Raw genomic sequence first — 69,567 nt, 5'->3', positions numbered from 1 at the left:
AAATAAAACCACTGAGAAAATTGTCCAAGATGTGTTGGAAGAGAACTTCCCTGATATGATGAAAGATGAGAATATATCCATTCAGGAAGTCCAACAAATCCCAAACAGGATAGACCCCAAAAGAAAATCATCAAGACATATCATAATCAAACTCACCAAAACCAAAGACAAAGAACCCTAAAAGCAGTACAGGAAAAATGGAAAGTTACCTACAAAGGGCAACCAATAAGACTAAGCTCTGATTTCTCAGCAGAAACCAAGCAGAAATTATAAACCAAAGAAAAATTATAAACCTTCATATCAAAATAAAAAAGAGGACAAGCATAAATATTTAGCAAATACTAAAACAATAGCAATGAAGGAAATGATTCATAAACAAAATGAGCTCAACATAGAAAATTATATGGAACAAAGAAATTAGCAACACCACAAAAAAACACATAACAAAATGACAGAAACAAATTCATACTTGTTGATAATTATACTGAATGTCAAAGGATTAAATGCACCACTGACAAGACAAAGAGTTGCAGAATGGATAAGAAAACAACCCATCAAATATACTGTCTACAAGAGACACACCTTAGTGACAAAGACAAAAATAGACTAAAAATAAAAGGTTGGAAAAAGATTTATCAAGCAAATGGCAACCAAAACAGAGCAGGAGTGGCAATATTAATTTCTGATAACATTGACTTTAAGACCAAAACCACCATAAGAGACAAGGAAGGACATCACATAATGATTAAAGGATCAATCAAATGAGAAGATATAACCATAATAAATACCTACAGACCCAATGAAAGAGCCCCAAAATACATAAATCAGACTTTAACAGAATTGAAAAGACAAATAGGTGACTCCACAGTCATAGTAGGAGACTTTAACACACCACTTTCAATGAAAGATAGAAAAACTGGAAAGAAATTCAACAAAGATGCTGAAGAACTAAACAATACAATCCACCAACTTGACCTTGTGTACATCTACAGAGCACTTCACCCAACAACAACACAACATACATTCTTTTCCAGTGCATATGGAACATTCTCCATGATAGAACATATGTTAGGCCACAAAACAAGCCTTAATAAATTTAAAAATATTGAAATACTGCAAAGCATCTTCTCAGATCACGATAGTATCAAATTAGAAATCAATAACAGGAAGATCAACAGAAAAGGAGGAAACACATGGAAATTGAGCAACACCCTCCTTAATAATGACTAGGTATTAGAAGAATAAAAAATGCACTTAAAAAATCCCTTGAATCAAACAATAATGACAACACAACATACCAAAATCTTTGTGATACAGTAAAAGCAGTGATCAGAGGCCAATTTGTATCAATAAATGCACATATCAAAAAAGAAGAAGGCACCAAAATCTACACCTTAACCCAACATCTCCAACAACTAGAAAAACAACAGCAAGAAAAGGCTACAGTCACCAGAAGAAAGGAAATGATAAAGATTCAAGAAGAAATCAATGAAACAGAAAATAGACAAAAAATCAACAAGACTAAAAGTTGGCTTTTTGAAAAGATTAATAAAATTGACAAACCTCTGGCAAATTTAACAAAGGAAAGAGGAAGAGAATGCAAATAACACAAACAAGAAATGAGTTGGGTGACATCACAGCACAACCAACTGAAATAAAAAAGATAAGGATACTATGAAGGATAAGGATACAATAAGGATACTGTACACCAACAAATTTGAAAATCTAGAAGAAATGGACAGATTTCTAGAAACATACTACTTACCTGAACTAAGACGGGGTGGAAAAGTTGACCAGACCCATAACAAAAGAAGAAATTGAATAGGTCATAAAAAAAAAAAAAAAATTATCAACAAAAAAAAAAAGTCCTGACCCAGATGGTTTCACCAGAGAATTCTACCAAATGTTCAGAGAAGAACTGACACCAAACTACTCAAACAATTCCAGAACAAATAAAAGGATGGAATCCTCTCAAATTCATTTTATGAAGCAAGCATAACCTTGAAACAAAAAGCAGGCAAAGATATCACTAAAAAGAAAACTACAGACCAATATCCGTCATGAATATAGATGGAAAAATCTTCGACAAAATCCTAGCCATTAGACTCCAAAAACATATTAATAAAATAATACATTATGACCAAGTGGGGTTCATATCAGGTATGCAAGGATAGTTCAACATTAGAAAAACTACCAACGTCATCCACCATATAAATAAAACAAAGGGTAAGAACCACATGATCATATCAATCAATGCAAAAAAGGCATTTGATAAAATCCAACACCCATTCCTGATAACAACTATCAGCAAAATCTGAATAAAAGGGACATTCCTCAACATAACAAAGGGCATATGTGCAAAACTAACAGCCAACATTCTACTCAATGGAGAGAGGCTGAAACCATTCCCCTTGCAAACAGGAACCAGACAAAGATTACCTCTGTCACCACTTCTATTCAACAATGTGTTGGAAGTCCTAGCCTGGGCAATAAGGCAAGAAAGGGAAATCAAAAGCATCCAGATTGGTAAGGAAGAAGCAAAAATATCCACATTTGCTGATGATATGATCCTATATATAGAAAACACAAATAAGTCAGCAAAAAAACTACTGGAACTAATTGAGAAATTTAGCATAGTGGTGGGATACAAGATCAACATCCAAAAATCACTTGGATTCCTCTACATCAACAAAGAGACTGCTGAAAAAGAAATAAGGAAATCAATACCATTTACAATAGCTACTCCCAAAACTAAAATACTTGGGAATAAATCTTACCAGGGACACAAAAGACCTGTACAAAGAAAACTATTAAAAAAAAACTACTTCAAGAAGCCATAAGAGATCCACATAAATGGAAGAACATTCCATGCTCGTGAATAAGAAGATTGAACATTGTGAAAATGTCAATACTACCCAAAGCAATCTATACATTCAATGCAATCTCAATCCAGATCCCATCAACGTTATTTAAGGATATAGAAAAACTAATCACTAACATTGTATGGAAAGGAAAGAGACCTCAGATAAGCAAAGCACTATTGAAGAAGAAGAACAAAGTAGGAGTTCTCACACTCCCAGACCTCAAAACCTACTATACATCCATAGTAGTCAAAACTGCCTGGTATTGGTACAACAACAGACACATAGACCAATGGACTAGAATTGAGAACCCAGAAATAGATCCATTGACCTACGGTCAGCTGATCTTTGACAAAGGATGAAATCCATTAAATGGGGAAGAGATTATCTGTTTAACAAATGGTGCTGGCAAAACTTGATATCCATTTGCAGAAAAAATGAAACAAGATCTGTACCTCACACCATACACAAAAACTAACTCAAGATGGATCAAAGACTTAAATGTGAGACCTAATACTATGAAGTTCCTCATCGGAAAAATAGGGTCAAATTAAGGAGCCTTAATATATGGCATAAACAGACTATCAAGCATAACCTAAAATACACAAACAGCAGAAGACAAAACTAGATGAATGAGACCTAAAATTAAATTTTTATGTGCTTCCAAAGACCTCTCCAAATGAGTCAAAAGAGAACTTACAGACTGGGAAAAAATATTTGGCAACAACATACCTGACAAGAGACTTATCTCTGAAATTTATAGAAAACTCCAACATCTCAACAACAAACAGACAAACAATCCAATTTAAAAATGGGTAGAAGACATGAATAGGCACTTACCTAAAGAGGATATTCAGGCGACCAAAAAACACATGAAAAAATATTCATGATCATTAGTCATTAGAGAGATGTAAATCAAAACGACAATGAGATACCATCTCATCCCAGTGCTAATGGCAAAGTTCAACAAGACAGAAAATAAATTCTGGTGAGGTTGTGGAGAGATTGGAACTCTCATCCACTGCTGGTGGGACTGTCAAATGATACAACCACTGTGGAAAGCAGTATGGCAATTCCTTAAAAATTGGAATTAGAAATGCCATTTGAGCCAGCAATTCTATTACTAGGTGTATATGCTAAAGAAGTGAGAGCCAGGACAAGAATAGATATATGCACACCCATGTTCATCACAGCGCTATTTACAAGAGTAAAGAGATGGAAACAACCTAAGTGCCCATCAACAGAAGAACTGATAACCAAACTATGATACATGTACACAATGGAATATGACACAACAGTAAAGAATAATGTAGAATCTGTGAAACATCTCATAATATGGATGAACTTGGAGGACATTATACTGAGTGAAAGAAATCAACCACAGAAAGGCAATTATTATTAGTTCACTGTGGTAAAAATCAAGGAAAGGTTTATATATGGAAGGAAACTTTCTTTGTTGCTTACCAGGGGTGGGAGGGAAGGAGAGGGAACACTGCTAAATAGGTAGAGACACATATTGATTTGGGTGAAGGGAAGGGCAGTGTACCAAATGGGAGTGATCTACATGATGGCATTGAGAAAGAGAAAGACACAGAGGTGCATGGGAGGTCAGAACAGACAACAAAGATGAACCTTTTTCACATCCAGTACTTCATTGTCAGAGGTGGCCAACATTGATCTACGGGTAGATTGATAGGTGGACAGGCTGAACGATTAGGTATGTCTGTGCAGGGGGGAGTGTGTCCAAGGCCATGTATAGGGTTGGCAGACAGTGTTTCTACAAGTGTATTTGTATGTTCTGTAAGAATTTCTAAATATATAGTAGAGCTGACAAGGGACAAGATTGTTACCACTTCTTGGCCACAGCCCACTACCCAGACAAAGCAAGTAGTTGAACTTGTGGGCTCAGGACAATGGTCTCAGGGGACATCAAGCTCAACTGGCATAACATACTACACAAAAACATTGCTCCACATCCTGCTTTGGTGAGTAGTGACTGGGATCTTAAAAGCTTGGAAGCAGCCATCTAGATGCAACGATGGGACTCTCCTTGTCCATATCAAAGAAGAATGAAGAAAACCAAAGACACATGGAATCAATTAGTTCAAGGGACTGGTACAATGTGCAAACCTCAGCCTATATGACTATAAGACCAGTAGAAGTAGATGGTGCCTGGCTACCACTGTCAACCACTCAAAGGGGGATCTATGTAGGAGATCCTGGATAGAGTGGGAGAACAATGTGGAACAAAACTGAAAATCATAAAAGGAAAAAAAAAAAAAAAAAGGACCAGGTTTGCTGGTCTGATAAAGCCTGTTGGAATCCCTGAGACTATGGCCCCTAGTTGCCTGTCAGGACTGGAATTGAACCCATTCCTGTGGCTTCCAGCCAAACAAAAGACAGGCATATGAGGTGAACATTTACATTAGGTAGATATGCTCCTTGGAGAGATCAATCATGGGAGAATAGAAGGGCTGTGTAAGTACAGGGAGACAGCTCAGGGTGCAGAAGTGCATGAGAGGGAAGGACACAGGGAAGAGGTAACTATGGGGAGGGAGTGGGAGGAGAGCTGTTGCATTGTGGGAGATTACAGTCAATGTCATGAGACAAAGTGTATGTGAACTGGTGTATGGAAGATGAATTTGCCCTGTAAACTTTCACCCAAATCACAATAAAATTAAAAAGTAAAAACAAAAAAGTGAAATGGAATGCATAAAGATTGATATCCTAGGTGTTAGTGAGCTGAAATGGACTGTTTTCAGCCATTTTGAATCAGAAGACCATATGATCTACTATACCGGGAATGACAAATTGAAGAAGGATAGTGTGGCATTCATCATCACAAAGAATGTATCAAGATCTATGCTGAAGTACAATGCTGTCAGTGGTGTAGTGTCCAAGGCATTTGACTGCTAACCAGAAGGCTGGTGGTTCAAATCCACTAGCCACTCCTTGGAAGGAAGATTGGGCAATCTATTTCTGTAGTGATACTGCCTTGGAAACCAAAGGAGATGTTGCTATGAGTAGGATCTGACTTGACGGCAGTGAGTTTTTTTTTTTTTGATGAGGAAGACCATTTAATACTACTATTATTCAAAGTTATGTACCAACCACCAAAGCCAAAGATGAAGAAATTGAAGAATTTTAGCAAATTCTGCTGTCTGAAATTGACCAAACATGCAATCAAGATGTGTTGATTATCACTGGTGATTGGAATGCAAAAGTAGGAACAAAAGAAGAATCACCAATAGTTGGAAAATATGGCCTTGGTGATAGAAATAACACTGGAGATTGTATGATAGAATTTTGCAAGACCAATGACTTATTCATCACAAATACTTTTTTCAACAACACAAATGGCAGTTATATATGTGGACTTCACCAGAGTACCCAGAAATCAGATTGACTGCATCTGTGGCAAGAGACAATTGAGTTGGATGTGACTCATAGCAACCCCTCTTTGGGTTTCCCAGGCAGTATCTCAATGGAAGTAGACTCCCCAATCTTCCTTCCAAGGAGTGGCTGGTAGGTTTGATCCACCAGTCTCTTGGTTAGCAGTCAAATGCCTTAAGTCCTATGCCACTAGAGCTCCTAAGAGTTGATGGAGAAGCTCAATATTTTCAGCCAAAACAAGGCTAGGAGCTGATTGTGGAACAGACCACAACTGCTCATTTGCAAGTTCAAGTTGAAGCTTAAGACAATTAAAAGAAGTCCACAAGAGCCAGAATAGGACCTTGATTATATCTCTCCTCTATTTAGAGACAATCTGAAGAATAGATTTGATGTATTGAACACCAATGACCGAAAACCAGAGGAATTGTGGGATGACATCAAGAACATCATCCATGAAGAAAGCAAAAGGTCATTAGACAGGAAAGGAAGAAAAGACCAAAATAGGTATCAGAAATGACTCTGAAACTTGCCCTTGAATGGAGAGTAGCTAAAGCAAATGGAAGAATCGACAAGATAAAAGAGCTGAACAGAAGACTTCAAAAAGCAGTTTGAGAAGTCAAAGCCAATTATTGTAATGAAATGTGCAAAGACCTGGAGTTAGAAAACCAAAAGGGAAGAATATGCTAAGCATTTTTCAAGCTAAAGGAACTGAGGAAAAAATTGAAGCCTCGAATTGCAACATTGGAAGATTCCATTGGCAATATATTAAATGATGCAGGAAACATCAAAAAAATATGGGTGGAATACACAGTCACTATACCAAAAAAGAATTGTTAGATGACCATCCATTTTGGGAAGTGGCATATGATCAAAAACCAACAGTACAGAAGGAAGTTGGAGCTTCACTGAAGGAATTGGTGAAAAACAAGACTCCGGGAATTGATGGAATACCCATTGAGTTGTTTCAACAAATGGATGCCATGCTGGAGACACTCACCTCACTCAGCTATGCCAAGAAATTTGGAAGACAGCTACCTGGCCAACTGTCTGAAAGATATCTATATTTGTACCCATTCCAAAGAAAGGTGATCCCACAGAATGTGGAAATTATTGAACAATATCATTAATATCACATACAATTAAAATCTTACTGAAGATAATTCGAAAATGGTTGCAGAAGTATATTGACAGAGAACTTCCAGAAATGCAAGCTGGATTCTTAAGGGGACATGGAGCAAGGGATATCATAGCTGATGTCAGATGGGTCTTGGCTCAAAACAAAGAATACCAGAAAGATGTTTACTTGTGTTTTATTGATTATGCAAAGGCATTCGATTGTGTGGATCATAATAAATTGTGGATAACATTGAGAAGAATGGGAATTCCAGAACACTTAATTATACTCATGAGGAACCTGTACATAGACTAGGAGGCCGTCATTTGAACAGAACAAGGGGATACTACATAGTTTAAAATCACGAAGGGAGTGTGTCAGGGTTGTATCCTTTCACCATACATATTTAATCTGTATGCTGAGCAAATAATCTGAGAAGCTGGACTATATGAAGAAGAATGTGGCATCAGGATAGGAGGAAGGCTCATTAACAACTTGTGATACACTGATGACACAACTTTCCTCGGTGAAAGTGAGAATGAATTAGAACAGTTACTAATGAAGATTGAAGACTACAGTCTGCAGTATGAATTACACCTCAATATAAAGAAAAGTCCTTAAACTGGATCAATAAGCAGCATCACAATAAATGGAGGAAAGATTGAAGTTGTCAAAAACTTCATATTACTTGGTTCTACAAATCAATGCCAATGGAAGCAGCAGTCAAGACATCAAAAGACATACTGCATTGGGAAATCTGTTGCAAAAGACCTCTTTCAAGTTCTGAAGAGCAAAGATAACTCCCTGAAAACTAAGATGTGCCTAACCCAAGCCATGTGCATGTGAGAGTTGGACAGTGACTAAGGAAGACCAAAGAAGAGTTGATGCTTTTGAGTTGTGGTGTTGGTGAAGAATGCTGAAAGTACTGTGGAGTGCTAAATCTATTCTGGAGGAAGTGCAGCTGGAAGCTCCGTGGAAGTGAGAATGTCCAGACTTTGTCTCACCTACTTTGGCTATGTTGTCAGAAGGGACCATTCTCTGAAAAAGGGGAAGGCCCTCAAGAAGATGATTGACACAGTAGTTGCAGTGATGGGCTCAGGTGTAGTAGGGATCATGAGGCTGGCACAGGACTGGGCAGTGTTTCACTCTGTTGTACATAAGGTTGCCATGAGTCGGAGACAACTTGATGGCACATAACAACAACAATAACATAATTCTTTAAATGATCATTTAGAATTATTATCCAAATAAGAAGGCATTTTCTTGGACTCACTTTTTTCATGGCAAAAGGAAGATACATATAGACATGTCAATACAACAATCAGAAGATACTCAGAGTTCCTACGTGGATTGGGGAATGCATTAATTTTCACCCACCACAGGTAAGATGATGACCTTCCATTTCTGAGAAGACAGAGTTGTTCTTAGGTGTCTTCAGGTCAGTTCTGACTCATAGTGATCCCATGTTCAACAGGAACGGAATGTTGTCCAGTCCTGTACCATTTTCACAGTCATTGCTGTTTGAGCCCATTCTTGCAGCCACTATGTTAATCCATCTCATTGAGGGTCTCCCTCATTTTTTTGATGACCTTACCAAGCATGATGTTTTTCTCCAGGGAAGAAGGCAATTGTGGCTGTGAATTCACTGGTTAACATTATTCCTAGTGTTACTACTCCTGCCCAAGGCTTCCAGGGCAATGACGTTATTTGACCTTTGAGCCAACAGCCCCATGGAAACAGCACAGTCATCACTGAATTATGGATGTCATTTTCTGTTTTAAAAAGCAATACTCAGTGTGATGTGGAACAGTACAAATAGGAAAGCAGGGCTGTGTTGACAATCATTCTAACTTCTCCCTCCCATACCTTTTCCCTCAGTTACAAACATTTTGTTTGTATTTTAAATGCTATTTAAGGCTTTCATAGTCCAGAGTACAGACATGGCTAGATAGTGGCTCTTTGTCCATTCTTGATGACATGCAGGCAGAGGCTGTTTCTGGTTGTGAGTGGAGGAGCCTTTTGGAGAGTTCTCCTTAGAAGCACATCTGGATGGAGAAACTTTGATTTCATCTGCATTGTAAAAGGTAGCTTTTGGCAGTAAAGAGATGTCACTTGGAGTAAAACCATGAAAAAACTGAAAGGAAAGTGAGTTCAGGTACCAAATGTCTCGGGAGTCCCCACTGTGTCCCTGTTCATGCTCCCATTTGGGTTTTAGGCTGTGCAAGTCTGAGATGCCATGTTTTTCATCTGCTTATTCAAGACATGTTTATTGAAGGCCTGTTATGAGCAGGGGATACGTACAAAGCAAACAAATGCTTAAATACCAGTGTTGGAACATATACTAAATGAGGAAGAGTGCCCCTAATGAGGGCATACCTTGGGCAGAAAATAACCCAAGCATCCTGTGGTTCCTGGTCAAATTGTCTCAAATACTTCTTGTTGACTCCTTGCTGTCATTGGGCCATATTCTCTCTTCCTTTATTATCTCCCCTCTTCCTCTCCTTGTTCCTGGCTGGGGATGTAAGATTCATGTAATTTTCTCTCCTGATACCACTACCAATATACACCTTCCCAGCCCTGAGGCATTTGAAGTCTGGTCACAGAAACTATCCCATCCCAGATCTGCACCTGTGTTCTAGTACTGCAGGGACATCTGGTTCAGTGTCATCTGTGGCTTTCTTATTGCACCTCCTCTCCTGGGCTGCTCATCCTGTAAAAAAACAAAATGGCAAACAAAGTGTGAATTTCCTGGTCTTCCCCCATACACACTGCAGGGATTCTTGACAGTTTTAATGGATCACAGAACCTGTGCCTTTAACACTGTTGCACCTTTTACTAAATGACCCTGAACCCCAATAGCTCAGTAGTAGGGGCCAAGACTTGTGCCAGCTTCATATTTAGATGGGATTTGTGGGAGCACTTCCAACTCCTTTCACTAGAACCGTTTAGCTTCTTACCTTACTGAAAGGACACTTTCAGAAACCACTTCAGTGAACTTGATGAGAGGAGTGAAGAGAAAGAAGGAAGAGTAAAGGGGGGTGAGGAGAGGAAGAAGGAGGAACAGAGGGAGGGAACTAGGGCAGAGCAAGGAAGCCAACCTGAGCAAACACAGCAGCCTGAGTGTTCCCAAGGCCAAAATGCTGAGAAAGACTGTTCCTAGGAGTGGTCCGAGTTGGCAAGCCCCCTGGCTCCCTGTTTCTTCTGGCATTTTCTGCCTCTGTCTCACTTTCTTCTTGGGCCACATGGGCTTGCTACAAGGACACCCCCAGTGCCTGGATTATGGGCCCCCCTTCCAGCCCCACATGCACCTAGAGTTTTGCTCTGACTACGAGGCCTTCGGCTGCTGCGATCAGAGTAAGGATCACCGCATTGCTGCCCGATACTGGGACATCATGGACTGCTTTGACCTGAAGGGCCATGAGGTGTGTGGAGGGTACATCAAAGATATCCTCTGCCAGGTAGGTCTGAGCATAACCCTGAGGTGGGGCAGAGTAAAATGACTTAGAAAAGTGCCTTCCAGACATCAGTGATTTCTGGATGGTAAGAGCCACAGAGAGAGAGAGAGCATTGGACACTCTGCCTTATAGAAGCTCACCTGCCAGTTACCTCACCTTACCTGTGGGCTCTGCATGGGCATATTGAGGGGACGGTGTGCTGAGCTCAATTTCCATTGGTTCCGCAAAGCTGTTCCTCAGGGGTTCTGCTGCCTTGGTGGTTTTTCAGGCCCAAGGAGGCTGATAGAGGTGTTCAAAGAACTCTTTGGGCAGCTGTTGTCAGCCTTCCTTGCCATGCTCCGAGTACTGGGCACAGCACATGTTTTTACAGAGTGTGTGGAGAGAGTAGTGGCAACTGCTCAGGTCCAGTTCTTGGGGCCATTTGTGTGATAATGGTGGCCACAGTGTTGAAGGGAGCTCTCCTAGAGCTTTGTCTGCCCAGGATTTTGGAGAGAGACTGAGAAAGCCCTCACCCACTGAATGGTGGTGACTCACACAGGTTCTGCTTTTCCTGGCTCTCCAGTGGCTAAAATCCACATTCTGGAGGGGCATCACCTTAGTTCAATTTAACCTGGAAATACGACTGCTTATGTTGACTTTGTGGGAAGAATGTGCTTATGGGTGCAAGAGGAGAGCTGAAGAAAGGGGTTGTCATAGAGAAGAGTATGCTAATGGTTTTGGGAGGGGGCAATAGACTGGTGGTCAATGCTGTCCTTTTATCTGCAACCCTCCTGGGCAGTCAACACGATTATATGGCTATCACCAGGGCATTTCCTCACGTCAGGCACAGACCTCTGCTACTCCTATTCTGGAGTGCACTGGCCATGGCCACTTCCTTTGCGGAGTGGGAGAGGTTAACTAAGATTTCCAGGTCCAGGCATGACACAGCAGAGCCTGCAACAGAAGCAGACACCTGGCTATCACTGTTCCAGTCTATACTCTCTCACCTCAGGCACCTTCCCTTGGCTGTTTCCTGGAGAATTAACTCTGAGATAACCATTTGGGCTGAAGTTGGGCTTTTATTAGCATTAAACAAAAAAACCAAAAAACCAAACTCACTACCTGTGAGTCAACCCTGACTCCTAGCAACCCCTCCTTGCGTTTCTGAGGCAGTCTCTCTACAGAAGGAGATTGCCCAATCTTCCTTCCAAGGAGTGGTTGGTGGGTTTGAACCAACAGCCTTCTGGTTAGCAGTCAAATGCCTTAGGTACTACACCACCAGAGCTCCTGTATTAACTTAAGAAACTGTTAATTTCTGAGATCTCCCCTGATAAAAATATTTCCTTCCTCCTTCCCTATTGGAGGCAAGTTTTCAGAAAGCCAAAATTAGGAGCTCTCCTATTTTAAGGATTTGAAGAAAGGATATTATCAGGAAAACAACCCCACACTTGTCTAATTTGTAAATTTATAAGGCCCTCTTTCTCCCACCCTACATGTGGTGTTGCCAACAGTGATTCTCTGAGGTAGTTATTGTTGTTGTTCTTAGCTGCCATAGAGTTGGCTTGACTCATGGTGACCCCCTGCACAGCACACACAACAGGATCAGACAGCTGTGATCCTTGGGGTTTTCACTGGCTGATTTTCAGAAGTAGAGCACCCGGTCTTTCTTCCTACTCTGTATTAGTCTGGAAGCTCTCCTGTAACCAGTTCAGCACTAGCAAAACACAAGCCTCTACTGACAGAAGGGTGATGGCTGGGCTTGAGGTGCACTGGCCATGTTTCTCCTACACAGAAAGTGAGAATTTTACCACTGAATCACCACTGCCCCCTGAGGTAGTTATTATTGTTGTTAATTGCTATTGAGTCAGTTCCAACTCATGGCAAACCCATGTGTGCAGAGCAGAACTGCTCTACGGAGTTTTCAAGGCTGTGCCCTTTTGGAAGCAGATTGCCAAGCCTGTCTTCTGAGGCTCCACTGAGTAGGTTCAAACTGCCAACCTTTTAGTTAGTAGTCAAGTGTGTAACTGTTTGCCCCACTCAGAGACTTCTGAGGTAGTTATTATGATCTCCATTTTGCTGATGAGGAATCAAGCTCATGGAGTTTTAAATGACTCGCCTGAAGTCAGATGTATTGGGGGACAAGTCTACAGGCTCACACTCCACAACTTGTGATCTTTGATTGCACCGTGCTAACTTACAGTAACAACAGCTCTGACCCAGGACTGGCTTTCTTACTTAAGGGTTTTCTGACCTTGAACCATAAACTCCACAAGAACAAAGATTTGTGCATCTGACTCACAGCTGTTTCCCCAATGCAGGGAATAGAGCCTGGCAAATAATAAAATTACCCTTTGCTGTAATGTGAGACTTCATAATGTGAATGACTCTTACTGGGCCTTCATTTTCTTAACTTTACAATAGAGAATGATAATCCCTCAGCTAACTGGGCAGAAGCAACTTTGCAAACTCCAAATTGCTGCATAAGAATGTGCTGTAGTGTGCTCATTCCACAGCCCCTTCAGCTCCCTGCCATTTCAGCCTTATTTCAGTCTCTCCTCTCTCTTCTTCTCACTCCTCAAGAACGGATGGAGTCAATGAGGTGAGACTCTCAACAATGCATTCCACTTCTCCTCAGCAGCTCTGACAAACATCCTGACGGTAATAGGCAGCTCACCGAGAGCCAGTGAATTTCCACCCTCTGGGTTCTTCCTCCCCCTGTCTTGGTTTCCTAATGCTGCCGTAACAGAAATATCACAAGTGGTGGCTTTAAAGAACAGAAATTTAATTTTTCACAGTTCAGGAGGCTAAAAGTCTGAATTCAGGGTGCCACTCTAGGAAGATGTCCTTCTTGGCTGGTAGCTCCAGGAATTCCTTGGCATTTCTTGGCATCTGTCCCATAGCCACCTCCCCCCACCCCACTCCTCATGACCATCTGTGTCTCTGTGTCTGTTCTACTCTGGTGTGACTTCATTAATACAACAACAACAACAACAACAAAAAGACCCTATTTCCAAACAGGTATTGCCATAGAGTCAATTCTGATTCATAGTGACTGTATAGGACAGAACAGAACTGCCCCAAAAGATTTCCAAGGATGTAAATCTTTAAGCAAGCAGGCTGTCACATCTTTCTCAGTTAGCAGCCCAGCACACAAACACGGTGCCACCAGGTCTCCTTCCAAACAGATATACCAAAAAAACCAAACTTACTGCCATCAAGTCAATTTTGACTCATAGTGACCCCCATGGGGTTTCCAAGGCTATAAATCTTTATGGAACCAGACCAGTCCCATCTTTCTTCTGCAGAGTGACTGGTGCGTTCAAACCACCAACCTTTTGGTTAGTGACCAAATGTCTTAACCACTATACCACCAGAATTAGGATTTCAACACATGTACTTTGGAGGGACACAATTCAATCCATAACATCCCCTCTTCCTGACATCCAAGAGCTTGCTTTGCAATCTACAATTGAGAAAATAGAGGTCTGTAGGCTCTCTGCTTTCAAATATGTCTGAAAAATGCTGTTGGTCCCTTTGTTAAGTGATGAGAGAATGAAGGTGAATAAGACAGTCCCACATTGGCCAGCTGGCCTGGCAGAAGTTTCATGCTCAGTTGCAGGGGGCTCTTGGGCCAGTGCACTTAAATTCTCTATGGGCCCAAACTATATCCTTTTAGCTTGCCTTTCTTACTTGCCTAATCTCAGTTGCCTTTGTCTGTCATTATTATTAGGAATTAGTTGTCTGCCCATAATATTGTATTTTCCTTTTAAAAATAGCTAAGGGAGGCCCACATAGCAGATACCCTTTTGGGCACACAGTCCTTATATGCTTGTAAAGAGTAGGCGTACTTCCCTGTGGTCACAATTCAAATTTGTACAGCTCCCAGCATGATGCTTTACATATATTAAACACTTAACAAATATATTTAATAATTGAAAAATTGCTAGTAGCAATCTCTGGAAGTAATACATTTTATGCCCATTTTAATTATTTTACTTTTAATTGTAAAATAATGCAAATATACACAAAGGTATAGAAAATTAAGTAATTACTCTGTATCCAACCCCCAGATTTAATAAATGTGAAACTTTTACCAAATTGCTTCAGATTTGTATAAAGAAATAAAATCCTAAAGGTAAAACTTAAAATAAAGGGAAAGATTGAGATATTTGGTACTGTTTCTTTAAAATATATGTATTCAAGGTCTCACACTCCCAGATCTCAAAACCTACTATACAGCCACAGTAGTCAAAACAGTGTAGTACTGGTACAATGATAGATAGGCCAATGAAACTGAATTGAAAATCCAGAAATAGACCCATCCATCTATGGACAGCTGATCTTTGACAAAGGTCCAAAACCCATTAAATGGGGAAGAGATAGCCTCTTTAACAAATGGTGCTGGCAAAATTGGATATCCACTTGCAGAAAAATGAAACAAGACCCATACCTCATCCTATACACAAAAACAAACTCAAGTTGGACCAAAGACTTGAATGTAAAACCAAAAACTATAAAATTCATCAAAGATAAAATAGGGGCAAACCTAGGAGCCCTAGTTTGGGCATAAATAGACTATCAAACATAACCCAGAATGCACAGAAGGTAGAAGAGAAGCTAGATGACTGGGACCTTTTAGAAATTAAATTCTTAAGCTCATCAGAAGACTTCATCAAAAGGGTAAAAAGAGAACCTACAGATTGGGAGAAAATATTTGCCTATGACATATCTGCCAAAGGACTTACCTCCAAAATCTATAGAAAACTCCAACACCTCAACACCAAAAAGACAAACAATCCCATTCAAAAGTGAGCAAGAAACATGAACAGACATTTCACTAAAGACAATATGCTGGTGACCAACAAACATGGGAGGAATTGCTCGTGATCTTTAGTCATTAGAGATGCAAATCAAAACAATGATATCACCTCACCCCAGCAATAATAGCAAAGTTCAACAGGTCAGAAAATAACAAATGCTGGCGAGGTTGAGGAAATATTGGAACTCTCATGCACTGCTGGTGGGATTGTAAAATGGTATAACCATTGTGGCAAATGGCATGGCGTTTCCTTAAAAAACTGAAAACAGAAATACCATTTGACCCAGCAATTCCATTACTGGGAATATATCCTAAAGAGGTGAGAGGCAGGACACAAATAGATATAAGCACACATATGTTCATTGCCGCACAATTCACTATAGCAAAGAGATGGCAACAACCTAAATGGCCATCAACAAATGAATGGATAACCAAATTATGGTACATTCAAACAATGGAATACTACGCCACATTAAAGAACAATGAAGGATATGCAATTCATCTCACAATGTGGATAAGTCAGGAGAACATTATGCTGAGTGAAATAAGTCAATCACAGAAGGACAACTATTGTATGAGCCCATTACTGTTCAAAGACAAGGAAGGGTTTGCTTAAGGAAGGGAACTCACTTTGTAGGTTACTGGGGTGGGGAGGGAAGGAGAGGGAATAATTTTGGACTAGTTGGGGGCCACACGCTGAAGTGGGTAAGGGAAGGGATGATATGGAAAGAGTCTGTGACCGGCATGGTAACATTGGGGAAAGGGAGGACACCAAATTGTACACATAAGATATAGACGACAGAGGCTAATACCAGTATATCCACAATACTGCATTACCATTAACACCAAACACCAGGCTACAGATAAACACATACACATCTGAGAAGACTAGATGGGGGTCAGTGAACAGGATTATACTCTAGACCAAGGATAGATTCAGCTAATGCTAATCTGGCACAGATACCAGTGATACAAAATACCCACTACCCTTACAGAAACAACAGAAGACAGACAGCCAGACACTGGGGGAGAGAGATCCAACAGAACCACTGATTCAGGACCATAGTATTGGGTGACACCAGACTCAGTTGGCACAACAAAATACATAAAAATCTTGTTTCACAACCTACATTGGTGGGTAGCAACTAGGGTCTTAAAAGCTTCCAAGCAACCATCTAAGGTGCAGCTAATTGTCTCTTATCAACAGAAGCAAAAATTAGTGCAAAAAACCAAGGGCATTTGGAAGCAATCAGCCCTAGGAAAGAATGAACCTTGAGACCAGAACTAGATAGTGCGCAGCTACCAATGCCAACTACTTGGGAAGGGATGAAAACTGGAGATCCTGGATAGAGTTGGAGGAAAAACATGAAATAAAAACACAATAATGACCAGAATTACTGGTTGGATGGAGTCTGGTGGAACCCCCAATACTATGGCCCTGGGATACATTTTGGCCCTGGGATAAAACTCATTTCCAAAGGCTGGCTCTCAGCCCAACAGTAAATAAGATGTACATGCAGACCACTCAACCCAGGGTGATGCACCCATATACTCTATGGAGACAAATCCCTTGGAGCAATCGACCATAGAGCACCAGAGGGGCAACATTCACATGGAGGAAATGCAAAACACACAAGAGTGCATAACTATGAGGGGTGGGGGGGGGGCAGTTACTGGGAAAGGAGGGGGAAAGAGTGGGTTAGGGTTGGGGATGGTAATTGGGGAGTGAAACCAAATGTACATGAAATGTTGAATGTAAAACAAACTCTACTATTTGCACCTAAAGCACAATAAAAAGAAAAATATACATATATTCATTCATCATTTAAGAAAACTTTATGTATCAAGTATTGAGCTACAATGATGCAAAAGGATAGTGAATATGAGAGAAGTTGTTTAACCTGCTGTCTAGGAACATTAACTGGGTAGAAAATTTGGGTGCTTGAGAAGAGAATTGACTTAACAAAAGTTGCTAATAGAAACTCTACACTTTTTAGAATCCTGATACTTTTCTAGACCATTTTTCTCTTCTTGCTCAAAAATCAGTTAAGTCCCACTGTGGCCAGTTTTACCACTGAGATGAAGCCTCTTTTTCTTTTCTAGGAGTGCTCACCTTATGCAGCCCACCTCTACGACGCCGAGAACCCTCAGACACCCCTCCGGAACCTTCCTGGGCTCTGCTCTGACTACTGCTCTGCCTTCCATTCTAACTGCCACTCTGCCATCTCCTTGCTGACCAATGACCGTCGACTTCAGGGGTCCCAGGGAAAGGATGGAGCCCATTTCTGCCACCTCCTCAACCTTCCTGACAAGGATTATTGCTTCCCCAATGTCCTGAGGAATGACCATCTCAACCACAACCTGGGTGTCATGGCCAAGGACCAGCAGGGCTGCCTACAGCTCTGCCTCACTGAGGTGGCTAATGGGCTGAGGAATCCCGTTTCCATGGTGCATGCTGGGGATGGCACTCATCGTTTCTTTGTAGCTGAGCAAGTAGGAGTGGTATGGGTCTACCTGCCTGATGGGAGTCGCCTGGAACAACCCTTCTTGGACCTCAAGAGCATTGTGTTGACCACTCCATGGATTGGGGATGAGAGAGGATTCTTGGGGTTGGCTTTTCATCCTAAATTTCGCTGCAACCAGAAGTTCTACATTTATTATTCATGTTTGGGCAAGAAGAAGGTAGAAAAGATCAGGATTAGTGAGATGAAGGTTTCTCAGGCTGATCCCAACAAAGCTGACCCAAAATCAGAGAGGTGAGACTTACCCATGAGAATCTGCATGTCTGTATCTTCACTCCAAATTAATGCCAATAAGCCTTTTGAGGTGATACAGGGAAAACTTACTGGTTTTAGAGCCACTGGCATGTAACACTGACAAAGGAGTCATTGTTGATTAATAGGACAACCCAAGTTAAACTCTTAAGTGAAGGATGTTCATGGTGTGTAGCTATCACCTTATAGTTATCCTAATTAGAACTCTGCTTGCATATTCTCACAGTGTGATAAGCAAAGACCAGCAGTTATTGTTGTTGTTGTAATGTGCCGTCGAGTCGGACCCGACTCATAGTGACCCCTCCTTGAGTTTCCAAGACAGTATCACTGCAGAAGTAGATTGCCCCATCTTCATTCTGAGGAGTGGCAGTTGTTAGTGATTGATAAATTATTATAGATAACATCAACATATTATTTATAATATTAAATGTGAATATAATATTGTTGTTGTTGTTAATTGCCATTGAGTTGACTCCTGAGTCATGGTGACCCCATGCACAGTAGAATGATAGGCTGTTTGATCCTGCACCATCCCTATGATTGGCTGTGGATTGGACCAATGTGATCTATAAGATTTTCACTGGTTGATTTTTGGAAGTAGATCACTAGGCCTTTCTTCCTAGTTTGTCTTAGTCTGGAAGTTCTATTGAAATCTGTTGGGCATCATAGCAACTCACAAGGCCCTACTGACAGATGGGTTGTAGCTGTGTGTATGAGGTGCATTGGTTAGAAATTAAATCCAGGTCTTCCACATGGAAGGTGAGAATTTTACTACTGAACCGCCACTGCCCCTATAGAAATATAATGTTGAGTCAGTTCCAACTCAGCAGCTCCACATGACTGGGGAATTGCCCCCATAGAATTTTCTTGGCTGTAATCTTTTTAAAAATTTGCTATTGTGGTTTGGGTGAAAATTTATACAACACATTGGTTGTCCATTCAACAATCCATACACATTCTCTTTTGTGACATTTACTGCAGTCCCCACACTGTACAGCATTCTTCCCACTTCCTCCCTGCACCCAGCACTTCTCCTTCATCCTTCCTTCCTATCCCCTCCCACATTCCTAGCTCAATCTAGGGGAAATAGTGTCCTCTTGATCTCATATACTTGATTGTTCTAATGAGTGCATACCCACCTGAATTTACTGTTCATCTTATAGGCAGCTCTATCATTTGGCTGACAGTTGAGTCATGGGGGTAAGTTCAGTTTCTAGCTAAGGGTGTCTAAAGGCCACAGTCTTGGGGGTTCCACCAGTTCTCATCATTCCAGTAAGCCTACTCTTTTTATGGTTTTGAGTTTTGTTGCATATTTTCCCACACTCTATCTGGGACTTCTTACTGTGATCCATTTCAGAGTGGTCAGCAGTAGTAGCACCAAGTTCTTCTGGTCTCAGGGTCATGGAGGCTGGGGTTCATGTGCTCCATTAGTCCTTTGGACTAATTGTTTCCTTGTGTCTTTGATTTTCTTCACACAACTTTTGTTCCAGAAGGGGAGAGACCATTAGCTGCACCTTAGATGGCTGCTCATGAGCTTGGAGTATTGTAGTTACTATTTACCAAGGTAGGATTTAGAACATTGTCTTTGTGGACTATGTTATGCCAATTGACCTTAGCATCCCCTGACACTTCAGTGCTGAGCCTCCATACCCAGTGATTCATTCCCTCAAGGTGTTTGGTTATGACTAAAACTAAGAAGTCAGGCCCTGCATGGTTTGGGGAAAGCTTAAAGTGTGGGCAGCCTGAAAGGTGGGCCCCACATTATTTTGGGTAGTTTCAGGGTGGAATAACTAAGGGAGATGAACTTGTCAGTCAGTTTGTTATCCTGAGGTGGCATGCATGTTGCTATAAGGCTTGAGGCTATGCCACCAGTATTGCAAATGCCAGCGGGGCTGCCCATGGTGGACAGGTTTCAGCAGAGCTTCCAGACTACGACAGACCTGGAAGAAGGAAGAGGCCATCCACTTCTCAAAGAATTGGCCAGTGAAAACCTTATGAATAGCAGTGAAACACTGATATATTATTGGAAAACTTTATGAATAGCCCTGAAACGTTGTCCAATATTGTGCTGGAAGATGAGCCCCTCAGGTTGGAAGGCACTCAAACTAGGAAAAGATGACTCCTTATAGTAGGGCCGACCTTAATGTGATGGATGGGGATCTCCATTTGCTGATGTGGCATGACTCAAAACAAGAAGCATCAGCTGCAAACATCCATTAACAATCAGAACATGGAATGTACTAAGCATGAATCTAGAAAAATTGGAACTTGTCAAAAATGAAATGGAATGTATAAATATTGATATTCTAGGCATTAGTGAGCTGAAATAGACTGGTTTTGGCTGTTTTGAATCAGACAACCATATGATCTACTATGCTGGGAATGACAAAGAGGTATGGTATGGCATTCATCATCACAAAGACTGTTTCAAGCTCTATCCTGAAGTACAGTACTGTCAATGATAGGATAATATCCATACACCTACAAAGAAGACTAGTTAATACTACTATCATTCAAATTTATGTACCAACCACCAAAGCCAAAGAGGAGGAAATTGAAGATTTCTACCAACTTCTGCAGTCTGAAATTGACTGAACATACAATCAGGATGTGTTGATTGTCACTGGTGACTGAAACCCAAAAACTGGAAACAAAGAAGAAATACCAGTAATTGAAAAATATGGCCTGGTGATAGAAATAACACTGGAGATTGCATGATAGAATTTTGTAAGACAAATGACTTATTCATTGCAAATACCTTTTTTCAACAACATAAATGGCAGCTATACACATGGACTTCACCAGATGGAATACACAGGAATCAGATTGACTACATCTGTAGCAAGAGGTGATGCAGAAATTCAGTATCATCAGCCAAACCAGGCCAGGAGCTGATTGTGGAACAGATCATCAACTGCTTATATACAAGTTCGAGTGGAAATTAAAGACAATTAAAACAAGTCCATGAGAGCAAAAATATGACCTTGATAATATTCCTCCTAAATTTAGAGACTATCTAATGAATAGATTTGATGCATTGAACACCAATGACAAAAATCAGAGGGATTGTGGGATGACATCAAGAATGTCATCCATGAAGAAAGCAAGAGGTCACTGAAAAGAGAGGAAAGGAAAGAAAAGACCAAAATGGATATCAGAAGAAATTCTGAAACTTGCTCTTGAGCAGAGAGTAGCCAAAGCAAATGGAAGAAATGACAAGATAAAAGACCTGAACAGAAGATTTCAAAGAGCAGCTTGAGAAGACAAAGCCAGTTATTATAATTAAATGTGCAAAGACTTGGAATTAGAAAACCAAAAGGGAATAATAACATACTCAGCATTTCTCAAGCTGAAAGAATTGAAGAAAAAATTTAAGCCTTGCATTGCAATATTGAAAGATTCTATGGGCAATATTGAATGGAGCAGGAAATATCAGAAGATGGAAGGAATACACAGAATCACTGTACCAAAAAGAATTGGTTGATGTTCATCCATTTTAGAAGGTGATCAAGAACCAATGGTATTGAAGGAAGAAGTCGAGGTCACTGTGAAGGAATTGGAAAAGAACAAGGCTCCAAGAATTGATGGAATACCATTGAGACGGTTCAACAAATGGATGCCATGCTGGTGGCACTCAATTGACTATGTCAAGAGATTTGGAAGACAGCTACCTGGCCAACTGAATGGAAGAGATCCGTATTTGTACCCATTCCAAAGAAAGGTGATGCTGCAGAATGTGGAAATTATTGAACAATATCATTAACATCACATGTGAGTAAAATCTTACTGAAGATGATTCAAAAATGCATGTAGCAGTATATTGACAGAGAACTTACAGAAATTCAAGCTGGATTCAGAAAAGGATGTAGAATGAGAGATATCATTGCTGATGTCAGATAGATCTTGGCTAAGAGCAAAGAATACCAGAAACATGTTTACTTATGTTTTATTGACTATGCAAAAACATTTGATTGTGTGGATTGTAACAAATTATGGATGGTATTGAGAAGAATGGAAATTCCAGAACACTTAATTGTACTTATGAGGAACCTGTACATAGATCAGGAGGCTGTCATTCGAACAGAACAAGGGGATACTGCATGGTTTAAAATCAGGAAGGGAGTGCATCAGGGTTGTATCATTTCACCATATTTAAAATCAATTTGTATGCTGAGAAAATACTCTTAGAAGCTGGACTATATGAGGAAGAACGTGGCATCAGGATTGGAGGAAGACTCATTAACAACCTGTGATATGCAGATGGCACAACTTTGCTTGCTGAAAGTAAAGATGACTTGAAGCACTTAATGATGAAGATTAAAAACAGCAGTCTGCAGTGTGGATTACACCTCAATATAAAGAAAACAAAAATTTTCACAGCTGGACCAATAAACAGCATCACAATAAATGGAGAAAAGATTGAAGTTGTCAAAGACTTCATGGACTCATAGTGAACCCTCCTTGGGTTTCTGAGGTGGTATCACTATGGAAGTAGATTGCCCAATCTTCCTTCCAAGGAGTAGCTGGTGGGTTTGAACAACCAGCCTTCTGGTTGGCAGTCAAATGCCTTAGCAGTTAAATGCCTTAGCAGTCAAATGCCTTAGGCACTATGCCACCAGAGCACCTACAATCAACACCAATGGAAGCAGCAGTCAAGACATCAGACAATGTATTGCATTGGGCAAATCTGCTGCTAAAGACCTCTTTCAGGTACTGAAGAGCAAAGGTGTCTCCCTGAAGATTAAGGTGCTCCTAACCTAAGCCATGGTGTTTTCAATTGCCTCTTATGCATGTGGGAGTTGAACAATGAATAAGGAAGACCAAAGAGTTGATGCTTTTGAGTTGTGCTATTGGAGAAGAATGCTAAGAGGACTATGGACTACTAAAAGAACTAACAAGTCTATCCTGGAGGAAGTGCAGCCAGAATGTTCCTTGGAAGTGAAAATGGCCAGACTTCGTCTCACAGACTTTGGTCATGTTATCAGAAGGAACCATTCTCTGGAGAAGATTATTGTTCTGGTTACCTAGTGCTGCTCTGACAGGAAATATATCACAAATGGGACAGGCTTAACAAACAGGAGTTTATTCTTACAATTGAGAGGCTTTAAGTCTGAGTTCCAAGTGAGAGCCCCTTGACCCTGGGCTTCAGCTCTGCCTCTTGATCCCAGCCCACTGAAGCTAGAGGCATCTCTTCACTCAGGCAGCTACTGGCTGCTGAGGCTAACAAGCCCAAAGTTGACTAATAAAATGGCACAGTCTTGATGTTACCAAACCACATGGCAGGCCACTAATTCAAGTCGAATGTAAGTCTCAAGGTCAGCAGAGCATGGCAGGCTGCTGAACAATGACATGGTTACATGCAGAGTCCAAGCGTGCCATAAGCTTGAGACCATTCCCAAAGTTGTTTCTTATATATGGGAAGCAAAACACATACCCAAGGGCATCTACTCAGCTGCTCGCAGTAGATTGCATCATGGAGTTGATTACCAGTCTCATCATGGAGAATACTACATCCAGCTGCCCAGCCACTCAACCAGGCCAGGCAAGTTGACACGCAAACTGAACCACCACAATTCCACCCCTTGTCAACTTGGCATCTGCACTGATCTTCATTGGGTGGCATCTGTACAGATCTCTCTCATTGGGTGGCTCCAGTCCCCTAGTTCCTCTAAGTGGTGAGCTCACCCCCTTGGCCTGGTGGGCCCTGTTCCTCTCTCTTTGGGGCATGGCAGTCCTGCCCCCTCTCTCTTGGGCAGTGGCTATGGCTCCATCCCACTGGCTCACATGAACAAGCAGACCCACACTCCAGAACCAAGTTGGTGAAGGCCTGGCTCTTTGAAACCTAGGAGACTGTGATTGTTCCACCCCCAAAGGCCATGTCCTACACTTTCAGGCTGAGGCAGCTCTGCTTCTGTTTCCTTGGTCTCTCTGCTTCTGCCAATTAATGCCAAAGGCAACCCACTCCACTGGAAAACTTCCTGCCCCAAAAGCACTCGGCTTTCTTGTTCCGTGGGCCACCCAACTTGCTACTGCATTACAAGCTGGTCTAGTCTACCAATTAATTCCCAAAGGCAACCCACTCCGCCAGTAAGCCACTTGCGCAAAGGCACCCGGCTTTCTCCTCCGTGGACTGGTAAGCCTGTTGTTGTTTAATGCTGGTCTCTGGGCTCTGCTACCACCATCTCTAATATTGGTCTCTCTGCCTGTGCGTCTCTGCCAGTGTCTGGGCCCTGCTCCTGGTGTCTCTCATGCTGTATGCCAGGGTCTCTCTGCTAGGGTCTCAGGTCAAGGACGCAATCCACACCTGTTTCCAGGAGTGGAGATATTTTAGGTATCTGTCAGAGCAGCACCCCACTCTTGTGGTACCATATTCTGTTCTGGTTACCTAGTGTCGCTCTGACAAGAAATATACCACAAATGGGATGGCCTTAACAGACAGGAGTTTATTCTTACAATTTAGAGGCAGGCTTTAAGTCCGAGTTCCAAGTGCCAGGCCCTTGGGGCTGTATGAAAGCCCCTCAACCTCAGGCTTCAGCTCTGCTTCTTGACCCTGGCCCACTGAAGCTAGAGGCATCTCTTCATTCAGGCAGCTACTGGTTGCTGAGGCTAACAAGCCCAAGGTTGACAAATAAAATGGCACAGTCCTGATGTTACCAAACCACATGACAGGCCATTAATTCAAGTCCATTTTAAGTCTCATGGTCAGCAGAGCATGGCAGACTGCTGAACAATGACATGGCTACATGCAGGGTCCATGTGTGCCATAAGCTTGAGACCATTCCCAAAGCTGTTTCTTATATACAGGAAGCAAACCACATACCCAAAGGCAGCTACTCAGCAGCTCACAGTAGATTGCACCATGGAGTTGATTACCAGTCTCATCATGTGGAATACAACATCCAGCTGCCCAGCCAATCAACCAGGCCCAGTCAAGTTGACACACAAACTGAACTACCACAGATATCATGCTTGGTAAAGTGGAGGGTCAATGAAAAAGGGGAAGGCCCTCAACAAGATGGATGGGTACAGTACTTCAACGATGGGCTCAGGTATAGCAAGGATCATGAGGCTGGCACAGGACTGTGCAGTGTTTCGTTCTGTTGTGCTATGAGTTGGAGACGACTTGACAGCAGCTAATCACAACAAATTGTTTTTGTAACTTTGTCCCCTGTATGCTATACTACATTCATGAATATATTTGTAGCACATGTAAATACATAAGGGAGCTCTGGTAGCGAAGTGCCTAAGGCATTTGACTGCTAACCAGAAGGCTGGCAGTTCAAACCCACCAGCCACTCCTCGGAAGGAACATTGGGCAATGTACTTCCATAGTGATACTTCCTTGGAAACCCAAGGAAGGATAGCTATGAGTCAGATCTGACTCGACAGCAGTGAGTTTGGTTTTGTTTTGGTTTGGTAAATACATAGATAGAAATATCCTCTGTCAAACTTATAAATATTCTTGGATGTAGTCCCATTCTTAGTTATAACCCTATGGAAACAGATTACCAGGTCTTTCTCCCATTGAGCCTCTGGGTGGATTTGAACTGCCAACCTTTGGTTCACAGGTGAGCACTTAACCAGTTGTGTCACCAGGGCTTCTTATATAGTAATATCTTATGTGACCATTAGATCTTAAGCCCTTTACCTCAAATGTGGGAATTCTCATCCTCACAGGGAAATGTGGCACAAGGCCATAAAGCTATTGCATCATGGTCAGATTAAGGAATCAGTTCTTATTGACTCCAAGATCATGTTCTTTCCATTCTCCCACCCTTCCTTTTCACCCTCTCATTTCTGCTTTACCTTTCTTTTTCTTTGTGGACAGGATTTAAAAGAACATGAAGAACTGATAGACTAATCTCTGCTAGGCTGCTCAAAGGAAGGGTTGAGAGCTCTGGTAGAGCAGAGAGTAAGGGCAAGCCTTGGAAAAAGAAAGTTGTTACCGTGGATATGTCTAAAGCTCATGGAGTCACCGTGTCAAAGAAAAATTATGTATGGAAGGGTCTACAGGGAACAAGGGGCGTCTCATCTACCTGCGTGGTAACCCTTGGAAACCCTGAAGCAGGTCTTGGCGGCTTGGACCTGTCATTTCTGAGTGGTTCAAGAGGATGCAGCCTCAGCTTGTGTCAAAGCCTTATGTGTGGTTTCCTTTTTTCTTCTAGGGTCATCTTGGAAATAGATGAACCAGCATCAAACCATAATGGTGGACAGCTCCTTTTTGGCCTGGATGGTTATATGTACATATTCACTGGGGATGGAGGACAGGGTGGGGATCCCTTTGGCAAGTTTGGAAATGCTCAGAACAAGTAAGTTGGATGGAGGATGGGCCCCTGTTCCCTTGGGGTGAGCCCTTGGCACAGTGCTTTTGCTGAGACGGAGTCTCTAGAGGGTCATATCCAAATCACTTCCCATAGGATATAGTCCCCATTGTTGAGGCAGTGGGAGGAATATTTGGTTTTCTGTCTTATATATTTCAGATATAGTCAGTGTATTTTGGTAATTTATATTAAAAATGTTCAGTGTACTTCTTGGAGTGCTAAGTAGAGAAGAATTCAGAATTTTTAATGTATTTTGTTGTGTGCTGTTGAGTTGTTTCCCACTTGCTGCGGCTCTATGGCACACACAAAAAACTGCCCCATAGGGTTTCCTAAGCTGTAATCTTTACAGAAGTAGACTGCCAAGTCTCTTCTACCACAGAGTGCTGGTGGGTTCGAACTACTGACCTTTCGGTTAGAGTGGAGTACCTAACCACTGTGCCACCAGTGTTCCTTAACATATATTATCTAAACATATTTAGACATATTTGACACAGCAAGACCTGATCATCTAATTCATCTCAACAACTCAGCCTGCTATGTTGCAGGTACTACTGTACTAGGACCTGATGATCCTTGAGAAGTTTAATTATAATAATGGCTAATGTGTATTGAGTGGTTACTGCGTGGCAGGTATTGTTTTAAATACTTTACATGTATTCAATCATGCAATTCTCACAACCCACCAGGGTGAGAAGGTTGATCGGTTTTGTTCATGGATACATCCTTATCATGTAGATCTCAGCAGCAGGTAGTCACTCAATAAATATTTGTGGGATGAATGAATTCTATCAAAGTGCGGGCATTATGATATTGATTTTACCAACAAGGAAATTGAAGCACATAGGAGTAAAGTAGTTTGTCCAAGGTCACACACGATTGTAAGTGCAGCACCAGAATTTGAGCCTAGATAATCTGGCAGCAGAGCCAAATGATGCTATGTTGTCTAGATCGAGGTCAAATGAACCTCTCTCTGCACTTCACACCCAGAAGACACTTGGCTCCTAATACTCTTAGTAATAACAACATTGAGGTTAGTGACAGTAATAAAAAACTAACATTTGCTGAATGCCTATTGTGTACCAGGAATTACATTAAAAGCTATATACACAATAATTTATTTAATCTTTACATTACCATCACACTGGAAAATAGTGTTACTCTCCCCTATTTATAAATGAGGAAATTGGGGCCCAGAGACCCTAGTCATTGACAGAAGCCTCTGTTCTTTCTACTAACCACATTGCTATACAGGGAAAAATGTTGTTGTTATGTGCCGTCAAGTCAGACCCGACTCATAGTGACCCCTCTTTGAGTATCCGAGGCAGTATCACTATGGAAGTAGATTGCCCAATCTTCCTTCTGAGGAGTGGCTGGTGGGTTTGAACCGCCAGCCTTCTGGTTAGCAGTCAAGTGCCTTATACACTATGCTACTAGAGTTCCTTACAAGGAAAAATAGAACTAGCTTTTTTTAAAAAAAATCAAATGAGATGAAAACTGAGAGAAAACCATTCTCATCATAAAACTATAAATATTGAAGGTACAATTTGCACATGGCCACTTGGACCAGGATTGCACCAAACTTCTGCCTACTAGTTCTTTTTGAGCCGAGAATAGGAAGTCTTTAAAAAATCCACCCACTGACATCCAGTGGATTCTGACTCATAGTGACCATTTAGGACAGAGTAGAACTTCCCTAAAGGATTTCCAAGGATGTAAATCTTTACAGAAGAAGACTCTCTTGTCTTTCTCCCACAGAGTGGCTGTGGGTTCAAACCACTGACTTTTTGGTTAACAGTGGAATTCTTTAACCACTATGCCACAGTTATGTCTAATCAATTTCACCCATGGTGAGTCACGTGTAAGAGTAGAACTGTACTCCATAGAGTTTTCAAGGGCTGATGTTTTGGGTAGTAAATTGTCAAGTCTTTTACCCAGCCATCTCTGGGTAAACTCAAACTTTTGGTTACCAGCTGAGCTTGTTAACTAGGGACTCCATCTTAACATCTTATGGATACAGGTATATATCACTTAAGGTCTGATCCAGCAGGGTCTAACTGCATATACGTCCATGGGCCAGGTCACACAGGTGTCTGAGTTCAGGATGTCAGACCTTCATCTTGAGACTGGAGTCCCAGTTCTGCCTGGCTCCTACACGTAGCCCAGAAGCCACCTAGTCTGTGGTGCTGGGGGCCCAGGCCTAAACTCCCAACCTTGGTTCCCCTTCTCTCCCATGACTTAATGGTCTAGTCCTCATGTTTTGACAGTGTTGTCCTGTAGGGTGCCAATGGAAAGGTATGGGCCCAGGTGCTCCAGCCATGGCTCGAGAGCCCTCAGTCGCCTTGTCCCACATCATCCTCTCTCAGGCAGGTTCTCACAGGTGAGCTGGACTTCCCTGAAGCTGGCTAAACAGAGAAGGAGGCAATAGCTGGGTGGACTCGGGAGAGTGCTACCTGAGGCACTGGCAGCTGGAGTTGCTTGGGTTAAGTAAACTCCACACAGCAGCCCACAGGCCAGTGCAACTAATAGTCTTGCACCCCACATCGCACACCCAGGTGTTCCCACAATGTCCATAACACATAATGTTCTATTTCACAGAATGTGGATGTTCAGCAATGCATACCAGTATTTAAAAGAAAAAAAAAAAAGTCATCTCTCCATGGTATCCCCAGCTCTAGCACAGCATTGACTATCAGTAGGCCCTCCTGGACAGTTCTCCTTGTTTCTGTGCCATTGCTTCCCTGTGTCTATTTCTTGACCTTCTTTCTTTCAGAAGCTCCTTGCTGGGAAAAGTGTTACGGATAGATGTGAATGGCGCAGGTTCAGACAGCAAGCGGTACCGAGTTCCCCAGGACAATCCTTTTGTTTCTGAGCCAGGGGCACACCCCGCTGTCTATGCCTTTGGGGTCAGAAACATGTGGCGCTGTGCCGTGGACCGGGGGGACCCCATCACTCATCAGGGCCGAGGCCGGATATTCTGTGGGGATGTGGGCCAGAACAAGTTTGAAGAAATCGACCTCATTGTTAAAGGCGGGAACTACGGCTGGAGAGCAAAGGAAGGATTTGAATGTTACGACAAAAAACTGTGTCACAATGCCTCTTTGAGTAAGTAAGAAGCTCTGCTGAGTGATCTCTTGAATAAGGGTTGGAGGTGGGGGTGAAGCAATAAAAGCTGAGAGAGGATCCTTTCCTGGGGATTCTTTATTGATACCGTTAGCTGCCATCAATGAACCCCAGACTCGTGGCGACTCCATGTTGAATGAAATGAACCGCTGCCTGGTTCTGCACCATCCCCATAACTGATTGCAGTTCAGACTGTTGTGACCCATAGGGTTTTCATTGGCTGATTTTTGGAAATAGGTTTCTAGACCTTTCTTTTTAGTCTTAGTCTTTGTCTGGAAGCTCAGCTGAGACCTGAGCATAAGACACATTGGCCAGGAATCAAACCCTGGCCCCCTGTATGGAAGGCAAGAATTCTACCACTGAACCACCACTGCCTCATGGCGAATCCTTTAAGGGGTGCTTTTATTGTGTTCTGTGAGGTAGTGCTTCTTAAAGCACAGTCCTGCAGCCACTGGGATCAGAATCACCTCTGGTGGAACTTTTTAAAATGTCAGTTCCTCCACTTCAGACCTAATGAATTTGAATTTTGGGAAGGATTGAGGAATCTATTTCAAATAAATTATTCACATGATTCTTAAAAGTAGTATTTTGAGGTCTGCTGGCAGAGAAAAACTTATGGCTATATGTTTTTATTTATTTCCCAAATCAGGGTAGCCACTGAAATGATATTCTGTCTATAGTCAAGTAAGAACAATCCTCAAACATTAATAACCCTATTTTTCTGTGAGTCAACAGTCATAGTGTGTTTTTAAGAAACTCCACTTGGCTCAAACTTCCAATTTTCTGACACCATCATCATTATTTAGCCTTTTTATAGACTCTAAGTTACAAAGCCACTACGTAAACCTCAACAGTGGACTCAAATATACCAAGGATCAAGATGGTACAGGACTAGGCAACATTTCATTCTCTTATACATAAAATCACCACAGGTTGGACTGACTCCATGGCAACTAACAACAACAACAACAACAAAGTTACAACACAGTAGTCAAGACCCTCACCATATTTTCCAAATCCTTAAATCTGAGTATCTGACATATCAACCTAGGAGAAAAACTTAAGTGTGTGGATTTCCAGATAGGCACTCTGGTGGTACAGTGGTTAAAGCTTTTGACTGCTAACAAAAGGTTGGTGGTTGGAACCTACCAGCTGCTATGTGGGAGAAAGATGAGGTAGTCTACTTCCTTAAGAATTTGCAGCCTTGGACACCATATGGGACAGTTCTACTCTGTCCTGTAGGGTTACTGTGAGTCTGAATCGACTCAGTGGCAGTGGGTTTGGTGTTAGTTTTGGCCTCATAGATGGAAGAATTCATTACTCCCATCTGTCTACTAATGGCAGTCAGATGGGAGGCTCACAAATACAATGGCTGATCTGTTGAGAAGAATCGGCATGATTAATCTTGACTGCCTGTCCTAACGAAGACCAAGAGATAAAGTGTTCTCCAATGAATCAAGCACCTGTATTAAATAGGCCCCTTCTTCCTCCTTAAAGCTCTCATTTTTGATCATGACACTCCTTCTGTTTTCTTGTGTCTGGACAGATGACATTCTGCCAATCTATGCATATGGCCATGCAGTGGGGAAGTCGGTTACTGGAGGGTTTGTCTACCGTGGTTGTGAATCCCCAAATCTCAATGGCCTGTACATCTTTGGGGACTTCATGAGTGGGTAAGGAAGGGTTGATGTCCTCTCTCTATCTTTTATTTATTTTAATGTTCTTATTGAGACACCTTATATATAATGAAATGCAAATTCTTAAGAGCACAGATGGTTGAAGTTTTGTAAATATATACACTTGTATTACCATCAACCATATCAAGATGCAGAACATTTCCATTATTCTAGAAGGTTCCTTCTTGCCTATTTCCTGTCAATAGCAGCCACCCCCCCCCCCCACACACACACATACATACCAGCCAAAGGTAACCACTATTCACCTCTCTCATCACAGATTACTTTTGCTTCTGGAACTTTATATAAATGCATCATACAATTTATACTTTTCTTTCCTCTTTTTTTGTGCCTGACTTCTTTCATTCAACATAATGTCTGTGAAATTTATCAATGGGTGTGTTTATCAGTAATCTGTCTTTTTTATTGCTTTGTAGTATTCCATTGTATGAATATACTACAATTTATTATTTTGTTCTGTTGATACACATGTTGGCTATTTCCAGTTTTGGGATATTGTAAATAAAACTGCAACAGTGTTTCATAGGTTTCAGTGTGTATATACTATACATCTACATATTTAGTATTTTTTGATGACATGAGTAGCATTTTGATAAATTTCAATTTCTGATTATTCACTGCTAGTATGTGTCTATACTTATATATACACACACACATGTGTATCATGTATATATGTGTGTGTGTGTGTGTGTATGTAGATTAACGAGGAGTTCTGGTAGCATAGTGGCTAAGGCACTTGACTGCTAACCAGAAGGCTGGCAGTTCAAACCCACCAGCCACTCCTTGGAAGGAAGATGGGGCAATCTACTTCTGTAGTGATACTGCCTTGGAAACCCAAGGAGGGGTCACTATGAGTCGGGTCCAACTCGATGGCACATAACAACAACAACAACAACAACAACTTTTGTAGGGGAGCTCTGGTAGCGTAGTGGCTAAGGCACTTGACTGCTAACCAGAAGGCTGGCGGTTCAAACCCACCAGCCACTCCTTGGAAGGAAGATGGGGCAATCTACTTCTGTAGTGATACTGCCTTGGAAACCCAAGGAAGGGTCACTATGAGTCCGGGCCGAATTGAGGGCACATAACAACAACAACATATATATATACACACACACACACACACATATATATATACACATATACATATACATATATATACATATGTTTGTGTATATATATATATGTATTTATATGTATATATGTATGCGTGTATATATATATATAGAGAGAGAGAGAGAGAGAGAGAAAACAAACCCTGGTGGTGTGCACATTGTGCATCAGTAGTTCAAACTCACCAGCTTAGTGGGAAAAAGATGTGCCAGTCTGCTTCCAGAAAGGTTACAGTCTTAGAAGCCTTATCAGGCAGTTCTATACTGTACTCTGTCCTACAGGATTTCTATGAGTTGGAATTGACTCAACGGCAGCAGGTATTATATACATATATATATGTGTGTGTGTGTGTGTGTGTACATGAGAGCTCTGGTGGTGTAGTGCCTAAGGCATTTGACTGTTAACCAGAGGGCTGGTGGTTCAAACCTACTAGTCACTCCTCAGAAGGAAGATTGGGCAATCTACTTGCACAGTGATACTGCCTCAGAAACTCAAGGAGGGGTCGCTATGAGTCGGATCTGACTCGAGGGCAATGAGAATTTTTCGTATGTGTACATATCTATATATCTATATCTATATTTATATAGAGAGAGATAGATATAAATGAGCTAGTATCTGGCAACCTTCCTGAACTCCTTATTCTAGTAGTTTTTTTTTTATTCTGCTGGATTTTTTTTATGTATAACAGATCATTGTGTCTCTGAATATAGACAATTTTATTTTTTTTCTGAATTAGGATCATTTTATTATTTTCTTGCTGTATGTAGCACTTTAAACCTTCAGTACAGCATTGAGTAGAAGTAGGGGAAAGCATTTAGCTTTTCATCAATAAGTATGATGTGAATTGTGGGTGTTTTGTACATGTTCTTTAACAGGTTGTGAAAATTCCTTCCATTCCTTGTTTGCTGAGCGTTTGCATTAGGTATGGATGTTGGATTTTGTCAAATACTTTTTATGCAGGTATTGAGAGAATTGTATAGTTTTTCATTTAAAAATATTAATATGGTGAATTATATTGATTGACACTTGTATTGTTAAAGTAATCTTGCATTCCTGGGATAAACATCACTTGGGCATGATACATTATTGTTTTTATATATTGTTGAATTCTATTTGCTAAATATTTTATGTAGAATTTTTTGCATCTGAGTTCATGAGAGATAGTGATCTGTCATTTTTCTTTCTCATAATATTTTTGTAGGTTTTGGTATCAGGGTAATGTGGTCTTCTAGAATGAGTTTGGAAGTATTTCCTCTTTAGTTATCTGGAAAAGTTTATGTAAAATTTGTATTATTTCTTCTTTGCATGTCTCTTCCTTATAAGTGAAGCTAGTGACCTGGACTTTTCTGTGTGGGAATATTTTTACAAATTCAATTTCCTTAATAGATATAGACTATTCAGTTTATCTTTTTTTTTTTTTTTTTTTCAAGTGAGCTTTGGTAGTCTCAATATTTCAAGGAATTTGTCCATTTCATCCCAGTTGTCAAATTTATTGGGATAAAGGTGTTCATATTGTTCCCTTTTTATCCTTTCAATATCTGAAAAACCTAGTGATGTCACCTATCTTATTCCAGATATTGGTAAGCTGTGTATTCTCTCTTTCTTTTTTCTCTAATCAGTCTAGGTACAGGTTTATCAATCTTATTGATCACAAAGAAGTAGCTTTTGGTTTCAATGATTTTTTTCCCCTTCTTTTTGTATTGCATTGATTTTTACTCTGATCTTTGTTATTTTCTTCTTTCTGCTTGCTTTGGGTTTATTGCCTCTTTATTTCTACTTTCTTAAGATAGGTGCTCAGGTTATTGATTTCAGATCTGTCATCTTTTCTAATGTATACGTTTACTATATAAGTTATATCCCTCTCACAAGTACTGCGTTAGCAGCATTCCACAAATTTTAATATGTTACACTGTCATTTTTATTCACTAAAAATATTTTCTAATTTCCTTTTGATATTTTCTCTGATTCATGAGTTATTTAGAAAAGTGTAATTTAGTTTCCAAATATTTGGGGATTTCCTGAGATCTTTGTACTATTGATTTCTAATTTATTTTTATTGTGGCCACAGAACATACTTTATATGACTGGAGTACTTTTGTATTTATTGAGACTTGTTTTATGACCTGGAATACAGTACTTGTACCACAATTCATCTGTCAGTTTATCATACTGTGGTGGCTTGTGTATTGCTGTGAGGCTGGAGGTTATGCCACTGGTACTTCAAATACCGTCAGGGTCACCCATGGTGGAGAAGTTTAAGTGGAGCTTCCAGACTAAGACATACTGGGAAGAAGAACGAGGTGGCACACTTCTGAAAAAATTGACCAGTGAAAACCTTATGAATAGCAGTGAAACACTGTCTGATACAGTGCTGAAAGATGATCTCCTCAGGTTGAAGGCACTGAAAATACTACTGTGGAAGAGCTACCTCCTCAAAGTAGAGTCAACCTTAATGACATGGATAGAGCAAAGCTTTTGGGCTCTCCATTTGCTGATGAGGCACCACTCAAAATGGAAGGAAACAGCTGCAAACATTCATTAATAATCAGAATGTATGCAGTATGCATCTAGGAAAATTGGAAGTTGTAAAAAATGAAACAGAACACATAAAGATCAATATCCTAGACATTGTTGTTGTTGTTGTTATGTGCCGTCAAGTCGGACCCGACTCATAGTGACCCCTCCTTGGGTTTCCGAGGCAGTATCACTACAGAAGTAGATTGCCCCGTCTTCCTTCTGAGGAGTGGCCAATGGGTTTGAACCGCCAGCCTTCTGGTAAGCAGTAGAGTGCCTTAGGCACTACGCTACCAGAGCTCCTAGACACTAGCGAGTTGAAATGGACTGGTATTGGTGATTTTGAATATGGTCTACTATGCTGGGAATGACAAATTGAAGAGGAATGGTGTTACATTTATCATCAAAAAGAACATTTCAAGATCTATCCTAAAGTATAATGCTGTCAGTGATAGGATATTACCCATACACCTACAAGGAAGACCAGTTAATACTACTATTATTCAAACTTACGCACCAACCACTAAAGCCAACGATGAAGAAATTGAAGATTTTTACCAACTTCTGCAGTCTGAAATTGATCAAACATGCAATCAAAATTATTGATAATTATTGGTGATTGGAATGCAAAAGTTGGAAACAAAGAATAATCATCAGTAGTTGGAAAATATGGCCTTAGTGATAGAAATGATGCCAGAGATTGCATGATAGAATTTTGCAAGATGAATGACTTATTCATTGCAAATACCTTTGTTCAACAACAGAAACAGTGGCTATACACATGGACCTCTCCAGATGGAATACACCAGAATCAGATTGACTACATCTTGGAAAGAGGCAATGGAAAAGCTCAATATCTCAATTAAAACAAGGCCAGGAACTGACTGTGGGATAGATCATCAATTACTTACATACAAGTTTAAGTTGAAGCTGAAGAAAACTATAAGTCATGAGAACCAAAATATGACCTTGATTATATCCCACCTGAATTTAGAGACCATCTGAAGAGTAGATTTGATGAGTTGAACACCAGTGACTGAAGACCAGACAAGTTGTGAGATGACATCAAGAGCATCATACATGAAGAAAGCACCTAACAACAACATGGTCATTGTAAATGTTCCATGTACAGTTGAAAAGGATTTGATTTCTGCTTTTGATGAGTGGAGTGTTCTATAAATATCAGGTAGCTTAAGTTGGTTGATCATGTTGCTCAAGTTGGTTATAGAGCCTTAATTGATGTCCTATAAAATTTTTAAAAATCATTTTTGAGAGTGGGATATTGAAATCTCTGGGTTTGTGAATTTGTCTATTTTTCTTATAGTTCCTTATGAATTTTTGCCTCATGCATTTTGAAACCCTGTTATTAGTTACACAGATGTTTAGGAATGTTATGTATTTCTGATTGACTGCCTTATCATTATGAAGTAAGCCTTTTATTATCCCTAGTAATAGTCTTTGCTTTGAAATCTACTTAATATAATATAGGAGCTCTGGTAGCATAGTGCCTAAGGCACTTGACTGCTAACCCACCAGCCACTCCTCAGAAGGAAGGTTGGGCAATCCTACTTCTGTAGTGATACTGCCTCGGAAACTCAAGGAGGGTTTGCTATGAGTCAGGGCCGACTCGACGGCACACAACAACAACAACAACAGGCCTTCTATTATCCTTTGATTAGTGTTATCATGGTATATTTTTCTCCACACTTTTAGTTTTAACTTATTTGTGTCTTTATATTTAAAATGAGCTTCTTGTAGGCAGAACATAGCTAGATCTTGCTTTTATATCCAACCCGACAATCTCTGCCTTTTAACTGAGATTTAGTACATTTATATTAATGTAGTTATTGATACTGTTTTTTTTTGTTGTTGTTGTTGTTAGTTGCTGTAGGATTGATTCTGACTCATGGTAACCCATGTGTGCAGAATGAAACTGTTCCATAGGGTTTTCAAGGCCATGACCTTTTGAAAGCAGACTGCCAGGCCTTTCTTCCCAGGCACCCCTGGGTGTGTTTGAACTTCCAACCTTTTGCCTAGTAGTCAAACACTTACCTGTTTGTACCCCCTAGGGACTCCTGATTATTGATATATATATATATTTATAAAACCTAACCCACAGCCATCAAGTTGATTTTGACTCATAATGACCCTACAGAACAGAATACAACTGCCCCATAGGGTTTCCAAGGTTGTAAATCTTTACAGAAGCAGACTGCCTCATCTTTCTTGTGTAGAGCGATTGGTGAGTTTGAACCACCAACCTTTTGGTTAGCAGCCACATGCTCTAACCACTACACCACCAGAGTGCCTTCTAATTATCGATATACCAAACCCACATAGTAAAGTTTAAATCTATCATCTTGTTATTTTTCAGGGGGGAGTGTTGTCATCAAATGAAGGTGTCCTTTGTTTCTCCTCTTCAACTGAATATTTTTTTCAATAATAATTTTATCTCCTTTGTTTGCTTATTAGCTATAACTTTGATTTGTTGGTTTAGTGGCTACTTTAGATTTTATAGTATATGACTTTAAGTTGTACATAGGGTCCACTTGATGGCACCTAAGAATAACAATCTAAGTTATTACAGCCTGCCTTCAAGTGATATTGTATTCATATTGTTGTTGGGTGCTGTCAAGCTGATTCTGACTCACAGTGACACTAGGTGACAGAGTAGAACTTCCCCATAGAGTTTTCTTGGCTGTAATCTTTATGGAAGCAGACTGCTAGGCCTTTTTCCCATGGAGCTTCTGGGAGAATTTGAACTGCCAACCTTTTGGTTAGCAGCTAAGTGCTTAACCAATTCTCCAAAATTTAGTGGCTTAAAATAGCACAATTTATCACTGCACATATCAGGGATCTGGGCAAGGCTTAGTTGGATTCTCTGCCTCTCAGTCTCTCATGAGGTTCAAATTAAGGTGTCACCTAGGGCTGGAGTCTCATCTGAAGGCTTGACTGAGGAATGATCTGCTTCCAAGCTCACTTATATGGTCATTTGCAGGATTCAGTTTCTCAAGGGCTCTTGGACTGAGGGTCTCAGTTCCTAGCTTCCTGATGGCTGGAGGTTTCCCTCTGTATCTTGCCATGCTGGGTTCCCCGATAATGCAGTTGTTTTAACAAAGCTAACATGGTAGAAACACTGATCCCACTGCCATCGAGTTGATTCCAACTTGTAGTGACCGTTTTTTGGACAGAGTAGAATTGCCACATAGGGTTTCCAAGGCTGTAAATACTTGCAGAAGCAGGCTGCCTCATCTTTCTCCCACTGAGTGCCTGGTGGGTTTGAACCACTGATCTTTTGGTTAGCAGATAAATGCTTTAACTACTGCAGTACCAGAGCTCTTTAGAGAACCCGATAATAAAATGGCAATCACAATCTTATGTACCTTAATCATGAAAGTGACATTTCACCATCTTTGTTATATTTTATTTGTTAGAAGCAAGTCATTAGACTAGTTCAACTCAAGGGGGAGGGGGATTACACAATGACATGAATACCAGAAGACAAGGATCATTGGGGGCCATCTTAGAGTTGGCTTGCCACAGATATCAAACCACTTCACTATAGTATAAGAACTTTATGTCAGTTTCTTCCTCCCAGCCTTCACACTACTGTTGTTATATGTTTTAGTTCTACAGATATCATAAACCCCACAATACATTGCTAGTATTTTTGCATAGCCTATTATCTTTTAAATGTTGTTGTTATGTACCGTTGAGTCAGACCTGACACATAGCGACCCCTCCTTGGGTTTCCAAGGTGGTATCACTATAGAAGTAGATTGCCCAACCTTCCTTCCGAGGAGGGGTTGGTGGGTTTGAACCACCAGCTTTCTGGTTAGCAGTCAAACACCTTAGGCACTATGCTAACATAATTATGGTGGTAGACTGAATAATGGCACCCAAAGATAAAAAAATAAACCATATCCCTTGTCATCAAGTAGATTCTGACTCATATAGGACAGAGTAGAACTGTCCCATAGGGTTTCCAAGGCTGTAAATCTTTACAGAAGCAGACAACCACATTTTGCTCTATGGAGTGACTGGTGAGTTTGAACCATTGACTTTTCAGTTAGCAGCTGAGTGCTTAACCACTGCACCACTCCTTCCCCCAAAGATAAGCAGGTTTTAATCTTTGGGCCCCGAGAACATTACCTTATATAATAACAGGGAACCAGCACGGGTAATTAAGTATCTTGAGATATAGAGACTGTCCTGGATTATCTGGGTGAGTTCTTAGTGTAATCACAAGTGTCCTTATAAGAAGGAAGCAGGAGATTTGAAGACAGAAAAGGAAAAAGGTGATATGACAATGGAAGTAAAGGAAGAAAAGACAAAATGATGTGGGCAATAAGTCAAGGAATGAGAACAGCCTCCAGAAGCTGGAAAAGGCAAGGAAATAGATTCTCCCCCAGAGTCTCTAAAGGGAGCACAGCCCTACCAACACCTTGATTTTGGCCCAGTGAAACACGTTTCAGAATTCTGGCCTCCAGAACTATAAGAAAATAAATATGTGTCATCTTATGACACCAAATTGTGGTAATTTGCTATAATTATATAGCCAAATAAAAAAAACACCTTACTGCCATTGAGTCGTTTATGACTCATGTTGTTGTTGTTGTTGTTATGTGCCGTTGAGTCAGACCTGACTCATAGTGACCCCTCCATGGGTTTCCAAGGTGGTATCACTACAGAAGTAGATTGCTCCACCTTCCTTCCGAGGAGTGGCTGGTGGGTTTGAACCAACCAGCCTTTTGGTTAGCAGTCAAGTGCCTTAGGCACTACACTACCAGAGCTCATAGTGACTCTCATTGGGTTTCCCAGGCTGTAAATCTTTATGGAAGTAGATTGCCCCGTCTTCCTTCCATGGAGCAGCTTGTGAGTTTGAACTGCTGACCTGGTTAGCAGTCAAGTGCCTTATCCACTATGCCACCAGAGCTCCTATAAATCTTTATGGAAGTAGATTGCCCAGTCTTCCTTCTGTGGAGTGGCTGGTGGGTTTGTACTGCCAGCCTTCTGGTTAGCAGTCAAATGCCTTAGGCTCCACGCCACCAGACCGCCCCCAAATATAGCAATATATAATAACTCTAATAAGAAACTAATGCAGTTAGTATTCCCAGTGTTCTTTATCCATTTGTGTAGAGGCATATTTCTTTCAGATACCATTTTTCTTCTGCCTAAAGAACTCCTTTTCCTCTCTTTTATGGTGGGTCTGATGCTGATAGAGTCTTTCAGGTTTTTCATGTCTGAAGCAGATTTTATTTTGTCTTTATTTTTAAAAGATGTTTTCATTGATATAGTAGTCTATAGTTACATTTTTTTTCTTTAATTCTTTAAAGATAGTCTCCCACTCCAAAAACTCAATAATGACCGGAATTACTGGTCGGATGAAGTCTGGTGAGACCCCCAAACTATGGTCATGAGATACATTCTGGGCCTGGGATAAAACTCACTCCCAGAGGCTGGCTCGCAGCCCAATAGTTAACAAAATGTACATGCAGACCACTCAACCCAGGGTGATGCACCCACATACTCTATGGAAATACATCCCTTAGAGCAATAGACCATGGGGCACCAGAGGGACAACATTTACAGAACAAACAGGAGTGCATAACTGTGAGGGGCACAGGGGGAGGGTTAGTGGGCAGGGAGGGGAGGAGACTGGGCTAGGGTTGGACATGGTAAATGGGGAGTGAAACTAAATGTACACATACCTTGAATGTAAAGCAAACTCTTAAAATTAAAAAAAAATTTAAAAATAGTCCCTCACTATCTTTTGCCTTGTATTGTTTCCAACAAGAAATCTGCTGTCATCTTTTTATTTGTTCTCCCGAACATGTGTCATTTTTTTTTCTCTAGATGCTTTTAAAATTTTCTCTTTATTATGAGTGTTGTGCAGTTTCATTATATGTGCCTCAGTGTAGTTTTCTTCATATTTCTTGTGCTTGGAGTTTTTTATACCTCTTGGATCTGTGAGGTTATAGTTTTTATCAAATCTAGAGAATGTCTTTAAATATTTTTTTCTTTTCCTCACTCACTTTCTTATTTGTCTTTTGGAAACTATAATTACCCATATATTGTACTGCCTAAAGCGGTCTCACTGATGATCTATTCATGTCTAACATATTTTTTCTCTCTGCGTTTCATTTTGCACAGTTGCCATTACTATGTCTAAAATGCACAAATCTTTTCTTCTGCAACCCCTAATCTTCCATCAGTGCTTTTTTTTTTTTTTTAATCTCAGATATTGTGTTTTTCATATCCAGAAATTTGGCTAGGATATTTCTTATATTTTTTATGTCTCTACTTTGTGAGCATGTGGAATATAGTAAGAACTATTTTAATGGTCTTAGCTAATTTTAATATCTGTATCAGTTATGTCAATTTTGATTGGTTGATTTTTCTCCTCATTATGAATTATCTTTCTTCCTTCTTAATAAGTCTAGCAATTTTTTATCAGATGCTGACATTGAGAATTTAACTTCTTGAATATTTGGTACTTCTATACTCCTATACGGTAGCTCTGGTAGCGTAATGCCTAAGGCACTTGACTGCTAACCAGAAGGCTGGCAGTTCAAACCCACCAGCCACTGCTTGGAAGGAAGGTTGGGCAATCTACTTCCATAGTGATACTGCCTTGGAAACCCAAGGAGGTGTCGCTATGAGTCAGGTCTGGCTCGATGGCACATAACAACAATAATACTCCTATACATATTCTTGAGTTTTGTTCTGAGACACAGTTATTTAGAATAGTTTGAATCAGTCAGGACTTGCTTTTAATATTTGTTAAGCAGGACTAAAGTGATGCTTATTCTCAACTACTGAACCAAGACCTTCCTCAGAACTCTACCCAATGTCCCATGAATTATGCTATTCCTGGCCTTGTGTAAGCCCTAGGTGTTTTACCCTCTATTTCCCCACTCCTGCTTCAAGTAGTTTCCTCACATATATCCATTGTTGAGAATACTGATGGTAGTGGAGGATGTCTGGAGTTCATTCTATGTACAGCTCTCTTCTCTCCCACATTCCATGTTGCAAACTCTAGCTGCACTGGTCTGTCTAGCTCTGTTGTTTTCAACTGAGAGAGCAACTAGACTGTGTCTGCACTTTCCCTACCTGTGCTGGAAACTCTCTCAGGGTAAACAGTTGGGACAATTGTAGGGCTGACTTTGTGTCCTGTCTTTTCAGGGACCACAATCCTTCACTGTCTGATATCCAGTGTCTTTTCATCGTTCTTTCTTTCTTCTTTTTTCCTCCACAATCCCCACCCACCACACCACCGCACACATACAGCTGGTTCATATGCAGCCAATGTTTCTTATTTGCAGCATAGGCATCAGAATCGCCTGGGTTTTGGCATTTGTAGTTTCATAAAACTTTTCAGGTGATTGAGATAAGCGCCCATGGTTTACCCAACTTCTTTTCCCTTTTTTTCTAAAAACCTTCTTTTAGTTCATATAGATGATGCAGGAATATGAAGCATAAACCTATTACTATATTCACTTCATAATAATAACTAGTAGTTTTGAGCCTTTACTATGTGCTAGATATGCTAGTGTGATTTTTATGTATATTACCTTATTTAATTTTGCAACTCTCCCCTTTGGTAAATTCTCTTATTACTTCTCATGTTACAGATGAGGGAACTGAGTCTTAGAGATGTTGAGCAACTAGCCAAAGGTCACACAACTAATAACAATAAGATTAGTCTTTTGTAATGGAGCGAACTTCACAGGGCACCAGACTCTTCTTATAATAGAGAATGAGCTTCCCCATCTAGGGTAAGTGAATGATGAAAGTATCCGTGAAGCAGCTTTCTGCTCTTAGAAGAGGTAGGTTATTGCTCTCTTTATGGGAGACCTAGTCCTAGGATTCAAGGGCTCCCTCATTCTAGGAGGAGAACTATTTTCCAAATTGGAAATACGGATACCTAAAATATAAGGTTTTATTTTTCATCCAGTCGACTTATGGCTTTGCAGGAAGATAAAAAAAACAAGAAATGGAAGAAACAAGACATTTGTCTCGGCAGCACTGACACCTGTGCGTTCCCAGGGCTGATTAGCACTTACAGCAAGTTCATCATCTCCTTTGCCGAAGATGAAGCAGGTAACCGATGTGCAGGGTTACTGGATTTCTGCTTACTGTAACTAAGATAATCATGAATATTGACTAAATGTTTAACTAGTAACTACCACGAGCTCTGGTAGCATAGTGGCTAAGGCACTTGACTGCTAACCAGAAGGCTGGAGGTTCAAACCCACCAGCCACTCCTCGGAAGGAAGGTTGGGCAATCCTACTTCCGTAGTGATACTGCCTCGGAAACCCAAGGAGGGGTCGCTATGAGTCAGGGCCGACTTGATGGCAAACAACGACGACGACCACTTCTATTACTATCACAACCATTTAGCCATTTTTTGTAATATACAGGATACTGTTCTAAGCACTTTATCTTCTTATTTAATAATGAAAACATCCTCATGATGTAATTATTATGCTCATTTCACCAGTGAGGAAATAGACTGAATATAACACCCACCCCTTTCTTTGTTGAAATGCACACTGCATTTTGAGGGGCAAATCAAGGTCTACACTTCAGTGTTTTCAGTCCTTTGACTGTGAAGGAAGTTCATGTGTCCCCTTCTCCCTGTTTTTATTCTAATTTGCAGTTATAGGAAAAATACAGGATGCATACTGGGCCAGACTAGTTGCCCAACCTACTGATGTCACTTGGGAGAGGGTACCACTGGTGATCTGCTCACTGGTTGGGCTGAGGTCTTTCTGACTCTGCCAAGGGTTTGTGAGCAACAGCTGTTAGTGAACAAGAGTGAATTTCTTTATTGAGTGATCTGATAAAAGGGTAGAGAGCTAGGTAAGAGGCTACCCAGTATATAGATTAGGCACATGTTTAGGGCACCAGCAAAGCAAGGTATGTGTGCACACATGAAAGACAGACAGGCAGAGAGAGATGAAAAGATAGATCAGTAGAGAGAGAGAGAGATTTCGCTTTTATAAATTTTGTAATCAGAAAAGTAGCTGATATTTGCAAAGACTTTAAACATTGTTGCTGTTGTTAGTTGCTGTCAAATTGATTTCAACTCATGATGACTCCATGTGTAAAGCATAGAACTACTCAAGGCTGTGACTGTTCAGAAGCAGGTCACTAGACCTTTCTTCTGAGGGTTCTTCCAAGAGTAGATTTGAACCACCAACCTTTTGAAAAATAAGCTTTATTTTTTTTTACATAAGTGAAGAGAGAGCCTGTGATCTTTTCAGTATTTGGCACTGGAAACATTAATGTGCTTGCTACTAACCGAAAAGTTGTAGGTTTGAGTACACCTAAAAGTGTCTCAGGAGAGAGGCCTGGCCATCTACTTCTGAAAACTCAGCCACTGAAAACCCTATGGCACACAGCTCTACTCTGACACACAAAGGCCTCCATGAGTGGGCACTGTTATAAAAAAATAGTTATGCTTAGAATAAATTGATCTCTCAGAGTTCCTTCCAGACCTAGGATTCTCTATAGTTGTAAACTAGAGACTTGAAGATGTCCTAAATGTTTGGTTTCTTCCACTCTGAGCCGCAGGGTAGGTAGACAAGACCTTCACTTAAGTAGGATATAGAGATTCAGTCAGTTCCTGGACTCATTCCTCTCACCTACCTTATGAATAGATAGTTGAGATGAGCATTTTAGAGATCTGAGGCTATATGGTGCTCTGGTGGTACAGTGGTTAAGACATTGGGCTGCTAACCAAAAGGTTGGTGGTTTGAACCACTCTGTGGAAGAAAGATGTGGCAGTCTGCTTCTGTAAAGATTTACAGTCTTGGAAACTCTGTGGGGCAGTTCTACTCTGTCCTATGGGGTAGCTGTGAGTCAGAATCAACTTGATGGCAGTTTCTTTTCCTTGAGGGTATTTTGGAAAATTCAAGCATTTTTAATAGAAAAAAAAGTCCATGTGAGTTCCAAACTGGAAGTCCAAACATAAAAAAGGAGAGAAGCCACAGCTTGGCAGGATGATGCTCAGTGGAAAGTGGATGACATGAAAGCCATAGGCTATGCTGGCATCACTCAGTGGCTGGAGCCCCAAGGAGGCTGGACCACCCCCTGGGCTGAAGCCCCTAAGGCTAGAGCCTCTCCCTCAGAGGCTGGAGCCCCCAGAGATAGGCCTGCTCAATGGGCCCTGAGCCACGATGTTCTGTGGCTCACTCTTTTTCAGGTGGCTATAGAAATCCTGACTGTGATAGTTTGTTGCTGTGTCTGTAGACTGCTCTCAGGACAAAACAGGCTGTTTTTGAATAGTAGTCTACACATCTGGCAAACAAAATTATAAATGTCATCGGCTGAATTTTGTAGAGTGGACTTGCCAAGATGTTCATAAGCAGACTTTTCCTTAAAGCTAGTGAGACAGTTCATGAGGCAAATTCTTTTCTTCCTGAGTTGCTTGCTTTTGTGTTTTTGCATAAGCCAGCCCAGATTTTTATGCTCTTGTCATATACTTCCCCACTGATAGACATCTTTTGATCTGAGTATTATTTCACTGTTTTATTATCAGTCACCAGCTTTAGGTAAGTCACTTTGTACTTGAACTGTTTTGCTTACAACTATTACTAGAGTTTATTTACTGAGTTCAGAGATGATAGCTGGTGTCAATAAACAACCTCTGGTGGGGTGGTGCCATTGCTGGGTTTCTACAAATTGGATTTCTGAGTGTCAGTCACTGAAGCATATTCCCAAGGGGGCTGGTCAAAGTAATAATACGTGCAGTAAAGTCACACTGCATGTATTTGGTTTTTCATGGTGTAGTATAAGGTTTTTATTTTTATTTCTTTTTTTGGGGGTTCCTAAAATATAGATGTAAAAGCCGTCAGTTGGATACTAGAGATGGAATTCACCTCAAATGCTATGGTTTTCCCTAAAAATACTGCAAGAAATATATGGCATGTTTAAAACATATAGTTTACACAAACTGGTGTCCGGTATAGACAATATGCTGCAATTCAGGGTTTTAAACTCTCTTTTTAGATTAGGTTTGGAGAGGGCCTTTGCTCTCCTGGACCCTGGGCAGACCCATCTTTTACCTAATGATAGAGTCACCTCTATCACTGTGCCTGGGGTTTCCAATCAAATAGACTCTAGAGTAGGGTGTGTTCCTATCTTTTCAGATCCCTTGTTAGGGGAAAATTACAAATAAAATTTGTAATTACAAAATTACAAATATAATTTGTTACTACACCAAAACCATAGATCCTTAGGCAGATTTTTTCTCGTGTGTGGGGCTCTTCAAAGACAAATATTGGCCACTGTTGTCCACAAATTTGAGGAAGAGGGACTCTCTTATAAAGCTCTTAGGCGGTTCAACTTTGCAACATAGTAGATGGTTTCTTCCATAAATTTAAGTGAGAGTTGTGTAAGGCACACAACAGTTAGAGAATTAAATGTGGTGCAATTGCATAAATGTTGTGACAGATTTACAAAGATGTTTAAGATGCAGCACTGACCCTTAAGGCATAAAGAGATAAGACAGTAATAGTTACTAGTGATAATTGAATACTTTCTAATTAATTGAATACTTTCTAATTTCTAATGACCTCATGTCATGTGAGATATTAAAACCAGTTGCTGTCAAGTTGATTCTGACTCATGGTGATTCCATAGGTGTCAGCGTGGAACTGTTCCACAGGGTTTTCAATGGCTGATTTTTCAGAAGGAGATCACCAGGCCTTTCTTCTGAGGTGACTCTGAGTGGACATGAACCTCCAACCTTTCAGTTAGCAGCCTAGTGTGTTAATGGTTTATACCACCCAGGGACTCCATATGTGAGGTATTATGTCCATTTTACAAATGAATAAATATCCTGAGGTTATGCAGATTAAAAGGCTATTCAAGGTGATACAGAAAATTGTATCTGAATTCAAACCCAGATTTGCCTAACTCTAAACCTACACTATACTGTCCTCCACAAATGACAATAAAACAAGGAGGAATGAAGTCATAACTATGAGAAAGGAACTCCAAAATCTGGAGTTCAAACAGAGACTCCTTTTAAATAAGAGGAAGAAGAAAGTGGGTAGAAGTGATTTTTGTGGGGCTTAGAGATCAGGAAGAGAGGTTGAAGAAGGGGGTAGGCTTATAAGGAAATAAGGAAGCCAAGGACTGGAGGAGGAAAACAAGGAAAATCCACCAGCCATTCCTCGGAAGGAAGATGGGGCAATCTACTTCCGTAGTGATACTGCCTCGGAAACCCAAGGAGGGGTCGTTATGAGTCAGGTCTGACTCGACGGCACATAACAACAACAACAAGAACATTCCTATTTCTTTAGGGGAGCTGTATTTCCTGGCCACCTCTTACCCAAGTGCCTACGCGCCACATGGATCTATTTACAAATTTGTCGACCCCTCAAGGTAAGAGTTGGTCTCATTTTCTTTGCAGGTATACCTTTACCAGTGCTTATCTCCATGGCAGGTGACACACAAAGGCCCCAGTTCCTAAGAATTTATCAATGAAGTTAATCCATGCTTCAGATGAAAAACAGTTTGGGCAAGCATATGAAGCATATACAGAACAATGTGTCCATAAGAATTATGGAATATTTGGGATATGGTCTCTTTACGGTTGGAAATGAGTGTCTTGAGCTTTTCCAGGCTGATGAGTCTAGGTCTGTGGTTCCTGGGTGTTTTTTTTTTTTTTTTTTTTCATATGCTTTTGGAAACTTCTGTATGGGACCATCCAACATTTAATCTGACCACATAGGTAAGGATTGCTGCCCTATCTCCTGGGTTTGGTGGAGGTCTTATAGTCTTTGGCAAATATCTCAAACTGTCGGTTATCTTGGCATCTTCACCTGGCCCTTTCTGGAATATTGCAGCCGTATTTATCCACTTGGTGGGCTCTCTGTTGTTTACTTCTGCTTCTTTGTCTGCCTTTCTCAGTGGCTAGCACCCTCCAACTAATCAGACAAAAGCCACAATGCAACTTCCCACTCGGGTTGTTGAGTTTGTGCTCAGCTTATGTGCCCCTCGAAAGGTGATGGAATGTATAATCCATCTTTGGGCAGTGTACTGGATTTATCTCAGAATTCTTGCCTCAACAGCAAAGTCTCCCGGTGAACCAGCTTGCAGATGAACCTGCAGAGGAAAACTTCCCCTTGAGGCTTATGTTACTCACATCTACTGGGCTGATGTTCAGTATACAATAGGCAAACAGGTCCAGCCACTTGTCAGGGCTCAGGGGCCAGGCTCAGCTCATTTGGCAACAAGGCTCTCTGTTACATGTTCTTAGAAGTTCCTAAGGGGGCTCTGGTAGCATAGTGCCTAAGGCACTTGACTGCTAATCCACCAGCCACTCCTGGGAAAGAAGGTTGGGCAATCTACTTCCCTAGTGATATAGCCTCAGAAACCCAAGGTAGGGTTGCTGTGAGTCGGTCCGACTGAGGGCACATAACAACAACAACAGAAGTTCCTAAAAGAGGCTCAACTTCCAATTGAGGCTACCTAAGGCTGTGCCTGGGGCATTCTGGTGGTAGCTGAGTACGCAGATTGCCAAGGAGTGAATTTGACACTGGGCTGTCTATGTCTTGTACTAGATCTGCTCCTGGAGTAGCCCCTTGTGTGTAGGGGATTGAGAGGACTCGGGGTCTTATAAAGCTCTTTCAGGATTTGAAAATGCCTACTCTAGGAGTTCTCCTGCTCTTTCCTCTTACAGGTTTCCTGTGTGAATCCATTTTTCTCTCCTTTGACAGTTTCCTGTTTGATTGGGAGATAATTGAACTCTCTTCAATCACCAGTGCAGACATGAACAGCCATATATAAAGCACCTCTAATGCCTTTCTCATACTGAAGATATCCTTACTTCTTCTTTTTCTCAAGTTGATAGTTTTTAATTACTGTGGACCAGGCGTGGTGTTAAGTACTCTACCTGGAGGACCTCATTTAATGCTGACAAAATCCCAAGAAGGTGGGTTCAAACCAAACCAAACCAAACTCACTGCCATAGAGTCAAACCCGACTCATAGCAAACCCTTGGGTTTCTGAGGCCGTATCTCTACAGAAGTAGACCCAACCTTCCTTCTGAGGAGATGCTGGTGGGTTCCACCAGCCTTCTGGTTAGCAGCCAAATGCAGCACTACGTCACCAGAGATCCCACAGAAGGTGGGTTAACACCTTCAATTTACTGTAAAGAAACTGAGGGCTAGACAAGTTAAATTACTTAGCAAAGTACAGCCAATAAGAAGAGGACCTACAATAGGAACTTGGCTTTCTTTGTGGATCAAAGTCATTTCAGCCCTACAGCCACTCAGTTCAGTTTTAATTACATTGAAATATACAGGCTATTATTTCCCCCACCCCACCCTAGTTCTATAGTGGAGGAAGATGAGTCAATCTACTTCTGGGAAGATTTACAGCCTTAGAAACCCAGTGGGGGTCGCTATATGTTGGAATCAACTGGCAGTAGATTAGCGCCTAAGGTATTTAACTGCTGACCAGAAGGCTGATGGGTTTACCCACCAGCCACTCCTCCGAAAGAAGGTTGGGCAATCTACTTCCATAAAGATACTGCCTTGGAAACCCAAGGAGGGGTCGCTATGAGTAGGGACCCACTCGATGGCAGTGAGTTTGGCTTTTTTTTTTTTTGGTTTTACCACATCCCCACAGATAACTGAGGGCTAAGCCCAAATCTTGGTAATGTATACCTTCTGTTCTGTTCTCACCCTTTCTGTCTGTGTTTCAGGCGAGCACCCCCAGGCAAGTGCAAATACAAGCCAGTGCCAGTGAAAACCAGGAGTAAGCGGATCCAGTTCAGGCCGATTGCCAGTGAGTCTGCCTTTAAGTCTAAGGATGCAGGCCTTGGCGTCAAGGCACCAGCACAGTCTACAAACTCTCCCAGGGTGGAGGATCTCAGTTTCTCCTTTAGGGGTTCTCTTTTGGACAAGGACTGTTCTTGTGGCTCAGTCTACACAATTCCCCAGAGTGAGTGGGAGCAATACCTGCTTCTACTGTGACCTGTCCTCCTGCACTCATTCATTCATCATTTAATTATTCATGTATTTATTCATTCATTTAGCATCATTCATTTAATACTTATTCAGTGGCAGGTACCCAAACCCACTGCCATGGAGTCAATTCTGACTCCTAGTGACCCTATAGAACTACCCCATCGTGGGTTTCCAAGGCTGCAAATCTTTGCAGAAACAGATTGCCTCATCTTTCTTCTATAGAGTGGCTGGTGGGTTCAAGCCATCGACCAAAAGGTTGGCAGTTCAAACCCACCAGCTGCTCTGCAGGAGAAAGATGAGGTAGTCTGCTTCCGTAATGATTTGCAGTCTTGGAAACCCTATAGGGCAGTTCTACTCTGTCCTATACAGTCACGATTGGTCTAAATCAACTGAATGGCAGTGGGTCTGGGATTTTAGGAGGCAAGGGCTATGAACGTGAGAAGTGTCTGACTTGATGGAGTTCAGAGTCAAATGGCAGGGTGGGGAGTACAGGCAAACAAAGAAGTAAATCCAGCACTGAGGTTCTGCTATGGAAGGATGGGTGTGCAGGGGTCTGGGAGGGCCTGGAGAATGATGAATTATTTCGACAAGTAGAGTGGGGAGTCAGGGAATGCTTATAGAGAAGAGGTGCTACCTTAAGAGAACTGTTCCAGAGCCACTTACAACTGGAGTGACCCTAGTACGGAAAAAAAAAAAAAGTAACCAAAGAACATAACATATATATACATCAGTTAAGGATTTAAAAATATTAATTTAAAAAGAATTCCTATCAAAGAACCTCTATAAAGGAGGTCTGGTGGCTCAGCACCTAAGGGATTTAACTGCTAACCAGAAGGTTAGCGGTTCAAACCCACCAGACACTCTGAGGAAGGAAGATGGAACAATCTACTTGCGTGAAGGTTTACTGCCTCAGAAGCCCAAGGGGGTCACCATGAGTTGGAATCCACTGGATGGCAGTGGGTTTGGTGTTTGGATGCAGTCATAGGTTTCCTGGGTGGTGTTTCTATTACAGCTATTTTTCCAGGACTTATATTTCTCATTAACTTAATGCTTATTTCCCAGAGACTGTCTTGAACTTGCTAAAGGAGCAAGCAGAGAAAGCTGCCAATGCAGCCTCCGCTTCCAGTCCTGACCGGGTCTTGTCCCAGAAAGGCTCTTCCAAGAAGCCGGCTTCTCGAACCCCAAGCAGCAGGAAAATGCTGCGAAGGCCTGGCACAAAGAAGAAAGCCAGAATGTGGTCCCCAGGCCCCCAGGGGAAGAGGAAGAAGGGCCGGAAAACCCACCGTGGCAGGGTGGCCGCATCAGCACAGCGACGGCGAGCTGGCAGGAGTCTCCCTTGATCTTTTCTGCTCAGATGGCTGACCCAGGCCCAGGAACCAGCAGAACTATCTTAGCATGCGGAAGCTGTTGCTGAACGCTTAACTTAGAAATATGGTTAGTGGCGGTGAGGCAGAGAGAGCTAATCCCGGCTGGTGTGAGAATGAGTGGAAGCTCCTGGTCTGTGTGGGTGTATCTGAGGCTCGACCAAGTCCCACGTTCCGGGGGTCTAATATTCTGTAAACCTGCCTGGAATCCTCCTTGATGTCTATGTTTTGTTTTTAAAATTCTTACCGCCTAAGACAATAAAATCTACATTTGCTCATGCTGATATATTTCATCTCCTGGATGTTTTACTGTTATTAGGAAATCTGGCATGCCTCAGGTTTGACTAAGAACCATACTCATGTTCATACATCCTTCCAGGTCTGGGAAGCCCATTGGTGACAGACTTGTAAGGCAAGTCCCTCTAAAAGGGTCTTTTCTTTGCCCCAGTCTGAAGCTCATGGACTGAATAAGGGTAGGTTCACTTCTATACCTCTACATAACTACACTTTATGTGAGTACCTATCATATACCAGAGCTCTGGTGGTACAGTGGTTAAGTGCTTGACTTCTAACTGAAAGATTGTGGTTTGAACCCACCAGCTGCTCCGAGGCAGAAAGATGAGGCAGTCTGCTTCTGTAAAGATTTACAGCCTTGGAAATCCTCTGAGGCAGTTCTACACTCTCCTATAGGGTCACTGTGAGTCACAGTAGACTCAAAAGATACGGGTTTTTGGTTTTTTTCATCAGGAGTGTGCCAGGAGTCCTTGGGTGGTAGAGATGGTTAACATGCTTGGCTGCTAACCTAATAGTTGGTGGTTCAAGTCCACCCAGAGGCAACTTGGAAGCAAGTCCTGGCAAACTACTCTAGAAAAATCAGCCACTGAAAACCCTGTGGATTCCGCTCTGACGTACATGGCGTACCCTAAGTCAGAGTCAACACCATGGCAACTGGGAGTGGTGGTTTCTTATCTAACCTAAACCCACCAGGCTTCTCTTTTGTTCTTTTTTTGTGTTCTGCCTTTATGAAAGATGCAAAACACTGGTCACTTTCTGAAGATAACCTTTAGATCATCTTTGTCTTTTTCCTTTTCTCATATTTTTTTCCATTTTACCCACACTGACCTTTGTAGCTTTATGAACACTCTAGGGCTAGAAATAAACTTCAGGTTTCTGACCAATGCTGATATTTTAGACCTTTAGGTCCTTCCCAGTTAAAGACATCAAGATAAAGGTGGAAGAGATTAAACCTGAGATCATTTTGTTGAAAGATGGCTGAAAATCTAGTGTCAGTTCAGAGAGATTGGTTCTAAACTTTAGATGAAATATCTGAGCTCTTTTTGCCTCATGTTCCCTCTTCGGTATTTGTCTTACTTATCTAAACTAGTTTGCTGTAATACTTCGAGTGGATGGCCTTAATGAACAGAAATTTATTTTCTCACCATTTAGGAAGCTAGAAGTCCAAATTCAGCGTGTCTGCTCTAGGGAAGGCTTTCTCAGTTAGCTCTGGGGGAAGACCCTTGTGTCTTTTCAGTTTTTGTTCCCCGGTCCTCTGGTGATCTTCATGTGGCCTGGTATCTATTTTCCCTCATTTCTGTTTCCTTGATTGATCTGCTTTTATATCTCAAAAGAAATAGATTTAAGACACACCCTACACTAATACTACCTCATTACCATAAAAAAGAAACCCCATTCCCAAATGGGATTATAACCACAGGTATAAACCAAAAACCAAACTCACTGCCATCGTGTCAAATCCAACTCATAGCGAACCCTCCTTGGGTTTCCGAGTCAGTATCTTTACGGAAGTAGGTTGCCCAGTCTTCCTTTGGAGGAAGGTTGGTGGGTTTGAACTGCCAGCCCTCTGGTTAGCAGTCAAATGCCTTAGGCACTACGCGACCAGAGCTCCTGCTACAGGTATACAGATTAGAATTTAACACAAATATTTTTGGGGATGTTATTCAATCCTTGAAGAATGTGGTTCAAAGAATAGGGTCAGGCCTGGTAGTCTTTTGAGTGCTGGGGGGAAAGGTACTCAGAAATCAAGCATCAAGTAAAGGACCTCAACCAAATTCAAGGTATTCTGAGAACAGGTGAGAGGACAATGGATCTAGAGAAAGGAACTGAATGGTATCCCTGAAATGCTGGGAAGCTGGGGGAGAGGCAGAGTATTTCTCCCTGGCAAAGCCCACTATTGTGACTTATAGTGACCCCCATCAGGTTTGCAAGGCTGTAAATCTTTATGGAAGTAGATTGCCTTATCTTCTTCCTGCAGAGCAGCTGGTGGATTTGAACCGCCAACCTTTTGGTTGGTTAGCAGCTGAATGCCTTACCCACTATGCTGCCAGAGCTCCTTTTCTCTCTCTGGCAAAGGGGCTGGAAAGTGGCTAGTAATGCGAATGCGCTTTCATGGAGGGGCCAGGATCATTACAAAATACTTGCTAGGCCATAGCAAAGCCAACATGTATTGCATTTCCTTAGAGCCTTGAATGTTGAAAAGTTCAGAAAGTTGAAAAATACACATATGCTTCCTTTTTTTAGAGACAAATTGGAGGAGGGGAAATTTTCGGGCAGGAAGGACAAGGACTGGTAATGCTGGAGGCAATGAGACTCCCCCCCCCCCCCACTGCCAATAGTCACCCTACAGATGAGACTAGAGGAAAGGCATCTTTTTCTTACTCTTTTTTTTTTTTTTTTTAATTGTGATTTGGGTGAAAATTTACAGAGCAAATTAATTTTCCATTCAACAGTTCATACACATTTTGTTTTGTGATATTGATTGCAATCCCTGTGATGTAACAGCTCTCTTCCCATTTCCTCCATGTGGTTACTTTTTCCCTGTGTCCTTCTTTCCTATGCATTCCTGCCCTCTGAGCTTTCCCCCTATGCAAATGCTGCCCTTCTGATCATGGTTAACCATCATGCCCATGGTTAATTGTTCTAAGGAGTGTATCTACCCAGTATAATTGTTCACCTTGTAGGCCTGTCTGTTGTTTGGCTATAAGTTAAGCCATGGTTGTGAGTTCAATTCCAGGCCTGAAGGGTGACCAGGGCCATAGTCTTAGGGGTGTCACCAGTATCTACCAGACCAGTAAGCCTGATCTTTTTCATGATTTTGAGTTTTGTTCCACATTTTTCTCCCACTCTATCTGTTGCTGTTGTTGTTAGATGCTGTCGGGTTGGACCCGACTAATAGTGACCCCTTCTTGAGTTTCTGAGGTGGTAGCTGGTGGGTTTGAACCACCAGCCTTCTGGTTAGCAGTCAAGTGCCTTAGGCACTACGTTACCAGAGCTCCCCTACTCTATCTAGGATCTCCAATTTTGATCCCTTAGCGAGTGGTTGGCACTGGTAGCCAGGTACCATCTAGTTCTATTGGTCTCAGGATCATGTAAGCTGAGGTTCACATGGTCCATTAGTCCCTTGGACTAATTGTTTCCATGTGTCTTTGATTTTCTTTACAAGATCTTCTTCACTCTGACTGAGAGACCAATTGTTGCATCTTAGATGGGGGAAACCTTTTAAGTCCCCAGTCACACTCACCAGAGTAGGATATAGAACAGTGTTCTTATGTACTGTGTTATGCCAGTGGAGCTTGATATCCCCTGTTAACATGGTCCTGAGCCCGCTGGCCCAGAGACTCACTCCCTTGAGGTCTTTGGCTGTGGCTAAGAAGTTATCGTAACTTTGCCTCATGTTTGTGTTTATGTATATTTATATATGGGCGTTCTTACAGCACATACAAATACATATGTAGGAATATTGTCTGCCAGACTTATATATGATCATTGGTACATTCACTTTTGTCTGCCCGTACATGATCATTTAGCCTGTCTACCTCTGTATCCACCTGTAGATTAATGTTTGTTATTACTGATAATGCATTATTGTGTATGTAAAAGTATTTACCTTTGTTGTCATTAACTCTCCTTACTTGACGACCAAGTAACCCAGTGTCTTAGTTTCCTGGTGCTGCTCTAACACAAATACCGCTTTAAAGAACAGAAATGTATTGTTTCACAGTTCTGGAGGCTAGAAGTCAAAATCACGGTCCTGGCCATGTCAGTTTTTTCCTTGTTGGTAGCCCCTGGATGATCCTCACGTGGCATCATGTGTTCTCAGCGTGTGTCTCTGCGTTTATTCTGGTCTTTCCGTAACTCAGAGGTAATTAGGTTTAGTATCTGTCCTACAGTGGCATGACCTCATTAGCACAATGAAAGAAAATCCCTATTTCTAAACGGGACCGCATCCACAAGTACAATGACCAGGAAATAAATATATAAATAATTTTTGGATGGGGGGAGAACACGAATTCATAACAGCTAGAGTAAGTAGTCTTGATGTGAAGGTATTCTAGTGCATTTGAGGATCTGCAATGACTTTGCTAAAAGGCATTCAGTGCTAGTGAAGGTGCTGACCTTACATGATAATTTTGAGTATTTTTCTTGCAGTAGTGGGGCCTCTTTCCTCTAGGCACTATGAACATTGCACCTCCACAGCATTCCTAGGTGCAGACAGCCCGACCTTAGAAAGGCAAAATGACCAACTAAAGTTGGTGTTTTTTTCCCATAGTTAAATCTCTCAAGCCAAGATAGAAAAGTCTTACAGTCGCATCACTCTGAAAGCTAACTCAATTTAAGAAATACATTACTTTGCTTTTTGTGGAATCCAAGATTGCGTTGGGGAGATATTTCATTTCAGTGGATGCCATGCTTACTGCTTGTCAGGCACAGTCCTGGCTCTGAGGAGACACAACAATGAGAGAGACTGTCTTTGTCTACCACCGCTGACCTCATGTGAGCACAGGTCAAGAATTAACTTGAAATCAAGGTAACAGGACTCTGGCTTCGTAAACCCGCACCATCTCACAGAAACATAATGAGAACCGCAAATGCAAAACCACATGTAATTTTAAAATTTCCAGTAGCCACATTAAAAAGGAAAACAAACAGGTATATATGATTATAATTATGTATTTTATTTAATCCACTATATTAAAAATATTTCAATATGTAATCAACAAAAAAAGTTATTGATGTATTTTACATTTTTTGGGGGGATAATGGTTTTGAAATCCGATGTGTATTTTACTCTTTTCTGTACATCTCAATTAGGACTAGCCACGTTTCAAGAGCTCAATGGCCACATGTAACTTGTGGCTACAGTACCAAGCTCTAGCCCTCAGAGCTGGGAAGAGCAATCGTGGTCTGAAAATACACTTGGCACTCTCTGTTGACTCTAGTCACTCAGCATTCTGAAACTCAGTGAAAAAAACATGAGAAACAGAAAGGTTGCAAACACTGGCTTCTCAGGCAGCCGCGGGCTGTTTATTTTAGAGAGTTGCCACCCCTCCTTTCTGAAGGGGGCAGGGTTTTGAACCTGGCTGGACCCTGGATCGCGGACTGCCACGTGTCAGCCACTGATCGACCGACTGCGCTTCAAGCCACGCTGGCTCTCGCGTTGGAAAGAACGTCTGGACGCACACCCGCCGGGCTCGCGGAGAGGCGAGTGGGAGCCAGTGCCACAGCGCCATCCGCTGGCCATGTAGCGTAACTGCAGGCGCAGCGCCTTCCACTGGCCCGCAGTTGCTTACCTCCGGCTACTCTGCCCCTTCCCCGCCGCTCGCGGTCGAGTTTACTGCGAGACCCTACCCGCTTCCGGCTTCTTTTTGTAATTCAGTGGATGGGTGCGGTTTGCAGGGCGTTGATAAGGAACGTTGGATCAACTTGATTCTGAGGACAATGAGAAGCTCTTGAAAGCTCCCAGAGCGGAGGAGTGAAGAAAGCCATGCATTGTTGTTGTTGTTGTTATGTGCCGTCGAGTGGGCCCCGACTCATAGCGACCCCTCCTTGGGTTTCCGAGGCAGTATCACTTACGGAAGTAGGATTGCCCAACCTTCCTTCCGAGGAGTGGCTGGTGGGTTTGAACCACCAGCCTTCTGGTTAGAGAGCAAATCTCAGAGCAATGGACAGAACAGCAGGAACTGGGTGGGTTCAAACAGACAACCTTCTGGCTATAGTCCAGCATTTAACTGTTTGCACTACCCAGGGAGTACAAGTATACTTTGAAGATACCTTTGGTTTGGTTCCAGACTACCACAATAAAGAGAATATCGCAATAGAGCAAGTCCCACAGGAATTTTTTGGTTTTCTGGTTCATATAAAAGTTATGTTTACACTATTTTGTAGTTTATTAAGCGTGCAACAGCATTAAGAAAAAGTTTGAAACATAGTGAGAATGTCCAAAATGTGCCACAGAAACAAAGTAAAGACATGCTGTTGGAAAAACAGCACCAACAGACTTGTTCCACACAGGGTTGCTATGAACCTTCAGTTTGTTGTTTAAAAGAAGAAAAAAAGACAGTATCTGTGAAGCACAATGAAGTGAGGCCCAATAAAATCATCAGTTAATTTCATTTTTTGTATACTAACTATTCCTCCCTCCCAAACTAACCCAGAAAGTACCAGAATTTCTCATCTCACAAGACTCCTTCTACCTGAAACATCTTAGACTGATTATAATGTTTCATGTTTTGCCAAGAGCCATCAAGAACTTGCTGATTTTCCATCTCAGAGGTGATTTTGAGGAGGTCAGGCATTCCATTAAGGTAGAACGAGGATTAAACTCACTGCCATAGAGTCGATTCTGGCTCAAAGTGATCCTATAGGATGGACTAGAACTGCCTCCTAAGGTTTCCAAGATTGTAAGTCTTTATAGAAGCAGACTGCCTCATCTTTCTCGCATGGAGCAGCTGGTAGGTTCAAACCACCTACCTTATGGGTAGCAGCTGAATGCCTTAACCACTGGACCATCAGAGCTCCCTAGAACCAGGATTAGAACCTATATTTTCCTGATTCTATGCCCTTGACCCTGTACTACCTCCTGCAAACAGATGCCGGCCAGTTACCCAACAGTATTGGTAAACATGATCTCCAGGCAGGGGGAGGTGGGATGTGATAGAAAAATGGAACTTCTCCCCCTCTCAGTTCTAACTTCTGAACTGTATTTAAGCTGTCTCTCTAGGAGAAAGGACAGAAAGATGAAAGAACAAGATGATCAAAAGATAAGGAAGGTGTACGTTCTATAGAGGATTTAATTTCCTCACAAGTGGCATAAACAACAACAACAAAAATAAAACAGGGCTGAGAGGACTTTATATTTAATTTTATGTCTCCTCCTCCTCCTTTCCCCTTCTGTCAAGCCATAGCTCAAGCCATGTTTCACCATCTGTAAAATGGAGATATTTAATTTTGAAAATATTTTTATAACTTTATAACAACTTTTTATTGTGATTTGAGTGAAAGTTTACAGAGAAAATTGGTTTTCCATTCAACATTCATACATACTTTGTTTCATGCCATTGATGCCATCCCCACAATGTAACAGCACTCTTCCCACTACCGCCCTGTTTCCAGTTTTCGTTTGTCCTTTTTTCCTATCCCTTCCTGCCTTCTGAGCTTTATCCCTGTCAAAAGCTCTTTTTTTTGATCTCTTATGACAATTGTTCCAAGGAGTGGCACTGGCATTCTGCCGTGGAGTGGATTCCAACTCATAGCGACCCCTCCTTCGGTTTCTGAGGTGGTATCTCTGCAGAAGTATATTGCCCAATCTTCCTTCTAAGGAGCGGCTGGTGGGTTTGAACTGCCAGCCTTCTGGTTAGCAGTTAGATGCCTTAGGCACTACACTACCAGAACTCCTATGTTCACCTTATAGGCCTATTTATTGCTTGACTGAAAGTTGAGCCATGGGGGTGAGTTCAGTTCCAGGACTGAAGGGTGACTAAGGATCACAGTCTTAGGTGTTCTACCAGTCTGTATCAGACTAGTAAGCCTGATTTTGAGTTTTGTTCCAGACTTTTCTCCCACTCCATTTGGGACATATGTGTATATAGATATATGTACTACATACATATATGTGCTATATATACATATATACACATAGTGCATATATGTATATAGAACTGTATACATATATATATATATATATATATATATATATGGATATATTTATAGCACATACAAATATGTATATAAAAATATCCTCTGCCAAACCTATATATGGTCGTGGGTATAGTCCCGTTCACCTTCCCGTACCTGTCAATTTGCCTATGAGCCTATGTATCTGCTCATAGATTTTTTTTTTTTATTATTGATTTTATATGATTATGTAAGCAATAGTATTTCCTTTTGCTGTCTGTAACTCTTGTGCACCGCTCCATGTCTTCCTTTGCCTTAGTGATATTGTTGTGATCATCCTCTTACTGCATGTGGCCTTTCCCTTCACCCAAAGTAATACATGTCTACCCTCAGAGAGATGGGTTGACACAGTGGCTGCAACAATAGGTTCAAGCATAGCAACAATTGTGAAGATGGTGCACGGCCAGGCATTGTTTTGTTGTGTTGTATACACTGTCTCTATGAGTTGGAACTGACTCAATGACACCTAACAACAACAGCAACAATTATTTAGTTAATGATTTTTCCTTCCCATTCCTGGTAACCATTCAAAGAATGTTTCTTTCTATGTGTAAACCTTTCCTTGACTTCTTATAATGTAGACTCATACAATATTTGCCCTTTTGTGATTGACTTATTTTACTCAGGATAATATCCTCCAGGTTCATATGCATTATGAGATGTTTTGCAGTTTATTTGTTATTCCATATTCTAATGTTGCATAGCATTCCATTGTGTCTGTATACCATAGTTTGTTTATCTATTCATCCACTGACGTGCACTTAGGTTGTTTCCGTCTCTTTGCTATTGTGACTAATGCTGCAATAAACATGGATGTGGCTATATTTATTTGGGCTCTATTCTTATTACTCTAGGGTATATACCTAATAGTGAGATTGCTATGTCACATGGTAGTTCTCTTTCCAACTTTTTAAGGAAGTGCCATACCATTTTCCACAGTGTTTATACCATTTTACAGTCCCACCAGCAGAATATGAGCGATCTAATCTCTCCAATTTGCCGTTATTTGTTGTTTTTTGTCTTACTGAACTTTGCTATTATTGCTGGGGTGAAATGATATCTCATTGTTGTTTTGATTTGCATCTCTCCAGTGACTAAAGAAGGAGCTCTGGTGGTTCAGTGGTTAAGGCATTTGGCTGCTAACTAAAAGGTTGACAGTTTGAACCCACCAGCCACTCTGTGGGAGAAACATGAGGCACTCTGTTTCTGTAAAGGTGTGCAGCCTTGGAAACTCTAAGGGGCAGTTCTACTTTGTCCTATCAGTTCTTTGTGAGTCAGAATTGAATCTATGGCAGTGGGTTTGTTTTTTTTTTGGTTTTAGTGACTAAAGATCATGAGCATTTCTTCATGTGGTCTTGGCTGCCTGAATGTCTTTGGTGAAATGTCTGTTCATGTCCTCTGCCCAGTTTTTAATTAGGTTGTTTGTCTTTTTGTTTTTGAGGGGTTTAAATTTTAGAGATAAATCCCTTGTCAGATATGTTGTTGCCAAATATTTTTTCCCAATCTGTAGGTTCTCTTTTTACTCTTTTAGAGATCCCGTCTGATGTGTGTAAGTAATTATTAGGAAGTCCTTGCCATGTAGTTCATCTTCTGCTGTTTGTGCTTTTGTGGTTATATTTGATAGTCTATTTAGGCCATAAATTAGGACTCCTAAGTTTGCTCATATTTTTACTTTGATGATCTTTATAGTTTTAGGTTTTACATTCAGATCTTTGATCTACCTTGAGTTAGTTTTTATATGTGGTGTGAATTATGGATCTTGTTTAATTTTTTTCTGCAAATAGGTAACCAGTTTTGCCAACACCAAGGGGATACTTTATAGTTCAAAATCAAGAAGGAAGTGCGTCAAGGTTGTATCCTTTCATCATGCTTATTCACCTTGTATGCTGAGCAAATAATCTGAGAAGCTTGATTATATGAAGAAGAACATGGCATCAGGATTGGAGGAAGACTCATTAACAACCTGCGATTTGCAGATGATGCAACTTTGCTTGCTGAAAGTGAGGATGACTTGAAGCACTTATTGATGAAGATTAAAGACTACAGTCTGCAGTATGGATTACACCTCAATATAAAGAAAACAAAAATCCTCACAACTGGTCCAATAAACAGCTTCATGGTGGATGGAGAAAAGATTGAAGTTGTCAAGGATTTCATATTACTTGGTTCTACAGTCAACACCAATGCAAGCAGCAGTCAAGACATCAGATGATGTATTGCATTGGGCAAATCTGCTGCAGAAGACCTCTTTCAAGTGATGAAGAGCAAAGATGTTTCCTTGAAGACTAAGGTGCACTAACCCAAACCATGGTATTTTCAATTGACTCTTACACATGTGAAAGCTGGACAGTGAATAAGGAAGACTGAAGAAGAGTTGATGCTTTTGAGTTGTGGTGTTGGAGAAGAATGCTAAGAGTACTGTGATCTTCTAAAAGGACTAACAAATCTGTCCTGGAGGAAGTGCAGCTGGAATGATCCTTGGAAACGAGAATGGCCAGACTTCATCTCACCTATTGAGTAGGTGAGATAGTCATGTTGTCAGAAGGAACCATTCCTTGGAGAAGGATATGTTGCTTGGTAAAGTAAGGGTCAACAAAGAAGGGGAAGGCTCTCAATGAGATGGATAGACACAGTTGGTTACAATGATGGGCTCAGGTGTAGCAAGGATCGTGAGGCTGGCACAAGACTGGGCAGTGTTTCATTCTGCTGTGCAGAGGGTCGCTATGAGTCGGAGATGATTCGATGGTACCTATTAACAACAACAACAAAAACAAAAACCACAATATTTATTATCCTTTTTTTCTGGAGACTATAGGTTTTTTTTTCTTGCTGTTTTTCTAGTTGTAGGAGTTGAGTTAAAGTGTTGATTTTGGTTCTTTCTTCTTTTTTTTTTTTATGTGTGCATTTACTGCTATAAATTGTCATCTGAGCACTGCTTTTGCTGTGTCCCAAAGATTTTGGTATGTTTTGTTTTCATTCTTGTTTGAGTCTAGGGATTTTTTTGGTTAATTTTTTATTTGTCCTATTACCCAATAGTTTTTAAGCAGGATGTTACTTACCTTCCATATATTTGACTCTCTCCATCTTCCTATTATTGATTTCTAATTTTATAGTGTTGTGGTCAGAGAAGATACTCTGTATTATTTCAGTGCTTTAAAATCTATTGAGGCTTGCACTGTAGCCTAACATGTGGTCTAGTCTGGAAAATGATCCAGTGCTCTGGAAAAGAATGTGTATTGCATGTTTTTGGGTGGAGTATTCTGTGTATGTCTATGAGGTAAAGATGGTTGATTGTGTTCTTTAGATCTTTTGGATCTTTGTTGAGTTTTTCTAGTTGTTCCATCTTTCATTGAAATTCATGTGTTGATTCAAAATGGAGTCTCATCAGTAATCACCATGGTAATTTCCTCTAGCATCTTAGTGCTTGAAAAACTAGGTACAGCAGTTTGAATTAGGGATTCTGGTGCTTTGAACAGCTCACTGAGTCAGAGTGCACCAAACTCAGAGGAGCAGAATTAAAATGGAGAAACGGACAGGGAAAATATACCAAGATCAGAAAATCTATCCTGCGGAGCACCGACAGGAAGCTGAGAAAGGCCATGGGAGACTTCCCTGGGGGAGCACTGATCGGCAGGCGAAAATAGCCATCTGAGACCTCCCTGTGTTAAGGAAGAAGACACACCACACCAGCATACCAGTGACCACAGCAACATACCAGAGATCACCCCAAGGATCTACATTCTGCACCTGATTTTATTGGTAACTTGGTCCGCTAGGTGCAAACGGGCATGTCCAGCGCCACTGAAACCTGAGCAGAGAGTCCATCAGTGCTGCAGGAGGGCAGGCGTGGGGAGGTGCCTCCACAGCAGGTCACCGAAGAGGCTTCGGTCAGCTTAGTGGGACTGAGAGGCCTGCGCTTGACTTTATCAGTAATATTGGGACCACAGATTACTAGCAGGCACTCTCCCAACTCCAATACTACTGAAACTGAGCAGATCTTTGGCATCGCAGGTGGGCAGACCCACAGTGGAACTCCTGAGGCTGATTGTGGTCTGGGCCGGTTGGGCTGGTGCCATGAGTGGGTGGGCCCAAAGAAACCCCTGCAGCAGATTGCAGAGCCAGGAAGTTGTCTTAGGTTGGCTTTTTGGTGCCGAGGGGCCTCAGGAGTGGGGTTTTTGTGTGTGTCTGAGCCTGGTGGAAAGTGGTGACCCCCTAACAACTGGAGTTTTTGCTGAAATTGAGCTGCAGGCCTGTGAATAACAGTACAACATCATCAGTAGCAGCCCACTCAAGCCCTAGAAACTGCCCCCAGCAACAGCGAGCTTTCCTTCTTCTGCTCTCACCTTCTCCACCAATAACTTCACTCATCCAAATGAAGAAACCACATTCAGCTACCATAAAGCCTCCTGGTTCGAACTCTAAACCCTCTTTACAACAAACAGAAATGCATATCCACATTCCACACAGTGATTCCACCATCACAAAGAAAACTGCAGAGCAACCCAGCATACCTGAATTAATAACTAAAAAAATAAAATACACCAGCTTCACCTTTTCAAAATGTTAAACCATAAAACCAAGACAGAACAAATCAATACATAACCAACAGTTAAAGACAACCTCAAAATGCCTAGGAAACAACAGGCAACCTTAAATCAAACAAACAACAAAAAAAAAAAGGGACAAGGCATTAGAAGCAAAACCACAAACAAAGGTCTCATTAAACATGAAGGAAGAGGAGGCAATAGAATTATCTGAGAAGCAATTTAGAAGATATGTTTATAGAGTTTTACAAGAGCCTAAGGAAACTCCAAACAGAAACAAGGAGAACACAGACAGTTCCCTGGGAGAACTCAGGAAAATCATTCAAGAACAAAATAACAAGATTAATGCACAATCAGAACTCATACAAAAACAGCAGTTGGAAATCCAGAAGATGAATACCAAAATTACAGAATTACACAACACAGTAGAAGCACAAAAGAGTAGGTTAGACATGGCTGAAGAACACATATCCCAACTAGAAGACAAATTCCTCGACACCAGCCTGTATGAAGAAAAATCAGAACAAAGATTTAAGAGAGATGAAGAGAACCTAAGAATTATATGGGATGACATGAGAAGAAACCACATAAGACTCATTGGAATTCCAGAACGAGAAGAGGTGAAAAAACAGAGAAAATTGTGGAAGACCTGCTAACAGAAAACTTCCCCCATATCATGAAAGAAGCAAATATATTTGTCCAAGAAGCTCATAGAACTCCACACAAGATAGATCCCAAGAGAAAAACACTGAAGCATATTATAATCAAACTCTCCAAAATAAAAAACAAAAAATTTTGAGAGCTGCCTGACACAAAAGAAATATTACTTATAATAGTCAAACAGTGAGGCTGAGCTCTGATTACTCAGCAGAAACCATGCAGGCAAGAAGGCTATGGCATATATGGCATATATAAAACACTGAAGGAAAAAACTTCCAACCAAGAATCCTATATCCAGCCAAATTATCCATCAAATATGAGAGTGAAATCAAGGCATTCTCACACAAACAGAAATTAAGGGGTTTTGTAAAAAGCAGACCAACCCTACAAGAAATGGTTAAGGAAGTTCTTCCAATAGAGAACCCACAACAGAGATCAACAGAAACAGGATATGTGGCATCAACACTAAAACCAAATCAGAAATAATAGAAATTCAAAATAAGACCATAAAACATTGTACTCTAAAAACCAAGGAAGTCAATCAGCACACAACAACATCAACTAACCTATCAGAGGGAATAAAACTTCTAGGTACAAACTTCCAAATGGAGAGCAAAACAGGACAATGTCTTCACAGTATGCACTGTTCTAAAAATGTAGAGACAAGAATATACTCCAAGGTATATTCTTGGAGGTAACCACTGACAAAAGTAACAATCCCCTTAAGCAAATCCAGAAGGAGGGAAACCATATGGGTTTAATAAGCATAAAACCAACAATAAAGAAGAAGAGGAGAAAGCATTAGCTAACAAACCAAACTCAGCACAGATAAGTATATGGACCAAGGAAACACCAACAACACAACAAAAAACACAATAGAATGACAGAAATAAATTCATACCTATCACTAATTACACTCAATGTGAATAGACTAAATGAACCTATCAAGAGAAAGAGAGGGGCTGCCTGGATAAGAAAAGAAAACTCATCGATATGCTGCCTACAAGAGACCCACCTTAGACACAAAGATAAAAACAAATTAAGAGTTCAAGGATGGAAAAAGATATATCAAGCCAATAGAAACAAACAAACGAAAGAGAAGTGGCAATATTAATTTCTGACAAAATAGACTACCTCATAAGAGATAAAGAAGGATATTATGTGACGCTGAAAGGGTCAATTGACAAAGAAGACGTTATAATATTACAATAATAAATGTTTATGCACCCAATCCAAAAAACGTGAAGTAAATATTAGCTGAATTAAAAGAGATAATAGACAACTCTACAATAGTAGTAGGAGACATTAACACACCACTTTCAAAGAGGGACAGGTCAACTAGAAAAAACCTCAACAAAGATACAGAAGAACTCAACAGTACAATCAACCAACTTGACCTCATAGACATATACAAAGCAGTTCACCCAACAAAAGCACAATTCACATTCTTCTCCAGTGCATATGGATCATTCTCCAGAAAAGACTATATGTTAGGACATAAAACAAGCCTCAATAAATTCAAAAGCCTTGAAATACTACAAAGCATCTTGTAGGACCACAATGGTATAAAATTAAAAATGAATAATAGAAAGAGCAAGGAAAAAGCATCAAACATATGGAAGCTGAACAACTCACTGCTCAAAAACTACTGGGTAATAGAACGGATAAAAACTGAAATTAAAAAAAGTCCTGGAAACAAATGAGAATGAAGATATATCCTACCAAAACCTATGGGACACAGTGAAAGCAGTACTCAGAGGACAGTTTGTAGCAATAAATGCATACAACAAAAAAGAGGAAAGAAACAAAATCAACACTCTAACTCATCAACTCCAACAACTAGAAATAGAATGACAAAAGAATCCTACATATCTAGAAGCAAGGAAATAACAAAGATCAGAGCAGAAATAAATGAAACAGAAAACAGAAAAAGCATAGAGAAAATCAACAAAACAAAAAGGTGGTTCTTCAAAAAGATTAATGAAATTGATAAACCATTGGCAGATCTAACAAAAGAAAAGAAAGAGAAGATTCAAATCACAAGAATTGTAAACAAAAATGGTGTCATCACAACAGAACCAACTGAAATACAAAAGATACTGACAGAATATTATGATAAACTGTACTCCAACAGATTTGAGAACCTGGGAGAGATGGACAAGTTTCTAGAATCACAAGACCTACCTAAATTATCCCACTCAGAAAACTTGAACAGACCTATTAACAAAAGAAGAAATTGAATAGGTCATAAAAAACTTCCTTTAAAGGAAAAGCCCTGGCTCTGATGGCTTCACTGGAGAATTTTATCAAATATTCAGAGAAGAGTTGACACCTGTGCTACTCAAGTTATTCCAGAACATAGAAGAAAATGGACTACTCCTAAACTCATTTTATGAAGCAAGCATAACACTAATACCCAAACCAGGAAAGACACCACTAGAAAGGAAAACTACAGACCAATATCCCTCATGAACATAGATGCAAAAATCTTTAACAAAATCCTAGCCAACAGAATCCAACAACATATCAAAAAATTAATAACACCCAGACCAAGTGGGATTCATACCAGGCTTACAAGGGTGGTTCAACATCAGAAAATCAATCAATGTAATCCACCACATAAACAAAACAAAAGAAAAGAACCGTATGATTATATCAATCGATGCAGAAAAGGCATTTCATAAAATCCATCAATTCCTGTTCAGAACTCTCAGCAAAATAAGGATAGAAGGAAAATTCCTCAATATAATAAAGGACATATATGCAAAGCCAATGGCCAACATCATTATTAATGGAGAAAGACTCAAGGCATTCTCCTTACAAATGGGAACCAGACAGGGATGACCTCTATCACTGCTTCTATTTAACATTGTATTGGAAGTCCTGGCCAGGGCAATAAAGCAAGAAAGAGAAATAAAAGGCACACGAATTGGCAAAGAAGAACTAAAACTATCTCTATTTGAGGATGATATTATCCTGTATAGGAGCTCTGGTGGCATAGTGCCTAAGGCACTTGACTGCTCACCAGAAGGCTGGCGGTTCAAACCCACCAGCCACTCCTTGGAAGGAAGGTTGGGCAATCCTACTTCCGTAGTGTTACTGCCTCGGAAACCCAAGGAGGGGTTGCTATGAGTTGGGGCTGACTCGACAGCAAACACAACAACAACAACAACAACATGATCCTGTACATAGAAAACCCAAGGACTCAATAAAAAAACTACTGAACTAATAGAGAGATTGAGCAAAGTGGCAGGATACAAGGTCAACATACAAAAATCAGTTGGATTCCTCTACACCAACAAAGAGTCCTCTGATAAAGAAATAAGAGAAACAATACCATTTACTATAGCTACTAAAAAGATAAAATATCTAGGGATAAATATCACCAAAGACACAAAAGACCTATACAAAGAAAACTATAAAACCGCTACAAAAGACAACTAGGGCACTATATAAATGGAAGAACCTACCTTGTTCATGGATAGGTAGACTAAATATTGTGAAAATGTCAATACTACCTGAAGCAATCTATACATTTAACTCAATCCTGATGCAGATTTCAACAACATTTTTTTAAGGACATGGAAAAACTAATTACTAACTTCATATGGAAAGGAAAGAGACCTTGGATAAGCAGAGCACTTCTCAAGAAGAAAAACAAAGTGGGAGGTCTCACACTCCTCGATCTTAAGAACTACTGTACAGCTACAATAGTCAAAACAGCACGGTATTGGTACAATGATAGACAGATAGACCAATGGAACAGAATCGAAAGTCCAGATATAGACCCATCCATCTGTGGACAACTGATCTATGACAAAGGTCCAAAACCCATTAAATGGGGAGGAGACAGCCTCTTTAACAAATGCTGGCACCTGTAGAAAAATGAAACAAGACCCATACCTCACCCTGTACACAAAAACAAACTCAAGCTGGATCAAAGACTTCAATGTAAAACCCAAAACTATACAATTCATTAAAGATAAAAATAGTGGCAAATCTGGGAGCCCTAATTTATGGCATAAATAGCTATCAAGCATAACCCATAATGTGCAGGAGGTAGAAGAGAAGCTAGATGAGTGGGACCTTTTAAAAATTAAATTTGTATGCTCATCAAAAGACTTCGTCAAAAGTGTAAAAGGAGAACCTACAGATTGGGAGAAAATATTTGCCTATGACATATCTGATAAAGGACTTGTCTCCAAAATCTATAGAAAACTTCAGCACCTCAACAACAAAAAGACAAATAACCCAATTCACAAATGGGCAAAAGACTTGAACAGAGACTTCACCAAAGATGATATACTGGTGGCCAACAAACACATGAGAAACTACTCACAATCATTAGTCACTAGAGAGATGTAAATCAAAACAACAATGAGATATCATCTCACCCCAGCAATAATAGCAAAGTTCAACAGGACAGAAAGTAACAGATGCTGGCGAGGTTGTGGAGAGATTGGAACCCTTGTGCACTGCTGGTGGGATTGTAAAATAGTACAACCAGTGTGGCAAATGTAATGGCGTTTCCTTAAAAAACTGAACATAGAAATACCATTTGACCCAGCAATTCCATTACTAGGAATATATCCTAAAGAGGTGAGAGATAGCCCAGGAACAGACATATGCACACCTATGTTCATTGCAGCACAATTCACTATATCAAAGAGACGGAAACAACCTAAATGCCCATCAACGGATGAGTGGATAACCAAATTATGGTACATGCACACAATGGAATACTATTCTATATTAAAGAACAATGAGGGATACGCAAATCATCTCGCAATGTGGATGAACCTGGAGGACATTATGCTGAGTGAAATAAGTCAATCGTAGAAAGACAAGTCCTGTATGAGACCATTACTGTAAAAAGACAGAGA

General features: G+C 40.9%; 1 protein-coding gene across 1 annotated transcript; it reads left to right on the top strand.

Moving 5' to 3' along the window:
• Nucleotides 1–10,505: 10,505 nt before the first annotated feature.
• HHIPL2 (HHIP like 2) lies at nt 10,506–51,485 on the top strand. The gene is made up of 9 exons (XM_007936947.2): nt 10,506–10,826; nt 17,725–18,377; nt 26,561–26,704; nt 29,487–29,818; nt 31,383–31,509; nt 43,115–43,260; nt 47,473–47,554; nt 49,881–49,963; nt 51,208–51,485. Exons 1-9 carry the CDS (start codon nt 10,506–10,508, stop codon nt 51,483–51,485), a joined length of 2,166 nt encoding a protein of 721 aa, XP_007935138.1.
• Nucleotides 51,486–69,567: the final 18,082 nt, after the last annotated feature.

The sequence above is a fragment of the Orycteropus afer genome, unplaced genomic scaffold (genome assembly GCF_000298275.1).
Source record: "Orycteropus afer afer isolate SDZICR_OR568_19922 unplaced genomic scaffold, OryAfe1.0 scaffold00039, whole genome shotgun sequence".
In the NCBI taxonomy this organism is placed as follows: Eukaryota; Metazoa; Chordata; class Mammalia; order Tubulidentata; family Orycteropodidae; genus Orycteropus; species Orycteropus afer.
The sequence above is the reverse complement of the archived record's forward strand: the minus strand, read 5'-3'. Positions and strand labels throughout refer to the sequence as shown.

Coding starts and splice junctions, on each gene's coding strand:
- HHIPL2 (XM_007936947.2), top strand. CDS start 10,506: ATGCTGAGAAAGACTGTTCCTAGGAGTGGTCCGAGTTGGCAAGCCCCC. Junction 31,510..43,114: donor TTTGGGGACTTCATGAGTGG/GTAAGGAAGGGT, acceptor TTTTTCATCCAG/TCGACTTATGGCTTTGCAGG. Junction 47,555..49,880: donor AAATTTGTCGACCCCTCAAG/GTAAGAGTTGGT, acceptor TCTGTGTTTCAG/GCGAGCACCCCCAGGCAAGT.